This window comes from Salvia splendens, chromosome 2 (assembly GCF_004379255.2).
Source record: "Salvia splendens isolate huo1 chromosome 2, SspV2, whole genome shotgun sequence".
Lineage (NCBI taxonomy): Eukaryota > Viridiplantae > Streptophyta > Magnoliopsida > Lamiales > Lamiaceae > Salvia > Salvia splendens.
Window position 1 is genome coordinate 27,953,448 of NC_056033.1, and position 72,089 is coordinate 28,025,536.

Here is a 72,089-nt window from a genome sequence, read left to right on the forward strand (position 1 = left end):
CTCTTCTTGAGAGTGCGGATCATGAGGACTTGGAATCACCACCGGGACCTTCTTGTAGTGTTTAACAAAAATATCAGATTTCAAAGCTTTTGTAGTGTTAGTGGGTGGAGGGGGAGGAAGCATCTCCTCATTTCCGCCGGTGCTAGACGAAATACGAGAATGAGATCTATCATCATTGTTGCCCGAGTCCGACGATATAGACACGTCGTACTCGTCATTTTGTTGGGAACCACCGCCCCCGCCCCCACCTTAATGCATTTCAGCGAGTAGCATGACCATCCTATGATCTTCTTCTATCTATAAATATAATATAAGTTAAAGTTTAATTAGGAACACAAAAAAAATTAAAAAACTCAATCTTATGAAATTATGAATTGTAAAAATAATTTTATTTTTTAGAACGTACTTGCAGCCGTTCAGCCGCAACTCGGGAAACCTCTTCCATAACTTCTCGACGACTACTTTGATCTTGGGTAATTCCTTTGCCCCGATCACCACATCCCGGTCCACCACGAGAAGAAAACATAGTGATAAATGAAAGTAGTATGGATGGTATATGGAGTATGGAATAAATGGTAAATTACGAACACAACAACAAATATAGTAGTAAGTAGTAACTAGTGAGCAATTAGAGAGAATAGAGAAAGGGAGATTGAGAATGAAATCCTTGTTAACACAAGAATGGGGTAAGTAAAAATGAGGGGGGAAGTGGGGTATTTATAGGAGTAAAATTGGAAGAATATTTTTTTTTGAAATTTCAAATTCTGCCGGTTTACCTCCTGAACCGGTGGTTCGGACCAAAATCGGCAGTTCAGTCCACGGTTTTTGACGGAAACCACCGGTTTCTGACCGGTTTTCAGGCCTATACACTGCACCCTACGCTCTGCCACCTGAAAAAGCACCGGAAACCGGCGGTTTTCATCAGAAACCGCCGGTTTTTCTGCAACCCTCGCCTACAACCCTACGCCCCTAGCCGGAATCTGCCCGTTGGGACCGTTGAACCGCCGGTTCACGGTTCATGATTTTCGCGAACCTGAACCGGCCCGCTTGAACCGCGAAACCGCCGGTGTCGGTTCATGAACCGGCGGTTCGGAACCGCCGGGCCGGTTCGGTTTGTGCATGCTTAGGTTCAGCTGAGTACTCCCTTCGCCGCATTCTGAGTGGAGCATTTCTTACTTATCGTATAATTTTATGCAGTTTTTTTGTTAATTGCATAGAAAGCGAATTAAATATACTTCATTCGTCGGTCATTTATAATCTCATTTTGATATAGCACGTGTTTTAAAAAATTGTTTAACTTTGTAAAGAAAAGTGAGAAAATGAGTTAGTGGAATGTGGATCCCACTTTTATATGGTTTTAAGAAATTGTTTAACTTTGTTAAGAGAAGTGAGAAAATGAGTTAGTGGAACGTGGACCTCATTTTTATATATTTGTATTATAATAGAATGTGAGTGTGATGAGGTTAGTTGAACGATGAGTCCACCTACCTAAAATAGAAATAAAAATTAAATGAATCTTTAAATCGTAGACATTGTAAAATGGAAAAATGAGACTTTAAGTGTTGACAGAGGAAGTATTAAAGTGTAATATCCATAAAAGGAAAATATGCTACTTAAAGTGGGACGAAGAGAGTACATCAAGAGAGAAGCCTCGAAACTCAAAGTGTGCGATCAAGTGACATGTAATTGATCGATCGGAAATAAAATATAAGGAATTTGTATTATTTTTTGTACGAATAGCCTTAATTTCCATAAACTAGTATACAAATAATAGTCAATAGATCCTTAGTCAAAAAGACAGGCCACACCTCGTGTGTGAGTGAGGCGCAATAAACTTGTTACAACTGCAATTTGGCCAATTGGATTGTAAAAAAACTCGTGAGTACTTTTCAAGTTGCGAAAAATTTATGGCATGTCTTAGCGTACATATTACACCGAGTCATTCAAATAAAAATGTATGTCAAAACACAAGATTTGGTCCAAATTAATAAATTTTACCAAATATAAATTACACCTCTATTTCCTGTCACGGAAGTTACGACTTTACTGGATATATATTCAGAGGTTATATTTATTACCAACGTTGAAAACAACTTTTCATTAAAAAATAGTCTAGAAGGGCGTAGAAATATTGTTTTATTGTTATAAAATGTTGCAATCAACTTGACAAAATAGAGCAACTATCCGTCCACGTCAAAGGCAATAAGGTTGCAACAATTAATTTTATTATCTTTTTCTGAAGCCAAGTGGGGTTGATGAGGCTGTCGTTTCTTTAAAAGAAAGTAGTCCCATGGTATAATTTACTTATATTATTTACCACTAGGCCTATTTGGTGGATGATGCAAATTAATAAGAGGAAATATCACAACTGTCGCCCAATCAACTAGTTTAAATCATTAATGTGATGATCCACTTGTTGGATTAAATCTAGATGTCATAAAATTTATTTTCGCCCCTCCATGGCCTCGTTCACAAGTTGCATAATTTAAATTATAAATTTAAAAAATTCAAAATCCCCAGATATGTGATGGATAAATGGGAAAATATCAAAACATAACTATCTTTAGAGCATCCACATTGGGGCGAACTTTAGCACGCCCGATGAAATCCCCAGATATGTCATGAATATATGAGAAAATATCAAAAACATAACTCATCTTTAGAGCATCCACAGTGGGGAGGACGATAGTGCGCCCGATGATATAAAAAACATAACTCATCTTTAGAGCATCCACAGGGGGGAGGACGATAGCGCGCCCGATGCAACTCATCTTTAGAGCATCCACAGTAGGGAGGACGATAGCGCGCCCGATGCATCGGGCGCGCTATCGTCTGCCACTGTGGCTCCGCGGACGACGGACGATGCGTCGTCCACTCCCGACGCTTAGTCCGCGGACGAAGCGCGGACGATAAGGAATCGTCTGCGCCATCGTCTGCCCACTGTGGGCGATGCGGACGATGGCGCGGAAGATGCAACGCGATATACCCCAGCTTCACCATTCATTTGTAACTTTTCGATTAACTTTTAAACTCTCAAATTACGCTATAAAATGGATTCCGGTGGATACTCAAGTAATAGTAGCCTGATGTTTGGAGATGGCGCACGGTGGCCGGGTACACAACCTGGCGAATATCGGTCGTTCGACGCCAACACGCAGTACGATCCGGAGTTCAGTACGGATTCTCTCTCCGACATGGAGTCTTCTCCAACTTGCCCTGCCGCCGCTTCCCGTCGCGCTGTCGCCGCCAACGCCCCCTCCAGAAAGAAGCGGACCAATCACCGGGCGCACAAGTTGCCACTTCTGACAACTTGTGAAGAGTACGCCCCCGACCGTACGAACTACCAGCCGGATGAAACCCTCGTGTTTTAGTTGGGTTTAGGGTTTGTCCTATCAAATTTAACAGTTATCGTACCATCTGGCTTTTCTATAATTTACGATGGTTCTGTTCTTTAAACGTTCTTGGAAACTTGGGGTTCTTTTATTATAAATTGGCTTGGGATTGTCATTTGATCCCATCTAGGACGTTTAGGGGTATATGTTGTGGATTGTTCAACATCTACTTGTAGGAGGATAGTCTCTCCTCTAGAGAAAGGATTCTTACTAAATTTAGGATTTAAATTGGAAGACATAAGCCTAAGGTAGACTCTAAACATAACAGCAAAGTTTTTGCAATTATGAAACTCATCTCCTTGAATCTGGATCAAAATAGAGAAGATAAATCTTAGGATTAATCTAGACAAAGGAGCATTGGAATTCAGGTTTGGTAAGCTTGTAAGATGGTTGGTAAGCCTTGTGTTTAGGTGTTCCACGCATTGTGTTCCCCTGCGGCCAGTTTCTTTCATCTAAGTCAACTCCTAATCTTTTCTCTATCCCTCTTTTTGATTATGGCCAGTAAGCTTATAAACCTCTTAGGATCCAAAATCAAAAACAAGAATGACGAAGATATTGTTTCAAGTAATGAGATTTATGCACCTATTGATTATTCAAATTGGACTATTCCTAAAGAAAAGGTAGAAAATTTCTACGATATATGTCTTTTTTATTTTAGAATTGCTTTTTCTATTAGAACTCATGAAGAAACTATGAGTATTTTACATAAATCAGAAAGATTTCCCTTACTCAATTATGAATCCATCAAGAAATACATAAGAAAAGGACGCAGATATGCCCATATTGGTTTAGCTCAAATTGTTGTCAAACCATTAAGTCATATAGGGGTTGACACACCCATATACCTTGCTCTAAGAGATAAGAGAATTAAAAAGTATCAAACATCCATGTTAGCTATGGTCCAAACTAATATCTGTAATGGCCATTTATATTTTAATACCAGCCGGATGAAGTAATGCTCAAATGAATATTAAATGGAAGAATGATGAAGATATTGTTTCAAGTAATGAGATTTATGCACCTATTGATTATTCAAATTGGACTATTCCTAAAGAAAAGGTAGAAAATTTCTACGATATACGTCTTTTTTATTTTAGAACTGCTTTCTCTATTAGAACTCATGAAGAAACTAGGAGTATTTTACATAAATCAGAAAGATTACCCTTACTCAATTATGAATCCATCAAGAAATACATAGGAAAAAGACATAGATATGCCCATATTGGTTTTGCTCAAATTGCTGTCAAACCATTAGTTCACATAGGGGTTGACACACCCATATACCTAGCTCTAAGAGATAAGAGAATTAAAAAGTATCAAACATCCCTGTTAGCTATGGTCCAAACTAATATCTGTAATGGCCCAATATATTTTAATAGTTCACCAAACTTCTCTGTTGATTTAACTGACCCCATGATCATAGAATCTCTTGTTCTTGACATCCAGATTCAAGGAGATGAGTTTCATAATTGCAAAAACTTTGCTGTTATGTTTAGAGTCTACCTTAGGCTTATGTCTTCCAATTTAAATACTAAATTTAGTAAGAATCCTTTCTCTAGAGGAGAGACTATCCTCCTACAAGTAGATGCTGAACAATCCACAACATATACCCCTAAACGTCTTAGATGGGATCAAATGACAATCCCAAGCCATTTTATAATAAAAGAACCCCAAGTTTCCAGGAACGTTGAAAGAACAGAACCATCGCAAATTATAGAAAAGCCAGATGGTACGATAACTGTTAAATTTGATAGGACAAACTCTTTCTCAAATTTAAGAAACAATACGAGTTTTAGGTATGAAAATAGTAGAGCTTCATGTTCTGACATACCTAGTCCCTCAGAAAGGAAATGGACTTTTAAAACTCCCATACCTCAACAAACCTCTGGGATATAAGAAAGTGAGGAAGACTCCTATTCACCAACTAGAAGTAATATGATTAATGTAATTACTTTAGGAAAAGAATTCAACCCAGACATGGAATAATTAAAATAATGAAATGAGTTTAGATTACTATAAAGAAAAGAGAAAATGGTATGAAAAATTAAATAGTAATATTAGGAAAATAATTGAGGAAGAGTGGATGAATGAGATGAAAAGAATAAAATCAAATTTTTTGTTTTAATGTTTTTTTAATGCCAATTTCTTCTCTAATGAAGGATGGTACTATTGTTTCAGAAAATCAACTATTGAAGTAAACACTAGTTTAATCAAAAAATGGAATATACATAATACTAGTACTATAGTTACAACTACTCATCCACCTTTACAAGCCATAACTTTACACACTCTTAAAGGAGAAATTACAGCTGACCCTTTTAAGAAAAATAGAGATTCAAAAGACCCTATTGAAAATGGGGATATACAAAAGATCATACAACAGAATAACTTTTCAAATCAAATTCTAGGCACTAGAATAGCGAATCTACTCCTATAAAAGAGAATCTTTTAAGTAATACTTCTAAACCCTTTTTTAAGAATAATGAAATTTTTAAAGAAAAAGGGAAAGAAATAAAATTTCATAATAATACTGAGAAAATATTATCAAGAATATCTAATGAACTTTCGGATTTAAAGAATCCTCCCAAAATTAATGTTTTAAATAAGATTGAAGAAGAAGATTCTGATTCCAACCAATCCAATTCTTCAATTTCTTCAGAAAATACTGAATTAGATAATTTAGAAAGTAACTTTAGAGAGGAAGATGATCAAAATAAAATAAATAGGATCTTCAAAGGTAGAAAAAATTATAATAATAATAATAATAATAATAATAATAATTGAAACTATTACAGTAGACCTTCCCCTGTTGATCTTCAATACGAAGAAAGAGGTCAGTTCCACAAATCTAGTTATGATGGAACTTCTCTAACTGAATGGAATATAGATGGAAAATCTGAATATGAAATTTTAAATACCCTCCAAGAGATGGGAATGGCTAAGATAGCCTACAAATCTAATGGTCAAACCGAAGAAGCCACTTGTGCCATAATTGTCGCTGGGTTTACAGGACAGTTAAAAAATTGGTGGGACAATGCTTTAAGCCTAGATACTAAGTATGATATTCTAAATCATAAAATTTACCATGAAGATGATAATAATATAATTAGAGAAATTAGTGATGCTTGTGAATTCTTAATTATGACAATTGCCATGTATTTTATAGGAAACCCAAGAGAAGAGTATAATAGTTCAACTATAATTTTAACAAATCTAAGATGTCCTTCTCTATCAGATTATAGATGGTATAAAGATGTTTTTCTCACTCAAGTCCTTAGAAGGGAAGATTGTAACCAGGGATTTTGGAAAGAAAGATTCATAAAAGGATTACCAAAGTTGTTTGGAGAAAAAATAATTCAAAAACTCAAAAATGATATAGGATCTGAAAATAGACCCTTTAATGATATAACGTTTGGTCAACTATTTGCTTTTATCAAAAAGGAAGGACTAACCTTATGCTCTGAGTTAAAACTTCAGAAGAAATATAAGTCTGAAAAGTATAAAACTAAAGATGAACTAGGATGTTTTTGCGAAACATTTGGACTAGAAAGAATACAAGCTCCCTCTTCCAGGCTCAGGACAAAGAATAGAAAAGTTTTAAAAAGAAATTATGAGGAAAAGTCTTTTAGCCGACATCCTTATAAGAATATAAATAGAAAACAAAACCCTAAAAGAAATTTCGATTAATAGCCTCCTTAGAAATTCGGACAGTGAGTCTAATTATGAAGAAATAGAAACCCAAAGTTCTTCTAACGAGAGTTATAACGGTCAAACTCAGGATAAAGATATCTGTAAAAATTGTATTAATGTCATATCTAGAGATAAAAAAGAAGTTGTCTTAGATTTAATTCAACAAATACCTGATAAGGATCTTAAAGAAAAGTATTTAAATAAATTAAAAGAATTAATTTTAGAGGAACCATTTACTTCAAAAAAGATTCTTGTAAATGACCAATTTAGTTTAAATAAAATATGGGACAAGTACCCTACCCAGAGTATCTCTAGACAAATAACAACAAAAGACTTACAAAATGAAATAAATACACTCAAAAAACAAATTAACCAAGAAATACGTGAATTAAAAGAAAAAGATTTTGAGCTGAAAACAAGATTAATTCTTATATAATAAAGAATTAACTCATGATGAGGATAATATTAAAAACTATGCAGAAGAAAATCATTTTGTAGGAGTAATTCAAAAGATAGAATTTCAAAAATGGCATATAAACATTACCCTAGTTATTGATAATTTCAAAACTAGCATAATGGCCCTTGTTGATTCAGGAGCAGACCATAATATAATTCGAGAAGGAATTGTACCTACAAAATATTACGAAAAGACTAATGAAAAATTATATGCTGCTAATAATAGTTTAATGAATATAAAATATAAACTTTCTAGAGCCCATATTTGTAATAATGGCTACTGTTTTAAAAATGTGTTTACATTAGTTAGAGATATAACTTATAACATGATTTTAGGAACTCCCTTTCTAACTCATATCTATCCTTTCAAAATTAACGATATAGGAATTTCTACAATAATACAAGGAAGAGAAATAATGTTTAAATTTCTTTCTCCTATTAAGAAACAAGAAATCCTCAGTCTCCAAAACTCTTCCATTTTTAAACAAATAAATAATATAAATAGAAAGAAAATCCAAATAAATTATCTAAAAGAAGAATTGTCATACCAAAGGATTGAAGATCAACTTAAGACTCCTAAGTATATATCGAAGATCACAGAAATAGAAAGTAATTTTGTTAAAAAAAGTCTGTAATGAAGCCCCTAATGCTTTTTGGGATAGAAAACATCATGTTATTAAATTACCTTATGAAAAAGATTTCAATGAAGAAAATATCCCAACTAAATCAAGACCCATCCAAATGAACCAAGAACTCTTAGAGGTTTGCGAAAAAGAAATTAAAGAATTATTAGACAAAAAACTAATAAGACCCTCAAATTCCCCTTGGAGTTGTTCCGCTTTTTATGTTGTTAAACAAGCGGAACTAGAAAGAGGAATCCCTAGGTTGGTCATAAATTACAAACCCCTCAATAAAGTTTTTCAATGGATTCGACATCCTATTCCCAACAAAAGAGATTTAATATGAAGACTGGTTAATGCCAAGATTTTCTCTAAATTTGATTTAAAATCTGGATTCTGGCAAATCCAGATCTCTGAAGAAGATAGATATAAAACGGCCTTCACAGTACCTTTCGGGCATTATGAATGGAATGTTATGCCCTTTGGGTTAAAAATGCCCCTTCAGAATTCCAAAAAATCATGAACGATATCATGAATCCCCATAGTCAATTTAGTATTGTCTATATAGATGATATCATAATCTTCTCCCAAGACATTGATCAACATATCAAACATTTACGTATCTTCCTAAAGACAATTGAGAAAAATGGTTTGGTCATATCCACCCCAAAATTAAAACTCTTTCAAACTAATATTAGATTTTTTGGGTATGAAATTAGTAAAGGAACCTTCAAACCCATTAGTAGGTTTATTTCCTTCACGGACAATCTTCCTGATGAAATCAAAGATAAAAATCAATTACAAAGATTCTTAAGATGTCTGAATTACATCTCTGATTTCTTTCCTAATCTTAGGAAAACATGTAAGATACTTTATCAAAGACTTAAGAAAAATCCCCCTAATTGGACGGAAGAACATACAAATATTGTTAGAACTTTAAAACAACAGGTCAAAACTCTCCCATGTATAGGCATACCTAACCCAGAAGCCTCTATGATTATTGAAACAGATGCTTCAAATATAGGTTATGGAGGAATTTTAAAACAAAAACTTGATTCAAAAGAACAATTAGTTAGATACCACTCTGGCATATGGAACAATGCTCAAATGAATTATTCCGTTATCAAAAAAGGAATTTTATCCATTGTTTCATGCATCTCAAAATTCCAAGATGATCTTTATAATAAAAATTTTTTACTCAGAATAGATTGTAAATTAGCAAAAGAAGTCCTTACAAAAGATGTTCAAAATGTTGTTCCAAAACAAATATTTGCCAGATGGCAAGCTATTCTTTCTGTTTTTTATTTCGAAATTAAATTCATAAAAGGAGAAAATAATTCTCTACCTGATTTTCTAACTAGAGAATTTTTACAAGGATACAGTGATGGACCCTAGGACAACCAAGAAACAAAGTGCTAAAGACTATGAAGTCTTTTCTTCAAAACCAACTTCAAAGGCTCTGATACCATTTGGTCTCAGATCTTTTGGATTAATTACCATGGAATATGAAGTAATGCTCAAATGAATATTAAATGGAAAATCCACTAAGATCATCTTGCAGCTAGGCAAGTATATCAACATGGTTTCCACTTTGACTAGAATAAAGCAATATGAAGATATCATCAATTTTAAAGTAGTATGATAAATCAAGAGTTTGAGAACTAACTTTGGATTAAATCATCAAGGTTTACAGAGGGAGAAGGGAGAGAGCAGTGACCGATCTTGAATTATCAGATCACTGCTCTCTCCCTCCTCCCTCTGTAAACCTTGATGATTTAATCCAAAGTTAGTTCTCAAAACTCTTGATTTATCATACTGCTTTAAAATTAATGATATCTTCATATTGCTTTATTCTAGTCAAAGTGGAAACCATATTGATATACTTGCCTAGCTGCAAGATGATCTTAGTGAATTTTCCATTTAATATTCATTTGAGCATTACATCGGGCGCGCTATCGTCCACCACTGTGGCTCCGCGGACGATGGACGATGCGTCGTCCATGCCCGATGCTTAGTCCGCGGATGAAGCGCGCACCACTGTGGCTTCCGCTAAAGTTTGCCCAAATGTGCTCAATTAAATCCTCTTGGAGTTGGGTGTGGGCGCTAGAGTCGCGTGTCCTTGCACGAATAGATAACCGGTCTTGTATAGATGGATGCACTCCACTTCGAGGCGAACTACTTGCGGTTGAGCTTCTGAGGGATTCGGGGTCGAACCAATTTCCCACCTCGGGTCCTTCGTCTTGGACAATCATGTTGTGCAAGATTATGCACGTATACATGATGTCGACCATGCTCTCCATGAACCACGAACGAGCCGGAGCTTTGATGATGTTGAAGCGCGCTTAGAGAACCCCGAACGCCCTCTCCACATCCTTGCGAGCAGCCTCCTGCTTCGGCGCAAAAAGAGCCTGCTTTGGGTTCGCAGGCCTGCTGCACTGTAACATCCCGAATTATAGGGCTCAATGAAAGGTTTGGATATGTGGTGGGGAATAATCAATTAATTATCAGCTTGCATAGACATTTTCAAATAACTAAAACACCAAATAATTTGTGTCTTTTATTTCAAATAACCAAAACTCCTTCTAGAAGTTCTTGTCATGGACGTTTTGTTCTCTCTTCAATTTAGCTGAGAATGGATGTCAATAATATAATGGTAGGAATAGTGAAGAATAGTCTAGAATAGTTAGAATGATTTAAATGGTGCCATTTGGCACTTTGCTATGGAATAAAATAAAATAATGCCTAAAAGCCTACTATAAATTGCATTCCCAATCACTACTCACCTAATTTTCTTCATCAAAATGGATCGGCTATGACAGAGGAGGCTCCAAGCTTCATTTCTTCAAATTTCTTACATTTGATCATTCATTCTTCGAAGTAATCGCATAACCGGTACGTTATCAATGTATGCCTTCGATTATAGCTTATTTTTTATATAGCACGAATTCGGAATTTTAAGGTTAGAAATCTGATAATTTCGAGCTCCGTAAGTGTAGTTCGGATGTTATTTGATTTGTGATTTATATGTGACTTTTAGATAGATTATAGTATGAGTTTTAGATATATTATGGCTAGTTTTGATCTATTAGTTAGAAGCTTTTGAGCTCTAAAATGAAAATGGAAAAATATACCTTAGGTTTCTAGTTTCAGTAGTTAGATGTACAAGCTAGATGAAATTTTTGGTTTATGCCTTTATGGGATGATTTAAACGTGATTTGAAACAAAATTTGATTAAAGAGGTTTAAATCTCCCATCTCTCGGTGACCTGATCTGAATTGTTTGGCACGTGTACAAGAGTGAAATATGTGGTTTAATAATTTTAAAAATGACTTTGACAAGTCTAGAAATCTCTGAATTTTCTTTAGAATTTAGTAAGTTTATTTACTATATTTATAAATTGTTAAAACAATACCGCCAGAAACTATCAAAATTCTGGTAAAATGTCATATTTTGGTATGTGTTATCCGAAATATTCAGGGCAGTTAAGGTCTATGAAAACTTGGTTGTATAATTTCTAAATTAAATATAAGGTGTTTAGTTGTTCTCTAAATTTTATGACGAATTAAATTGTACAAATACCATTTATAAAAATTGTTTAGAAACTGCTGCCAGAAATGGTCTGATTTTTGGTAGTCTGTGGGAAAACGAGAATATCTCTTAAACCATTAGAATTTTCGAGTGAATCTTATTGCTTTGTAAACTAGACTTCCAAGGGTATTTGAAAATACTAGGTTGCACCTCTAAAGCCTTTTAAATGATTACATAACATTAACGAGAAAACAGTCCAATGGAGTTGATATATTAAAAGTAAATTGGTAGATCATGGAATTACTTTCATCTAGGATATTAGATGAGGATAAAGGGGAGAGTTTAGCTTATAGTAATACTATTTCTCGATAAATTAATTTGTGTTATAATTCTATGAGGTAGCTACACCCAAATGTTAGCAAATGAAAGGAAAAAGGATCGGCGAAAGAAGAAATGTCGAATGGAAAGGTTTGGAAATAACGTCATCCAGGTAGCATGCTCAGCACTTAAATGGCCTAATTCTCATGTGCTTTTATGTGATTATTATGTGACCTATTGTCTTAGTAAATTATGATTAATTATGTGATAAAAGACTTGTGGAGTAAAATATGAGAAAATGATGAATTGTTGAATGATTTGGAAATATATGTGTTGGTGTGAGAAATGATTATATGAATTTGATAAGGAAATGGATATGATTATGTTTGTAAAGTTGGAGGTAAATATGTAAATGTGCATTAAGGTAAATGTGGTATCTGATATAGGCTGATAAGATATATACGAATATGATTACATGTGATGATGTGTGCTCTATCTGTGATGATGTCTGATGTGTTGTGTTCTGTTGAGAATTGTCTGAAATAAAGTATATGTATGCGTGACTGTGCTTATGCCTTGATGAGATGTATACGAATATGTAATTGCAGTATGTGATCTGTATATGTTGCTTCTGACACGAAAAATGTAAATTTGGATATGTGATGGTATTGAAAGAGCTGGAAATTTATCTGTTTATCTAATCTGATATGGTATGAAAAGAAGATACTGATGTGTTATGTTAGTAATTATTGAGAATAAATATTGATATGAAAATGAGTATATTTGACTGTGTTTACGCCCCGTGCTTGAGTGTGTTCTGTGGGTACAATTGGCATGCCATAGGACAGCAGCGCTGCATCATCTGTGATCTCTCGTCTTCTGGATAACCGAAGCGAGGATCGTCTGTTATCTGATCTGTCTGATCTGCACCCTATGGGTGGTCTGTTCCCGGGATTATCTGTCTGCATCCGAAATGGATGGTCTGATTATCTGTCTGCACCCTAATTGGGTGGTCTGTGCGGAGTCATCTCGAGGACAAAATCCGCGTCTGTATCTAATTCTGATCTAGTCCGCGTACCCTAGTCTGTCACTAAGCACATTATGGGCCCATATGTGAAAATTATGTGATAGTGTCGATCAAAATATTCGTGATGATATATGTGACAATACGTGTATGATAATATATAAGTTATAATATGAGATTAGGTGAAACATCTGCTATATTATGAAAATGGATTATGTTACATGGTTCTGTTGAATTATGATATAAATATTGAGAATCAGAGACTTGCAGACATAGTTATGACATATGGGAATTCTTATATTATTATACCCTTCTGATGACATAGTTGGAAATGTGAAGTTGTAAATGAAGATTTGACTACTGGTACAGGTATGTTGATACGTGTAATGACGTCTGTGATTTGTCTATGTTAATGTGTGGATATCATGTGCAATATTTGATGTTATATATGAATATTAATGACTGTTGATATGTTCTGGGATTGACTTTGCCTACTGGTTGGATTCTGGACATGTGTTGGTTATAGAGGAGATGCTGCCCAATTTATGTTAGAAATTGGTAAGACAATAATAATATGATATGTGTGGCAATGATTGGTAAATAAAATAATACAAATTTAAAGAATTTTAAGTTGTATGATTATTGCTTGTAGAGAATTTTGGCTATAGTGTTGGGTGTGCTACAGGTTAGTAAGCATTGGAGGGTATCGATCAATGTTTGTTATGTTCGTCTCAGCGCTGCATCCTTGGCGGGTCACTGAGCTCAGCTAGAAACATATGTTTCGAATTGTTAGTTGTGGCATGTTAGCACTAAATATTATGTTAAATTACTTTAGCTGTAATTATAGAAATAATTATTGATTTAAAGATTTGGTTTTGAATGATTCAGAAAGTGAAAAATTTAAATTGTAATACTTTATGGTACCGGAATTGTGACATCGCCTACTCGGTCGGCGGACGATCGGGTGGGGGTTGTTACATGCACGTCTTCACGAAGGTCGGCCACTTCGGGTAGATGCCGTCGGCGAGATAGTACCCCATTTTATACAGCCGGTTGTTGGCGACGCTTTACTGTCCAAAACTTCGGTAAAGAGGTCGGACTGGTGGAGCACGTTTACGTCGTTGTTCGACCCGGGGACCCCGAAGTACGCATACCAGATCCAAAGCCGGTAGTCGACAACGGCCTCGAGTACAACGGTTGGGTGGGTGCCTTTGTGGCCGCTCGTGTAGGACCCCCTCCACGCCACCGGGCAATTCTTCCATTGCCAGTGCATGCAATCGACACTGCCAAGCATCCCGGGGAATCCGTGCACTTGTTCGTGCAGGTCGAGGAGGAACTGACAATCGGTCGTGCTTGGCCTCCGGAGAAATTCGTCGGTGAAGGCTGCCCGGACGCCTTTGCAGAATTTGAGCAAGTACGTGCGCCCAGTGGTGTCTCCGATGTGGCGGTATTTGTCGAACATGTCGGCCGTTTGTCCAGTCGCAAGCTGACGGATTGTTGCAGTACATATCTGCAACGTCGTGTGGCTGCCACGGCCGACCGTGTCAAACCCTTCTCGGAAGAACTCTTCCCGGGCCAAAATAGAGGTTTCCCCATGCGGAAACGGCGACGGAAGTAGGTATCTCGCCCAACCGGGTTATCGCAGAAGTAGTCGCGTACTAACCTTGCGGCGGCTTCCTCCCGGTTACAATGGATGTACGTCCGGGAGCGTCGTTGGGGCGGCGCGGCTTCCTCCGCCTCCCGGCGTCGATCTTCTTCAAGTGATTGTTCCATTATTTGACGCATTTGCTCAAAAGGATCCACTAGTTTGAGTTGATTTGAGATGGAAATTGGAGTGGATATAGAGAGGATTTGAGAGGAATAGATGTGTGTTTGTGTGTGAAATAAGTATGAAATAGGAGTATTTATAGAGTAAAGAAATTAAAAAAAATTAAAAACAAATTGAAAAACGGCTAAAAAACGGTAACATTACCGTTTAAAAAATTATATTTAAATTCAATTTTTTTAAAAAAAAATGAATTATTGCGTCAGCGTGATGAAACCACTCGCGGGCCAGTTAGTGGGCGTCACGCATGGCTTGGGAGCTTGCCAAGTCGCCTCGGCGCGTGGCGAGATGTCGCGTCCCGCATCGCGGTGTGACGGGTTACGGGACTGTACGGGGACAGGCTAGGGACGGAACGACATGCTGCAACGCGTCCCGCCGCGGTTCCATCCCTCCGTGACGGAACGTGGGACGGTGACGGGACGCGTAGTGGATGCTCTTAGATGTGTTGATTGGACATGTCTACGTTTTGCCACATATAGCCGTAATATTTAGTACTCCATCCATCCTATAACACTGATAAGATAAGACTGATAAGAGTATACACTTTTGATTGGATACATGTTTTAATGCAAATTGATAAAGTAAGAGTGATGTAGAAAGAAAAATTAATTAAAATATTATTAGTGGAGAATGAGTCTCATTTTATTAGATAAAAAATGAGTTTCTAAAATTAGAACGAACTGACTAAAAAGGAAGAACGCATACTTTTATAGAATGGATCAAATATTATATAATATTAATAAAATGTGAAAATAGTGTTTATTGTTAATAGGAATATCAATCACGTCAGACCAGCCCAACAGATTTGCCCAACAGATTTTGGATTAAACAGACATCACTAATTGTAACCTCGAGGAAATGAGTTTCATGAATATCCATAAAATTATACCATATCCATGAGTTGGTTGATTTTTTTTCATAAATGCAATCTTCCTCCTAAATCATGCCATGAATATATTTTCTCAAAAAAATATCAGATGTATTTCCATATCATCCAAAGTCTAGCGCGATCTCTCACGAATCATTGTACAATCTTAAATTCTCTAAACACAGTACCTGCCCAATCGTTAATTTCACGATTTGAATTAACCAGCATGAGTTGGTTGGTTTCACAACCATGAATTGGTTAATAGCTTCCGGATTTCACGATTGAGAATCTCATCTCTAGCCATCTCCATTGTAATTTTTTTGGAAATTTATATCACTCACAAAAGCCATTGGTTTTAGTATGAGTATAAAATATAAAATCAGGCTAAAGTGTTTTGGTTTCTAAATCATAATTTTCCTTCAAATCTAAATCGATGAGATAATTCCAAAAAAAAAATAATTATGATACAATTGACTACTTTTATAATTTTGCGTAATGTACCAAAATTTAATTAAACTTAATAATATTTGGAATATTAACCCTTTTTATAACATTGAAAATAATGATGCAATATATAAAATCAGAAAAGAAAAACAAAATATCTTCGCCGGAATAAGCCTGTCTACCAAATACAATGCAACATCTTAAGCTTTATTTAAGAGTAAATGTCAATTTTGGTCCTAAACATATGACCGAAATATTAATTTGGTTCAAACATTTCACTTTTTGAAAAACAGATCCATACCAAATGAAATCCTTGTCGGAGTGGTCATTTTCTGACGGTTCCGTAAAAAAACTAACGGTCATGCCCATATACAATGACCGCTATTTTTTTGACGGAACCGTAAAAAAAAGGACTACATTGCCATGAATTTCATTTGTTATGGACCTATTTTTCAAAAAGTGAATATTTTAGACAAAGTTCGTATTTTGGTCATATGTTTAGGACTAAAATTGATCTTTACTCAATTAATTAAATAAATATAATTAGTATAGGAGTCCCAATATATGCAAATCCTCTCCTTATTGCAGAACTACACCAAATTAGGGTTTTTAGATCTAGTTTTTTATGGATGAGATGCACAAATATATCAATTATTTTCGCATTCATCACGAGCCTATTTCACTTCAGCCATGGAAAATAAGTCATAACATATTAGGAGCATTTAACTTCATTCCAAAATATATACTACTTCATTCCAGTAGGTTTTTACTTCATTCTAATGGGATTATTACTTCATTCCTGTACGTACATGCGGTTTCGCCATCACGTACCGTTTTTTCTCTCTTCAATGTCTATCACCGCCGCCACGACGCTAACAACAAAATGGAATGATAACCTAATTGAATGGTGTAATAAGCATATGGATTGATGTAATAAACTATTTGAATGAAGTATGTGTAGAAGCATTTGAAGTCCTACTGGAATGAAGTTAAAACCTTTTCTAATGAAGTAATAATGTTTTTTAATGAATTAATAAACCTATTGAAATGAATTGTATTTTTTAAAGTGAATAAAGTAAACACCCAGTTCAATGAATTTGAATGAAGTTTGTGTTGCATCAATTCAAAACCTACTGGAAGTAAATAAAAACATACTATAGTTTCAAGGTACTACGTACCGAAACAAAGTAATAAACCTACTACAATGAAGTAAAATCGTCTTGTAATAAAGACCGAAATAATTTACACATCAGCGAATCTCGTAAAAAAAATTAGATCTAATAACCCTAAATTAGTCTCAAATTAGATCTTTCAAATTAGTTCGACATTAATCACAAATCATCAGCGAATCTCATAAAAAAATTAGATCTAATAACCCTAATTTAGTCTCAAATTCGACCTTTAAAATTAGTTCGACATTAATCACAAATCATCAGCATAGCATATACATGACCAAAATGATCTAAATTAATTTATTGGGAGCCCACCACCAATAGCTTTAACTTGTATTCGACAGCTTGACGGACGAGCCGACAGCGAAATAGAATCGGGGTAAATCACAATATGTAGTAATTGGGTAATAACATATCTAATTAGACCATAAAAAATACTCCTACTCCATCTGCTAAATCGACACACTCAACTAAATACTGCGTAATTTTCTTTTTCTTCCATTTAATACTTAAACTTATTCTTTCTCTCTCCAATTAACCATGCTAGCTAGTCAATAATTCTTAAAATCTCATGCCGATTAAGAAATGTGTCATCTTAGCAAGAAAGGAGAGAATATATGAAAGTAGAGCTCACGTTTCATTATTATTTTCAATTCACTTTCAATTATATTTTATAAAACTCGGTGGCAACTCAAGTTAAGCATATTATTGATGGACGGATGGAGTAATATTTAGAGTTGTTGTTCGTAAATGAACTTTATAAACTTATCCAACTTAATATAGTATTTTGTTTGGAATAAATTAAGTATATCCTTCTTAAAATCGGAATGGAATATACAATACAAATTCTCTAAATATACGTGTGGAGTATATCAATCAAAATGCAAATTCCTTAATTTTTGGAAATCTTAAAAATGATTAAGTTGCAGTAGTGTATACGTACACTTTATATAAATTTATAACTGCCCATGTTTTTTTACGGTTGCTTAGTAGGGATTGGCGTAAGAGAAAGATTGCATATTGACTAAATATAAGTGAACTATATTCTCTGGTTAAGTTCTGGTAAGAATATTTGATTAATAAAAGAATTTTAGCAGACATCTACTGAATATTAGTACTATGCTAACATAGACATTAGAAAAATCTCATGTACAAATATAAGTTGTTGCAAGTCCCTATAAATCGCCGCCCACTTAGTTTGACAGTGCATTGTCATTTGACTTATAACATTCCCTCGGTATATAAATGTTCACTTTTCTCATTTTCGTCGGTCTCCTTCTAAAAGAGTTCACTTTATTTTTAATCCTTCTAAAAGAGTTCACTTTATTTTTAATCATATATAATAAATATAATTTACATTCCATTAATTCACTTCACTCAAATTTTATATAATATATTAATAATAATTATAATATTAGTAATAAATTATTATATTAAAATTAAAATTTAATTATAACTTAATTCAGTTCCCGGTTGAGAAGAACCGAGAACGGATTAAAAAAAATTCAGAGTCAGTACCTGACGAAAATTAGTTATCGGTCCTCAATAACTAGTTGGTTCCTGGTCAAGTTCCTTGTTAACCAGCCCTATCATTTACTTCCGAAACTATTTTTTTTTTGAACGGATGCAATAGTTATAAAATTAATTAATATTTGAACAAAGTCAATAATTTAAATTGTTTTTATCTTTAAAATTAATATTCATATTTTAATATGGATCCATTTGTCCTATGGTCCCTTGAGAGTAGTATAGAAATAAATTTATGGACCATGGGTGCCATGGTCCCGTAAGAGTTGAGACTATTTTCACTCAACATAGAAATAAATTTAATATGGATCCCTGGCCCATGTTCCCTTGAGATGGAAAGTAGTGAGAAAGCTTAGGATGTGAAAGTTGAAATGGAATCAAAGTTCAAACCAATGGTTCTTCAAGATTATTATATTATTGTATATCAAGATTATTCGAAGCTTAGGATGTGCAAGTCGAAATGGATTCAAATTTCAAACCAACGGATCAAGATATTGTAGTACTATTATATACTCCCTCCGTCCGCGAATAGGAGTCGTGTTTTTTTCATTTTAGTTCGCCCGTAAATAAGAGTCTCGGTTCACTTTTACCATAAATAGCAATAGGGTATCACATTCCACTAACTCATTTCACTCACATTTCATTTAAAATTAATATATACAAGTGAAACTCATATTCCACTAACTCTTTTCCATCCACTTTTCTTAACATTTCTTAAAACTCGTGACGTCAAGGAATGAGACTCTTAATGACAGACGGAGGGAGTATCAGATTTCCAATGATGGGCCAAACGGGCTAAGTGGGGGCATTTATTCAATTTGGCTCATAATAGTAATCTCTTTGTTCCAATGAAGAAGTTCTACTTTCATTTTTATTGTCCAATAAAGATGAATCTTTGGCAAACTTTCTCATCAATTGAGGTGCCAACAAATCAATACGAAAAATAATCACAGAGTCATAACCATAAAAAACAAGATGGACATTTCTAAAAATAAAAATTCAATTATCTCGATTTTATTCTCTTCAATTTATTATCTCTTTACTTAAAAGTTAAAACCTAAACAATATTGTAAAAATCTCGTGTCACTCAAAAAGTAGATCTATCTCTTTTAGGATCGAAGGAGTACTAAAAGTTAAAAAAAAAGGCAGATAAGAAACTTTGAATATTAGCAATATATATTCAAAGACAAATTTTTCATTGGTTAGTCATTTTTTAAAAAAGTTTTTTAAATGGGGATAAATTCGTACTCAGCCTTAATTGGTAGTGTGTTTTTGGACTTGTCTATACACAAATGTTAAGAAAATAATACTCATTCTTTTTTTTTAAAGTGATTCATATTTAGTTTTAGGACATTTTTAAGATAAATGAGTTTTTTTTCAAAAAATATTAACACTTTTACTTTATCATCTCTATATTATTTTCTATATTTTATTTTATTTTTATTTAATTAACAAAACTTAATTTTCTTAAATATCATGCCAAAAAGAAACATCAAGGAAGAATGGAGTAATTATGACACACGAGATATATTAAATCTTTGTTTGTTTTCAAAATTATTTTCTGTCACTACAATTTTTTTCTAAGTAACTTGAAACAGCCAACAATTAATTTTTTAAAAAATGTTTTAAACAGTTTATTAATAATAAATCTCAAGTCATTTCGATTGTGTAGAGAGAGAAAAAAAGTAAAAGAAATCCATTTTATTTATATTAGAGCATCTCCAATGGCGGACGTCCGGTCGGACATCCGGTCGGACGTCGCGACGGGCGACCCGGACGTCCGCCACTGTGGCGTTTAGGGTCGGATACGGACGTCCCGTGAGGTCCCGCTCGGACGTCCGAATTTTTTTTATTTTTTTTAAACCCTATATATACGGCTCGTTGAACTTCATTTCATTTGCACCACTTGTTGTTAACAAGTTTCTCTCTTCTTTTACTACAAATTTCATTTCTACTTTTAATGGAGAACGATAGGAACTCCCCGGCCACGAGCGAGTCGCAGACTCCGGCGTTTCCCATCGACCTGGAGGGAAACGTAAGCGGAAATGCAACAACGGTACCGGGAATGGGACAGATGGGGGCCATGGGTGGGATGATGTCCCCTTATATGTACAATTGGATGGGACAGATGGGTGGTATGGGTGGTATGATGCCCAGGGCAGCCGGGATGGGGGGCATGACCCCAAATATGATGATGCCGGGGATGGGGATGGGGGGCATGACCCCAAATATGATGATGCCGGGGATGATGCCGGGGATAATGCATGTGGGAGGGGGTGGCAGGGGTCCTGAACCACTAGCAGACGATGTCTATCGACCGGTTGTGGATATGCAGTCTACTGATACCCCTTCCACTTATGTTCCGGATACTCAGTTCACCGGCATAGACACTTTCTCTTTTGAGGAGTTGGGGATATCTCCAGTCAGGCAGACGCCCGATGATATGAGCGGGGGCAGGGGAAGGGACGTGGCAAGGGCAAGGGAAAAGCCCCAGGGTCTTCCTCACGAACGGTGGCAGAGGAGGAGGATGAGGAGACGGGAAAGAGGACGATCTGGAGCCAGTGGGAAAACGTCGCGCTTGCGAAGGCTTGGATTGCAATTGTCGAGGATCCCTATGTCGGTGCCAACCAGCATATTGACAGACTGTGGCATCGGATCGCTGAAGCCTACCACACACACAAACCGGCTGGGGCGAAGCGTCGCCTTCCCGAACAATGCCGGAAACAGTGGGAGCGGTTGAGGCCTAAGCTTAGTCGATTTGCTGGCCTCTACCAAAACAACCTCCGCCAGGCAAGCAGCGGTATGTCCGAGGAGGATGTCCGGAACCGTGCCTTTGCTCAGTACCCTGACAAAGCCTTGAAATTCAAACAATTCGACCAGTGGGAGGCCTTTCTCGTGGTGAAGGATTCCCCAAAGTTTTGTGGGGGAGTCGAATCGGGCTGGGCGAAGCGGACGAAGATCAACGCTTCCGGTGAATACAGCAGCAGTGCTGGTTCGCACGAGCTCCCGGAAGCCGACGAAGTGTCCCCGCTACCACAATCAGACTCTCGTCGTCGTCGTCGCCCGGTTGGGCAAAAGGCTGCGCAGCGGAGGGCTAGGGGAACCAGCGGCGGTAGCGGGTCGTTCGAGGTCGAATCGGAGGCCCCTGCTCCCCAAGAAGATATCGACCGCCTCGCCCGCGCGTAGTTAACGACAAGCTTGGTCCGAACCATGCATAGGTGGCATAGCACGACCGATCCGCTGTACAAGAGGATGCTGAAGGATGTCATCGATGGATGTCGGCGCGATTTGGGGATGCCCCCCATTGGAGATCATGGCGCCGAGATTAGCGGAGGGGACGATGGGGGCGGCACGGGCGACAGTGACGGAACGGGCGACGGGGGCGGCACGGGCGACGAGGACAGCGCGGAGTGAGCCGGGGATGTTGGATTATGTATTTTTCTTTTTTTTGAATGACTATGTATTTTGCTTTTTTCTAACTATGTGTTTTTTATGTTTTATGAATATGTATTTTTGCCCGTATTTTGATTTCCCGTATTCCGTGTCAAAATTATATTTCCGTTTTTACGTAATTAAATTATTGTGATTTTTTTATTGCGGGATGTCCTAGTGGGAAGGGCGGACATAGGAGGGAATGTCCTAGTGACGTGGCAGTGGGATGGGAAGTCCTAGTAACGTGGCAGAAGGTGTTTTTGGGATGTACTAGTGGATGTCCTAGTGGGATGTCCGCTCACTGGAGATGCTCTTATTTGGATCTAAAATATCCATTTTATACATATTCTCTATAATTATAACAAAAACGACTTCACTGCCACAAAGAATAAATCAAAGTCTTCTCGTTCTCGAAATTGGGGGTTAACTCAGATTTTGGGAACAGAGAAGCGAAGATTTAGTCTTTAGATCTGAAATTTTCGGCAATTGGATACAAATCTTTTACAGAGTAATCGTTTTGTGTTTTGTAGATGGATCAAATTCTGAACAAGGTGGGTTCCTACTGGTTAGGTCAAAAAGCGAACAAGGAAATCAACTCCGTTGGCGATGATATCAACGTAATTCTCCTCATCCTCTGTCTATATGTTGCTTTAATTTGTTCAATTATTATTTTGATTTCTGATAAGCAGTTATTGTGATCGTCTCTGAAAATCTTATTATGTAGTGTTTGATCAAAGATTGAATTAGGGTTTCTGTTTCGTGGTGCTTTCTAGTTGCTTTTAAGGAAGGGGGTTATTTGGGGATTTTATGTGATATTTTATTGTTAAGTAGGTTTAATTTAATTTTTGGGTGTGTTTGGAAATTATTTTGGTGGTGTATGTATGATCAATTTTCCTAATCCTTAAACTTCTTAAATTAGATATTACGCCAGAATATGAATATGAGAAATTATTGCAAACTCATTTATATATAATTCTGATTGTAGAATGGTTATGTCGAAAATTAAGAACAGTATGGCTTCCTTAATCCTTATACAATTTTAGGAATTCTGAGAATCTTGATTGTTGTACAAAATTTCGATTGTAGACTGTGAATGGAAGTGAATTGGGTGTCTTCTCTAGATTTTGGTTGGAGGCTAAATTTGGGAGTTTTTGTGGAGAATTTTCCGTCTAGTTTGGTCTATTTTCGGTTCTTTTGTCTGTTTTATCTCTATTATTACACTGATAAACAAAAACATTATGCGCCAACTTGGTTAGGGTTCTTCACTGATTTTTATGTCAAGTTTTATTTTTCCTCTCGCTTCTTATCGCTGTTTCAGTGTAAGTGCCTGTAGAGCACATATGCAAGTTCGTGTGCATGGTAAGCGATGACTGATTATAACTTACCATTGCGCAAGTTGTATGCTCTCCTCTTTTCATTTTAGCCGTTTTTACTAATTATCTTATCTTTCTATTTTTGTTAGTCATTGGGTTCTAGTATCGAGGGAGGTGCCAAATGGCTGGTGAATAAGTTAAAAGGTTGCTTCTTTCTCCTCTTTTATACTCTGCATCTGTAGTTATATTTAATCAGCTTCCATGCGCCACGTAACTGTTTTTCTCATATAATTGATACTGTTTCTGAATGCGATTGTGATTAATGTCGTTTACTTGATGATAATAATGAATGAGCTAACCATTTGGTGTCTACTCACGGCAATATTCACGAGGATCTTGGGCATGTGAATATATAGATCATCACGATGTTGTTTGATCACTTTATGAATGTTTATTTCTTGAGATGAAAATTTCCAGGTTTATGCATTTTTCCATCGTCTTGTGAGGTTAAGGCGTGACAAAGCTCGTCCCTTTTCAGGTAAAATGCAGAAACCACTGCCGGAACTCTTAAAGGAGTATAACCTACCTGTAGGCATATTCCCCCGTGATGCAACCAACTACGAGTTCAACGAGGAGACCGGTAAGCTCACTGTTTACATTCCAGCAGTGTGTGAAGTGGGCTACAAGGATTCATCTGTACTGCGTTTCTCGACAATGGTGACTGGCTATCTAGAGAAAGGCAAGCTGGTGGACATTGAAGGGATCAAGACAAAGGTGATTGTATGGGTGAAAGTTACCTGTATCTCATCCGAAAAGTCGAAGGTCTGCTTCACTGCCGGGGTGAAAAAATCCAGAAGCAGAGATGCGTACGAGGTTCTCAGAGATGGAATCGGCATAGACAAGTTCTAACACTATTCTGCAGTTGATGATTGATTTAATTGTCCCATGTTGTAATTCGTTTTAGAGAATTTCGACTCTTATGAATTTAGTGCTTGATGCTCGACTCTAATTAATTGATGTGGTAAATAATTGTTTGTGAATGCTGAATGCCAAGATTGATAAATATGGATTTGAAAATTGAAATTCTTTTTTGAATCCTTAGAAAATACTCCTATAAGACTCGTTGTTGAATTGATTCCATTAGGTAATGACAAACAAATATTATGTATATATGCTTCAATAATATTCACCTTAATTTGAAGTCCAACATAAACCATATAGTTTTTATGAAAATATTATAATTAATAACATTCATCAATCATCCCCTTCTAAAAAGGGTAACAACAAAACCACTAATTTTCAAATATCTAAGGCTCAGCTACCAAGAGATGTGGTGATTTCTTTCAAGACATCTCCAACTCCAAGGACAAAGACATCTCCAACTTTCAAGACAAAACGATGAAGCTAAATTTGGACGACCCTCAATCCACGGGAAGAATGCATATTAGGGAAATAATATTGACAATATATCACGTCAATTATATCTTTTACAAACAATATTATCTTGCTAGCTGCATAAAGCATTATTGATCCAAAATTGTTAATATTAAAAGTTCCCATCACTACTTTTTATCTGTTTAATTTCATCTTTTTTCCTTCTGTATAACATTGAACTGAATCACAAAGACGAAAAATACTTCCATACTAATTAAACCAAGTATACTATATACAACTAATATAAATCTTATACTACTAGTTACGCATTATTTTAACTTATCACATGGTGTGAGTTTTTCGTAAACTTATATTCCCAATATATTGGATAGTGGTCATCTATATACGAGAAAAGTTCATATTGTTACTCTCCATAATCATAATCCTTTATCAAATTGGAAAAAAAACGAGGAAAATTAATTAGGAGGCAAGTAAAAATTAGTTACGCTAAACGATTTTAATGATTGTTCCAAGTGGATTTGGTGAATGTGTTACCCTGCCCAACCACATTAAACTCTAGGTAGTTGCGCATAGGGACGGAGCCAGGTTTATATACTGAGAGGGACAAAAATATACATAGGCAAAATTCAAGGGTCTTAGATGGGGTAATTAATGAGAAATTAAAATTATACTAGTATATAGATTATATATATACATATATATATATATATATGTGAGAGAGAAAAATGGAGGAGGAGGGGTAGTGCAACTCGGTGATGATTGGCACGACGTTGGTGTTAGCAATGGGAGTGACTGTGTGTGGCTCTGAGATCCTTTAGAACAAGGGTTGCACATTTGAGGAGCACGAGGGGCAAATGCCCCTTCTCAACATCTTTTCTTTATATCATTTTGTTCTTTAATTAATAAAATTTTTCAATTTCTTTCACAGTATATGCTCCATCTCAAACTCTTAAAATTCCATTATATAGAGTATATTTTTGCACCTTCTGAATTGAATTCCTAACTCTGCTCCTGCTCTGGAATGAGAAACTTAAAGTGGGATGGCGAAAAATAATAGGATTTCAAAGATAATAATTCTAAAGAAAGAAATTTCAGCAAATAGTCATGAGAAAAATGAAATTGCAATTTCTCAACCAATACAACATTTGAAACTTTACCACAGTTTTTATATAGAGAAAAATTTTGTTAATTTTAAAAAATTCGCTAAACTTTATTGAAATTCAGTTTGTTGTCACCTTCAATTTGTCACCATCCATATCCATTATTTGAAATTTAAAAACGCAATGACTCGAAACAAGAAAATTCCACATAGTGTGAATGTGCTAAAATAAGCCGTGATACCATTCGAATGTTGTAGATAAAGTTGGGATTAGGCCACGAGCTCGCCACACGCCTCTGTCTATATGGATCTCTTCTCCCTCCCCACGTGTCTCCCTCCCATTGGCCCCTCCCCCTCCGTATCGAAATTCGCCACTTCTATTTAATCCAAGCCACTCAACATTCAAGAAACCACACACCCAAATCCCAAAATCATTTCTTTTTCATCGTTTTACGATTCCAATCACTCCCTGATTCTCATTTCGATTGTTTGCAGAGATGTTTCTTGAAGCAATTTCTGCCGTGTCTCTGCCTTCTTCTTCTGCTGCTAGTCTCGGAGCCTTGTCGAATTTGTCAAATGCGACTCCGAATTTGAGCTGGTTGTCTGGTTCGTCTTGCTTCCGAGGAGGCCTGGTTTTTGCGAAGAAGAGTGAGAATGGGTTCGTGGCGAGCGCCTCTTCGAACGACGCGGTGACTGTGCCGCTTGCTGGGGTGGTGTTTCATCCATTCGAGGAGGTTAAGAAAGAGGAGCTTGTTGTCCCTATTGCCCCTGATCTTTCCATTGCCAGACAGAAATTTTCTCAACAGTGTGAATCTGCCATTAATGAGCAGATCAAGTAAGCTCTCTCTCACTCTGTGTGTGTGTTGGGGGGTGTTGGATTCTGTTGTGATCGTCGACTGTTCATTAGTTTGATTAGAATCTGTTGTGATCGTCGACTGTTCATTAGTTTGATTAGAATCTGTTGTGATCGTCGACTGTTCATTAGTTTGGTTAGATACTGTTCATTAGTTTGATTAGATTTTGTTTCTGACTGTTCATTAGTTTGATTAGATTCTGTTGTGATCGTCTACTGTTAGATTCTAGATTATGTGTGATCATCTACTGTTCATTAGTTTGATTAGATTCTGTTCTAGGTTGATTAGATTCTATTGTGATCGTCGACTGTTCATTAGTTTGATTAGATTCTAGAGTCTGTTGTGACCGTCGACTGTTCATTAGTTTGATTAGATTCTAGATTTTGTTGTGGCCGTCGACTATTCGTTAGTTTGATTAGATTCTAGATTTTGTTGTGATCGTCGATTGTTCATTAGCCAAGTCCGTACGGATTTGTCATGCTTTCAGCCTCATGATTTATCAGTTTTCACAACCAAAAATGAAGGAAAAGGTGATGTGTGATTAATTACTTGGCTAAGAAAAATAAATATCTGAACATTTGAGTCTTTTATAAGATTTTTATATCTATGAATGAACAACTATTAGTTGCGATGCTATAGTTATTGATTTAACTACGTTTTGTGCAGCGTTGAGTACTGTGTTTCGTACGTTTACCACGCCCTGTATGCTTACTTCGACAGAGATAATGTCGCGCTAAGGGGCCTTGCTAAGTAAGTTTAGCAACACTCCGATGTTTCAGTATCGTTACCCTGGACTCTTCTTGCCTATTATTGCCTATTACGCGTGTTTATGATGTCGTCTTTATACAGATTTTTCAAGGAGGCGAGCATAGAAGAGAGAGAACATGCTGAAAAGCTAATGGAATATCAGGTAATCGCTTAACATCATCTTGAAACAATACAAGAAGCCAAGGATTGTTGTACATTAGCCTTCAGCTAATTTGGTGTGCTTTGTTTACGATTTGGGGTGCGTTTGTAGAATAAACGAGGAGGGAGAGTGAAGCTGTTCTCCTTACAGATGCCACCCACGGAGTTTGATCATGTTGAGAAGGGCGATGCACTACATGGTTCGTCTCTTCTCCATTCCCGCGCCTTGTGATTTTTGTGCCATGATTTTTCTCTTACAAATCTACTGCGTTGGTCTTGTCTCAGCCATGGAACTAGCATTGTCGTTGGAGAAGTTAACCAATGAGAAGCTTTTGAAACTTCATAGTGTATTGCTCTCTATCTTGAAACGAGCTTTGCTACACAATTTGTTCGTTAGTTTATGCTGAGTTTGAATTTACGAGTGAATGAGTCTGCATTTTTGGTTTCCTTCAACAGGTTGCTGATGCCAACAATGATCCGCAGCTAGCAGATTTTGTTGAGAGTGAATTTTTGGGAGAGCAGGTAAACTTGAATGATTCTTGGTGAAGATGAAAATAGCAAAAATGTACTACTTAGAAACGAAGTTTTTAAGGTTTTACGTTGCTGTCAACTTTTCGCAGGTTGAGGCTATCAAGAAGATCTCCGAATACATCTCACAGCTGAGGAGGGTTGGAAAGGGACACGGTACGAAATTTTTGAGCATCTTTTTCTTGCAATTCGCGTTGCTAAGTGTTCTTCGTTTGAACTTGCAATTGTGTTTTGGTGGTGCAGGAGTTTGGCACTTCGATCAGATGCTCCTTCAAGGAGAAGGCGCAGTGTGAGAGTCTGGTGTCGTTTCGAGCTAGATTAAGCTGTAAGGGAATGTCATTATAGTATCAGATTAGAATGGGGGTCTATGGTTGATTACCTTATTTGCTTGAGCATTGAGCTCTATTGTAAGAGTATATCATGAAGCAACAGCAGTTAAAGTTAAAAGCCTGTGCTATGTTTTGTTTTCAATAAGAGTTAGTTTGGAAGAATCTTCAATCTTCACATCTTTTGTATATTCAATTATGTGGCTGAATTTGTTTCATGTTACTAGAGGTTTTAATGGGGCACTACATCAGGTTTTCGATTAGTTCTAATCGTAGACTGATTAAGTCAATTAGTTAAAAATAAAACGTTTCCTAAAATTAGCTAAAAAACACTAATAACAGACATTCATTTAACTAAATATACAAACTAAAATATCAAGAAACCAAAATTTGATACTTTTCATAAATAAAATGGATCCGAAATTTAGAAATCCAACTTAAATAATTTAAACTATGTTTTTCAAGCCAACTCGATACGAATGTCTAAACCCCAGAAAAAAGCGCCGACCAACAAAATACAAGAGTTTACTAAAAACTATTCCAATAATCAAGAAGTTAAGTATCTCTCTAAGCTGTGGCAGCTTGGGCACTAATCCTCTTCTTGGCCTCCTCAATGATAGATAGCTTAATACCCTTACCCTTTGGTAGAGATACCCACGGCTTGCTACCTTTCCCAATGGTGTAGACATTGCCCAATCGAGTGGCAAACTCATGCCCAGTAGCATCCTGGATGTGGACGGTCTCAAAGCTTCCCTTATGTTTCTCACGGTTCTTGAGAATACCAACACGCCCTCTATTCCTACCGCCAGTCACCATAACAACATTACCTACATCAAACTTGATGAAATCAGTGATCTTGTTGCTCTCAAGGTCGAGTTTAATTGTGTCGTTGGCCTTGATGAGAGGGTCAGGGTAACGAATGGTCCTGCCATCATAAGTGTTGATGTAAGGAATGCCTTTCTTGCCAAACTGGACATTGCGGACTTTGCAAAGCTTGAACTGCAATTGCATGAAAAAGTTGTTCAAACAAGAATGACATCCTATGGTTTTTGATTATTTTTAGAGATACATAACCATTGCTCTATATATCAACGAAAGCACAAGAAAATATGCCTCAAGCACCATAAATATCAAACGAGAACAGTAGATATCAACTGCAAAGTAACATATTCAATTGAAAACAGACCTTTGCTTCCTCATCCCTGATAGAGTGGAGCCTGAAGCGTCCCTTGGTGTCATAAAGCAGTCGGAAGTTTTCATTGGTCTTGGGAATAGAGACAACATCTAAAAGTAGAAAATTTCAATATCAGATAAGAACAACGGACACGCAAAGTATTAAGCGCGTTGCATACCCATGAATCCAGTAGGGTAGGTCTTGTCCGTCCTTACTTTCCCATCAACAAGGATATGGCGTTGCATCAGAATGGCAATAACCTCACGATAGGTCAAAGCATACTTCAACCTGTTTCGCAGGATGAGAATCAAAGGCAAGCACTCCCTCGATTTGTGGGGACCGGATGATGGTTTGGGGGCCTGTTTACACATTTTCACCCAATGTCAAAACTAAAACTATATGCAAAACACATTCATGAAATGTAAGGATATACTACTTACAAAGGCACCACCCAGTTTATCCAACATCCAGTGCTTTGGGGCATTGAGCCTCTTCAAGTGTTTCTTCAATCCTCTAGCCTGTTTAGGACCAAAATAAAGGTTACATATTTCCAAATACTTCTAGGGATCAATTACTTAAATACATATTTCAGTAAAACAGCTAGCTAAATTACAATCATACTTCTCTAGATCTAATCAAGAGATGTGTTCATCCAATGTTTTCCAGTACTGGATAAGCAGAGATTCATTGCAGAAAATACAGCTATACATGCATCAAGCTCACATTTATTCAAATTAAACTTCCCAATACTGATAATTTTTCAGGAAAACTAATCGGAAAAGAAATCAGCCTCGGCTGGACGAAATCTCCTAAATTAAATATCTATGCGTACAACTAAAAGTTCGAAACTAAAAAGGTGAACAATTGATTGAAAAAACTGCAATACTAATTAAATGAAAACCTAGATTTGCGACACCAAACAAAGCTGCATAAGAGATCATTTAGGAAACGAGATTCAGAACTAAATCAGACGAAAATCCTTAATAATTAGCAATCATAAACATGAACAAACAGCGATAATGTATGATATCGGAAGCGCAGAATGGATCGAAATCAACAAACCATTTTGGAGGTGGTAGATGGAGAACGGGCGGCGCCTCTTCTGCTTCTGTCGCAACTGGAGAAACGTAAACCCTAACGGAGGAGTTATATGATTTACGGAAAGGGCAATGTTGGGATTTCATGTACTTTTGTTAGGTTAAGTTAAAAGGGATTCTCAATTGATCTAATATAGGCCCAACTAAATTTTGAACCCATTTATTAACGGGCCGAATATCATTTGCTCATCCACATTTTTGTGTTAGTTGATAGTAATTCTTTATGTATTAATAATAACAAGACGAAAATGAATATTGGAAATTTGATAAATAATGGATTTTCTCAATTTTTTCAGAAGTTGGTTGAAGTATAAATTAATACTCCATTCGTCCCTCTATAATAGAGGTGTTTCTTTTCTGCACAATATTTAAGAAATTGTGTTAAAAGAAAAAGGCAGAGAGATGAAGAGAGAATAAAGTAGGAGATAAGAAATAGGTTGCTTTTTACTAAAGAAAAAATGAAAAGAGATGACTTAATTACAATGGAACAATCCAAAAAAAAAATACGACTCAGTTGCATAGAGACGAAGGGAGTATAACGTAACAATCAAGCCAATCAGACAACATTTGTTTCGGTTATATTGATTGATTTTAGTTTCTTCTTTTCAAATTAAAAATTTCCAGGTAATAACATGATTCTAATGACAAAGTATGCCATAAAATTTAGTTACATCAACGTAAGCATATATTTATATACTTTTATTACATAATAAAAGTGCTGAGTGAAAAATGGATACGCCTTCAAATGTCACTTATTGATTTTTTTTTCGGTGATAAAATTCTTTAAAATTTGTGAATAGTAGTTGTTATCCCATATTAAACTGATGATATTTGTCTTATTTATACTTTTAGATAGTCCGTGTCTTTATGAGGTCTTTTAAGGAAGTGAGTGACTCATTTCTATATGGAATCAAAATAGGTCCACACGTGCAGGAGTTTGATGAAAACCCGATCATGTGTGAGTGACCTATTTTTACAATAGTTACCTTAATAATCCAATCTCAGTATTGCAACATCCACGAAACAGGTAGATTTAAATATGATGTCTTGTTACACCAATTGCATCAAAATAAATGTAAATAAATACGTCTTCGGTTAGTTCATTATTTCATTTATGTGTGTGGTGTGTGTATTTGTTGCATAATGCACGTTCCATCCATTACAGCTGGAGTGATTACTATAATCTATAGTAGTAGTTGGCAACAATTCAATTAGTGGAAGATTATTGATTTGTTCTCACCTAAGTTTGACTTTCTCAGCATGATCATGTTCCAAAAGTAGGACAATAGAAACAATTTTTTAATCTACAATATTCTTTAGTTAGTAGTATATCACCAATTATTGAATTTACGTAGCATACTTCAATTTCATGTCTGTAGCATTGTAGAAAGAAAGAAAGAAAGAGGAGTTAGTGAGAAATGGTGAACAAAATGGATGTAGGGATATCGAAAATCCGAAACAAATCACACTACTCTGTCGTCGCTCTCTTCCTCATATCTTTAGCCGTCACCGCCGCTCTTCTTCTGATCACCGGCGAAAACGGGAGCATTCCCCGTGAGGGGGAATCCCCGAAAGCCGGTCCTCCACCGCCATCACTGGCGGGGGAGATTAAGTACGAGGAGGGTGGTGATTATAATGAAACAGCGTCGAGCTGCGATTTGTTTTCAGGGAAATGGATTTACGACGAGACGGGGAATGCATCGTATAGCGACGGACGATGCTCTTTCATGATGGGGGACTATGCTTGTGAGAAGTTTGGTAGGAAGGATTTGAGATACCGGAATTGGAGATGGCAGCCTCATCGTTGCAATCTTCCGAGGTCAGCAATATATTTACTAGCGTCCCAATATATATCAAACATTTGTTTTGTAAGTTAATGAATAGACAGTAAAAGAAGAGAGAGGAAAAAGTAGATATGATGTTGTTTTCATTTTCGAAAACGTGTCATTTTTAATAGTACACTTGGAGTATTAATCTTTTTGGGGTGATAATCATAGGTTCAATGGTATGGCATTGTTGGAGAAAATACGCGGGAAAAGGCTTGTCTTTGTAGGAGATTCTTTAAATAGGAATCAATGGACATCGATGCTTTGCTTAATCGAGTCTTCACTCAATCAATCTTCGCTACAATCTGTTGTTAGAAGAGATAATTTGTTTATCGTTGAGGCTATAGTAAGTTCTCTTTAATCTCACTTTATAAATATTTGTGGACAAAAGTTACTTTATCAAAATTTAAGAAAAAGTTACGTATATTCTTGTATACAAAAATTACTTTATTAAAATTTAGTATTCCTATAATTAATGTTATTTTGTTATAAATGATTATTGCTAAAACTAAAATTTATGATTAAAAGTTATTTTGTTTAAAATGTGCGGTCTTAAAAGAAATGACAATTTATTGTGATTGAAAATGATTACTTAATTTTTGTGTTGTGCTTTCCCTCAAAGTAAGCATTTGTTTACCTAATCCACTGCTAAAAGTTTGCAAAAACAAAATTAATGACATATGGTTCATCCTTGTCGGATTGGGCCATGTTTGATAGAATAGAAAATATGATGTTAGATCATCTCTACTTGGAATTCATGTTTTAGACTTTGTTGGATTTATGGGTATCATATGAAGCTTATTGGTTATATTAGATGTCAATTTACAACATTAATAGAGCGTGTGCATGAGCTATCTTTCTTTATTCGACTGAAGTAGTAATTACTTTGTTGATTACTTGACCAAGGAATACAACACAACAATCGAGTTTTATTGGTCTCCACTACTGGTGGAGTCTAATTGTGACCATCCATTTGCACACAAAGTAAGTGATCGTGTGATTAGGATTGAGTCAATTGAAAAGCACGCCAGACACTGGAATCACGCCGACATACTTGTATTTGATTCGTACATGTGGTGGATTATGCCAAGCATGACTATCTTGTAAGTTATCTTTTTTTAGCTTAAATACACAAATAGTATATGAATTTATATCCAACTATTGCTCAAACCTCATTCATTATACTACCCTCGTTATATGTCCCACTTTTTCTTTTTTACTAACTCATTCGCATTTACATTTATTGTAATACTAATACTAATACTAATATATAAAGGTAGTATTTATATTTCACTACCATTTTCAACTCACTTTATTTCTTAAACTCAGTGTCGTCCGAGTCAAAAATAGGACACATATTGAGAGACAGGACAAAGGGAGAGGGAGTAATATTATTTTATTAGCAGCCCATTAAATTTGCGCTGCTTTCTTTTTTTTAACACTTATATTTTCATGAAACATTTTTCACCAACTAACTACTTATCTACCTAACATTTTATCAAAATTAAGCAATCCTCATTGTTGCAAACTATTTGTTGTTTGTCGAAATATGCGAGTAAATGACAAAAATTGTCAATAAACCATATTTGTGTTATACTATTATATAGTATAGGAGTATTATATTTTACCTAATTTAAATATAAACTCAGGTGGGGATCGTTTGAGAGCTCCGATGCAATCTACAAGAAAGTCCACATGCACCTGCGGTTGTATGAAATGGCTCTAAACACATGGTCAGATTGGTTAGAGCTCAACACTAATCGAAATAAAACAAAGTTATTCTTCATGAGTCTTTCTCCTACTCATACATTGTAAGTCATCTTAATTACATTCTATCCTACTTATGAACTTACTAAAAACATACTTCGTCTGTCCAAGAAAAATAGTCTTATTTTATCATTTTGGGATGTCAACAAAAATTACTCTTATTTCTTAAATTGGAATGTTTCTCTCCCTTACTTATCTTACTTTTTCTGACCTCTATCATTCTTTACCTAGTATTTTTTCTCTCTATCTCTCTTATTTTACCAATTTCTCATTAAAACTCGTGCCGTCCACAAATGAGACTATTTTTTTGTGGAGGAAGTAAAAAAAATGTTATCCCCTCCGTCTCACAATAAAAGTCACATTTTGCCAATTCGGTATATCCCACAATAAGAGTCACATTTCACTTTTATCATAAATGATAAGTAGGACACACATTCCATCAACTTATTCCACTCATATTTTATTATAAAAGTGGTATATATAAGTGGGGACCCATGGTCCACTAACTTATTCAATTCATTTTTATTTACATTTTCTAAAACTCGTGCCTACCAAATATAGCTCCTATTATGGGACGGAGGGAGTATGGTTGATCATGATGTGTCAAGATGATTTGAAATCATACATTCAGCATGTCCCAACCTCAAACATTTGATAAATCTATGAAAGAATCACCTATGGCATTTCCTACTCCATCTTCTACTACATATAAACAAATATGAGTCATGGACCCCACCATCACTTTATCATCTTTGTGTGTATGTAATAGGAGATGGAAAAAGACCTTTGTTACTAATTTAGTACACTAAAATTGCAGTGGTGAAAGATGGGATGTACAACAACATTGCTACAACGAAACTGAGCCAATTATGAAGGAAGGATATTGGGGAGTTATGGCAGACCGCAGGATGATGCATATAGTTGAATCAACCATAGAAAAGTTGGAGAAGAGAGGAGTGAGAGTGCAATACCTCAATATTACACATTTATCAGATTTCAGAAAAGATGCTCACCCCTCTATTTATAAGCAATTTTATGGATCTCTAAGTGAAACACAATTAGCTGACCCTAAAACCTATTCAGATTGTCTGCATTGGTGTTTACCTGGAGTACCAGATGTTTGGAATCAAATTCTTTATTCTTACATTATAAATTCATAATCAAATGTACTTAGAGCATTATTGCAAGAAAAAAATATTGAAGTACTATATTAATTTATATTCAAATCAAGTTTCTTTGCCTTAGCCGTCATCAAATGTACAACAACATGAGAGTTTTGGGGAATTTGTCAATTGTTTTCAATTTTGTAGTTGAGTTTCGCCATCTACAGTTTTGGAAAGGAAATGGTTGGTAGTTGAGTTTCACCATGTGCAGTTTTGGAAAGGAAATATGTTAGAATTCGATTAATATGAATTAGATTTTTTACATGACCATAGAAGAATACTAAATGCAAACCAGTAACTATCATACAAATATCATCAGAAGGACTAATACATCTAGGAATGGAATTCTATGAACAATTTTATTCATAGAATTCCATCCCTAGATGAGTTATCTAGCCTACCAATCATGCGCTAACATGTATATACCAATAGTGTCGTTCACATCCACGTGGAAACTCGAACTAGTGTTGTCTCCTTCCATCGCAACACCATCTCGTGATCTCTCACACCTTCGATCTTCACACTATATGGATTTTCCCCTCGGACCATCTCCTTAGCTTCGGTTAAGCTCTCCAACCTAAGCTTCCTTCCTTCCAATCGAGTTTCCTTCCGAAAATTGCAACTTCTCCTCATATCCTCCCAATCCCGGAGCCACGCGACCAGACACATCAAAGGCCCCAAAAACAGACTCTCCATGGCGGCCCTAGCCTCCGAAATATAAACCAGGTGACTCCTCTCAAGAGACTCAAACACGGCTTGGTAATGCCTATGCAGAAAATCAAAATATGAGGTATAACCACCACAACTCTCCATAGCTTCTCCATCTCCTAGCACCCCATAGCCTTCCACCATAGCCTTGGCTTCGTTGAGAAATCCTTCAACGCTCGCTCTAGGCAGTCTCCTCCCCATGTGTGGAAGCCCTACCATGCAGTTGAACACCACCCATTCCCTTGCATTCTCAATACCAATTTCTTCAACATACTTTTCTTCAACTTGGAGGTCAACACCACATTGTGTAGCTTGTGATAGAAGCATTTTCTTAGTGTTCTCAAATTTCCAAAAAGAACAAGTGCATTCCTCTTTAGTCCTTAGTGATGTGAGCCTCAGGGCCGTGCCTTTCCGGCCCAACGCCTCCATCAACGGGGGCCACTGAATCCCCTCTCCAATGTCAAAGTCCACAATCCTAACCACCCCTGCATCATCAGGGATGGAGTCAAGAATAGCTGCGTTGGCAGTGAAATGTGCCACCCTTCCATCCGGGAGGCTCTGATACATCACTCTGAACGCAGCTATTAGGTTCGTGGCTGCCTCATCCCTCATGTATTCCCCGTGCCCGAACAAGTTGTATGCAACGCGTTCCATTGTGCTCCCAACAGGGCTGCTCTTGTCGTTGATCGCTCCCACAACCACCTCGCCAAGCTCCTCCTCCCCTTTCTCCACGGCCTCCCCATACGCCCTCAAAAGATGGATCAAACTCATCCTCATTCATCCATTCACATATCCTTGAAATGCTCTCCAATCCTTCCATGTTTGGAATTCGTTGCACCTTTCTTTCGGTACATAATAGTACTCGTTTTCAACCACAGCTTCGCGGATGCATGAGTCTGAAGACATCACTGAGGAGTCTCCCGGTGAGGTGATGAATGAACACGAAAATTCCCAATTATCGACCACACAAAGATCCACTTCTTGATCACCATTTGCATCAAATGGTGAGCATGTGAAGTTGTAGTGATGCATTATTTTCTTGAATCACAGAGAGAAGGAGATATTTGAGGTATGGTAGTAGGCATTTATTTATACATAGATATATATAGAAATATATGTGTAGATATCAAGTAGGAGAAAGATGGCGACACAAAAAATAAAATAAATTTTGAGGAGAGACTAAGGTAAAGTTCCCGGTGAAGTCTTGAATTATTCTTGGATGTTTACTTTTAATATTAATTTTTCTTTTTTATTACTTTCAAGTTTATTCCCTTCCATTAAACTATCAACTTTTTATAAATGGCTAGATTAGCAGTTCATAATACAGTTAAATCACATGCAGACATGAAAATGATCAGAAATGCCTACCATTATTATATCTTTTGTAATTAGTAGTCAATCAGATAAGACAGGATTAGAGCAATTTATTCTGGTTTTATGTTGCTTACAAATAGTTTCGGAAATTTTATACTAATAGGGAATTATGTAACGAAAAATGTGAAGGTTAATTTCCAATAAATTACACGATTTTAATCCATTTTTGTAATTTCAGAACCACAGTTGGATTGTTTCTGTAACGATTTCACTTTTTAATTAACCACTACTGAAACATACTATTTTTTAGGCAATTAATTAATATAGGAGTATTGAATAATTGAAAGATGTGATGTGGTGCTTTTAGTGATTATTACTTGGAAATTTAATCTGAGTAAAATATATAGATGGACTACAATTTTATTCGTTCTTATCAATAGCCCTCCAATTAATATGCTAATCTCTCGGAATTTAAAAATTAAAACGATGATTTTTGTGATGAGCTGTCGCCTCTTTTACAAGGTTGTGATTTACGTGTATTTATTAATTTAGGATATTGATTTATGCATATATATTAAAAAGAATTTAGATCATACGTGAACCATATAGTGAAACTAATCAGTACATCTATATCAGACTTTCGCAATGTATTCTCGTTGACAAGAAACGACAGATATTAATTCCTTTTCTTCATTATATTAACTGCTAAATTGGAACTAATCGGAACTTGAATATTTAAGAATCCTGATTTATTGGTCACTCGTTATACTCCTCTTCAATATTCCGGCACATAATAGTTATAATTTTTATTAATTTTACATTGATGTATCAAACAAATTCTGACATTGATTGCAACTGGATATAAAGGGTGTTTATTAATTTTCACATAATTCAGCTATCGATTTGTTGTCCCATTCTTAAGCTACTATGCAAAATGTCACTCTATAAGATAAGATATGAAATACAGCCTTTAATTTGTCGTTGGTTTTAGTTTACTTTGTTGGATAAATGAATTTGCATATTGTTCTGTTTCTTGATTCATTAATTCAACCTCCATTATCTACAATTTTTCGATCTTCATTTATATTTGCAAGTGATGCTGATCGATCGTCTTAGTGTGTTTAATCCCAACGTAAAAATATTACCCCCTTTCTCCTAACCAAAATATCTCATTTATTTTGGAACAAGTATTAAGTAGGAATTGATTAAGGAATATAATGTGAATTTCATTATATTTCATATCAATTGATAAATAGTACTTATACACATTGGCGGACACAGGTAGAGCTGGGGAGGGGCTTCAGCACATGCCAACAAATTTTTTTCCTTTATTTTCTACTGTTAAATTTTTTGAAAATTTCAATATACAATCTTCAGCCCTTCCTAAATCAATGCGATTAAAGACTAAATTATTGGAGATTAAATGATGGAAGGGGCTGAAATGAATTTCTGCTTGAAAAATATGCAGAGGCAAATGAAGAAATAAAATTAGCTGTCATGGTTTTTTTGGAGAAGAAAATGACCCAACTCCCAAGAAATAAATAGTACAATACGTAATAAAAAATTTAAAAGTTCAATTTTCAAAGAGTGTATGTCTAATTGACTTTTCAACTTTTAACTCAATTTTTCTTTTTTTTTGTTCTTTCCAGTTCAATTATGCAAATATTTATGTTTTAACAAATTTTATGTATTATATATTAAGCATGAAAATATAAAAGAAATTATGGTGGATTGAATGTTAGAATTTTGTTTTTTAAGTTTAATATGTTTGGGTTAGAGTTAATTTGATGTGTTCAGGTTGGATAATTTGAAGTTTGCCGCAAGTGGAGTAATATTTACTATTCCTTCCGTCCCACAAAAGTTGTCACACTTATAGGACGACACGAGATTTTAGGAGTTTTGTTTTGTGTGTTAAGTAGAGAGAGAAATTATATAATATTTATATTAATGTGAGAGAAATTTTTTTCCAAAAATTGAAATGTGACATCTTTAGTGGGACAAACTAAAAGGGAAAGTGAGACATCTTTTATGAGACGGAGGTAGTATCTTTTACAACGTTATTGTAAGACAATTTTGATTTAATTAATTGAAATTTTAATATTTTGTCTACTATATTTTTTCAAATGTATGTTACTAAAAAATCATTCCCCCCATTCGTGATTTGTTATTTTATGTATCTTACTTTAACTCTTGGGATTGAAAAAAATTGTTAAAAAAAGTTAGTGAAAAAATTTAATAAAATTTAAGTCATATTTTTATATATTAATTTTAATAAAATGTAATAAGGGTCGTTAGTGGAATCGGAGTCCAATTATTAAATAAAATAAAAGAGGGTAAATGATATAGTTTTCCTTACATGAACGAATACGTAACATGAAACAATTATTTGAAGATGGAAGAAGTATATAATGCAGCCCCTGCCATAATATTTTTCTGCGTCCGCCACTGCTTATACATACATATGTATGGAGTCTATGGACATGTATATACTGTTGGTTTCTTTCAATGAAAATAAAAAAATAAAACAAACCCAACATTCCAAAAAACTGGCTTTTCAATGGAATTGCATTAATTTTCAACGACAATTAAAAACCTTCATTAATAAGACAACACACTCACAAGTCACAACACACATACGTGTTGGGCTCCATATTTCTCTACTATTACGCGTGTCAGTCGAAGAATAAGATGAAGTCGTAGTTTTCATGAAATAGAATAAATATTAAACATTAAGGCTTATGATTGAAGACATGTTTAAATTAATGTCCATGAAATTGAGACTGAAAGTGATCATTAAAATAAATCTCTTTTTGTGACAACTACAAAATGCAGCCTCAAAAATAGCAACACATGATAAATATATAAATACTCCGTCCCTCCGTCTATGAAATGTTGTCCAGTTTTATCATTTTGGTCTGTGAAAAGTTGTCCATTTTATTTTTATTCTATTTTTGGTAAATGGTCTCCACTTTCAACTAACTTTTTACACTCACAATCTATTATAAAACAACATATAAATGTTGGACTCTTATTCCACTAACTTTTTCAACTCATTTTTCTTCACATTTCTTAAAATCTGTGTCGAATCAAACTTAGACAATATTTCATGAACGGAGGGAGTAAGACCTAGGCAGCTAAAATACAATTCTAGTAATGTCGTAATGCATTTTAAATAGGGTTTAATTAGTTATACATAATTTAATTTTGAAAAAAGTAATATTAATTCAAAGAAATTTTGGATGAAGAAATAAAATTGAAGAGCTTATTTTTTGGGGGATTGGAGGGAAATGGGATTTACCATTTTTACAATTATAGGAAGCAGGGTCGTAATTTTGGAGAAATAAAAAACAATGATATCGATAATCGATCGATATCTATTGTAACAATAAATAGTAAGGCATACATAGTGCCGTGGACAATAATCAACCCGACGTAAATAAATAGTAAGGGCATCCATAGTGCGGTGGACGATAGTCCGCCTGATGCATCGGGCAGACTATTGTCCGCCACTATAGCCATGCGGACGATGGCACATCCATAGTCAGCACCATAGACTTCGTCCGCGGACGATAGGGCTTCGATCACGCTATTGTCCGCCACTATAGCCATGCGGACGATGGCACATCCATAGTCAGCGCCATAGACTTCGTCCGCGGACGATAGGGCTTCGATCACGCATCGTCCGCGGTATCGTCTGCCCCACTGCGGGTCACGCGGATGATACCGCGGACGATGCAAAGTGTTTTCCTTTTTTTAATTTTTCAAAATTTATTATATATATACACTCCAACTTCACTCTTCCATTCACTCCACTTTTCCATTCTCACTCTTCCATATATACCGGAGGACGTTGTTGGACACGCACCACGCCCTCATGCAGGGCGAGGACCCAGGCAAAGCCGAATACCTCAAGTGGATGATCGATGATCTGCGCCGCAAGCTGGGAATGGAGGATTAGTAATGTTGGATTTAGTGAACTTGTTTTTTATTTTTAACTCCTGTAAAAAAAATTAATTAGTAATATAGGATTTGCCTTTAATCATAGTGTTTTTTTATAATTTTGCCTGACATATTTGAAAACATAAAAAATTAATTAACAAAATAGTAGTGAAAGCTATAGGACGAACTTTAGGGCGTTCCACTGTAGGTGGAAGGGTAGGAGAATAGAATGTTGATGTAGCGGAGCATAGGGCGCTCTAGAGGACGTCCCATTGTAGATGCTCTAAAATATTTTATAATGTTTGTTTTACACGGAAAAAAAGAAAGAAAGAGAAATATCGAAGCAAAGAAGGTCAATCATCTAATCTTCAATATTTCCTAATATAATATGTCGGAATAAACCCCACCATATCCGTTGAAATCTTTCCTGGAATATATTTGCCGACTCTATAATACAGAATATAAATGAAAATGAAGGTAATAATTTATTATCTCTAAATTAATCATACTTATGTACGGTTACAAATTGCGAAGAAATTAGATGCCTAAATTGGGATTTGCTGGCAATTCTCGAGTCCCCCCTCTCACCCCAATTTTAACCCTTATTCTTGATCCTCAAACATAATTCCTTCAAGTCCTACTGAGGTTCAAACTTAATGAAAAAACAATGAAAATACTTATCTAACAGATCCAAGTTTAACTATTCACCAAACTATGATCAAACACAAATTACTTAACTCCTCTCTCTATTAACAGTTACAACTTTTATCTTTTAGAGTCTAGGATGCTTCATCAAACAAATATTTATATTTCCAGAAAAAAAAAAAGACTTTTAAGGCTCAGATATATGACTAGTTTAGGGAAGTATGCGTCATTGTTCATAGGAATTTTATGTTAAAAGATTTTCTCATTTGCTGAATTGCAATTGGCTGTTTTTGATTGAAAATCAAATTGCAGTTTCTCATATGCGCAGAATTATTAATCTGCTACACAAGAAGTTCAATCAATTCAGCAGTATAAAATAAATCATCAAAATAAGCAACAACAATATGGCAAAAACCATAAATTTTATTATCATCAAGAAGAATGACAGGCCACAGAAACATGATAAGCAACGTTGTTCATAATTAGATGAAAAGAATTTCATCATCCACATTTTTAACGACTAGGACTTGTTCCAAACAAAGCTATGAAGCAGACCTGCTGCTGAGAAACAAAGCTTAGCCGCAGACGGAAAAGGCTCGCCCGATCATCCCCTGAGTCCACATTGCCGTTTCTTTTAACTGATCATCACCAGACACAAGGCACTCTCCTAGCAATTCAGTGCAGAAAGCACTATCTTTGATCATCACCTTCAAGTTTGAACCCAGTGCATCAGCCAGGTCACCAAGAACAGCCACTGCTGCCTTAGTAACACTCTCATCTCTGAATTACACAGAACAAACACATCAGATTCTACGAAACAATATTCTGAAACGAATACAAAACCATTTGTTGAGTATTATTATACCTCTGCTGGTCTTTTGCAACCAGTTCTATGAACTGCAGAAGATGAGGAGCATGAGGCAGCATCAGCTCAGCTTTGCCATTCTTGAATCCCTGAAGAATGCCTGAATAAGCCTCGAAAATACTGCGCCTGAGCTGGTTGCCATAGTCGACCATATCCTCATCATTGGTGTCAATCCGAGCACAGAGTTCTGAGGCTCCTTGCATCATTGGCACCGCATAGGTAACGTATTTTTCAAAGTGTTCGCCAATTGCAAGAGCAATGTCTCCGAAGCAGGAGAATATGGGAGGTTTAACCGACCGGTCAAGTTCACTGCTGGAAAGATCCTTGAGAAGATGCGCCATGATCCCATCACAATATGGCAAGATTTTGCCATCCAATGCACGGCATATGTCACCAACAACCCCGACCGAAATGGCACAAACTTGATATTCCTCAAAGTTCTGCAAACCCATCTCTAAAACCTTGTTGAATTCTTGCATGTACTTTTCAAAATCTGGCCCAGTTGCATATGCCAGTGCCCCAATGGCAAGCATAGCTTCTTCATGTACAGTAGAGCTACGGCAAGCAAACACGTTGAGGAAAAGCACCATGATTTGGTCAGCTGCTTGAAGTATTACGGGTTTAGTGTCATCAGCACTGCTTAGTTTTTGAATGATGACCTGAAGTACACCACAAAGAGAGGCTTGCAAGTCCCCTTGCTTTTCCCTGTCATCAGATGACACAATTTGTAGATTGATAGTCTGTTCCAACTTTGACATGATAGCAGGGAGAAGTCTGTAGATTATCTGGGATGTTTCGGGAAGATTTGAGCACCTAACAACCTGGTTCAGGGCTTCATATGCCGAAGACCTAAGCTTAGAGTCACTGCTATCTGTACGTTCAGCTGTGGCAATCAAGGTGCTAAAGATATCAGTAAGAAAAGGAGTCATCAGCGAAGAGGTCGGCCCAGCATCCTCGTATCCTAGAGCAAGAAAATAAATAGCTCCACAAACCTTCTCTGCGACATGTGGAGCATCTTTCAAACCCTCCAACAAAACAACCAAGATTTTTTGGAAGTTAGCAGGAGTAACAACAGACAAACCAGATGCTGGCAGGTGCATCAGCTCAAATATACGACTAAGAGTCCATGCAGTTGTGTCTTTAACGTGACTGTTTTGATCTTTCATTGCATTGAGCATGAAATCAAGACCAGCATTCACCAAAGGTGACAACTTCTCGATGCTAGGGCCATCAAGAATAGATCCAAACGCAAATGTGGCTGCTTCCCTAGACCGCCAGTCACTCATTGAAATGTTAGCCTCTACAAAAGGCATTACAAGTGGGACAACTAAATCCCCAACAACCTTAGCAACAAGACCAAGACAGGTGCCACCAGCCATGGCCAGATTCCATATCCCATCTTCTTGGTCTTGGTCTTCATCCTGTTTGAGCAGAGTTTCTAGCAGCATAGGAACTAATGTCGATAGTGCCTTCTGAATAAACTGAGAGTGTGGAGGATTAGAATTTCCACTCTCAGGCAGCTCATTATCTTGAATATCCAATTCTTCATCACAAATAGAGCTCCAGAACTCTAATGCTTGAAGGGCAACAGCTTCCTCATCTGCTTTGACCGCATTTGATGTTAGCTCAAAGATCTTCTGCATATAAGGTTCAAGGATCTCATAATATGTTGATGCAATCGAAACAAGACATTCAAAAGCAGCCTTTCTGATCTCTATCTCATTTGCCAATGCAGCATCACATATCACTTTCATTATATAGTTTCTCTCCATCTCATTACCAAAGTTCGTCCGTGCAAAATCGAGGGCATTATACAATGCTCTAGTTGCTGCCAGCCGAACATCAGAGTTTTGTTCAGAGACATTCATTCCTTGAATAACAGCTGTTAGAACAGCATTTACTTCCTCTTGCACAAGATCTTCATCAGAAATCTCCTCACATATGTAACCAAGTGCCTCCAAGGTTGCTTGCTTCAGCAATACAGGTGTATCTGGTTGAGTCATATTGGAAAGCAACAATCCAACAACCTCTGGCCATTCCTTTTTTGGCACTTCGATTGAAGCTATCTTAGCAACCACTTGGGCAGCAGTATGACTAGCCTCCCTAACAGATGATCCCAAAGTCTTCAAAAGAGAGTTTTTGATCTGGGACTTGAAGGAAATGTCAATTGCCACCCACTGTTGAACGAGGTTGCCTTTGGTTGCTGCTTCTTTAGCATCCAAGGAGTTCTTGAGTACAATACCAGCTAGTCTTCGGGATTCAGTTGGCTTTCCATCGCTAGAGAGTTCAACCGATAAAGACAGCAGAAAACCAGGTAAATTCTGTTCACGGAACTGACCAAGAGTGGTCTCCGCCTCATTTCGTATTTTTGCATCCGGAGATTGAGCAGCCAATAGATATTGGGTAATCTCTAACGCCATTTTTCTGCACAAATAAGCACTGAAGGTTAAGGAAAATAAATCACAATGTTCACATAAATAAGAGCGAAACCATGAAAGCTCTGAAATAAATAAAAACTGGACACGAACTGCAATTGACTGCACACTCGTTCACATAGAGAAGGTAATGCAACAAAACTGAAAAATATGTATCACATATGAAGGTTATACAATCAAACTCGACAGAGTAAATAGATCGACTCAAAGAGAGATCAATGCAAAGAGTCAAACTGCAAACAACTTCAAAAGGTTTCATATAAAAGCAAAGGTGAAATCCGAGTCATACTGAATCCTGACCTAATTTTAAATTCTAGCACACCGATAAGCAAATCCATCAAATATCTTATAGACTAACCTAAAGCTCGATTGATTTCATTCTCAATAAACATAACATATGGAGTAAAATAATTTGTACATTAACTGAAAAAATGACCGAGGTCTATTCAACAATCACACGAAAACAGAAATAGACAAAAACCGAAGCCAGATACTAAATGCGTAGATACGCAGAAAATTAAACCAAATCAACTCCACATATCAACAGATCTGAATTGAATAAACACGAAATGAGCGGACAATACCTCAATCAAACAGCAAATTGAATATCACTTCGATTGTAGATCAAACAGCTAGACTGATTCTTTTCACGATTCTTCGATAGAAATGTCAGATCAGATTATCTCCTCTAGGTATTGATTACAGTAATTCTATAACTACTGCAAATCAGATTTTGCAAGCAAAGCTTTGGGGTTTGAAAAATGAAATGCGTGTAGAGAGAGAGGGAGAGAAATTCGAATAGAGAGAAGAAGCGGGACGGGAAGTTTGAGGAATAAAATGAAAAAATAAATAGACGGTTAACGGCACAAAATCTGCCCGAGCTGCCCGAGACACCGACACGTCAAAACCCTAAATTTTGATCACAGCTTTTTCCTTTAAAAACATTTGGGCCGAGTCCAAAATGTAATGCATTGTGGGCCATATTCTTTACCATAAGCTTTCATTTGATAATAATGGTGTTTCCTAATTAATTATGTGGTCATATAAACTGTACTTTATCATCAACTAGATTCACACCCGTGCGATGCACAGTCTAATTTATTTTATTAATTTTAATTTTAAATTATTTAATAAAAAAAATTAAATAAGTTTTGAAATAAAGTAATATGAACACGCATGTTAATTACAACACTGTTAGATCTCTATTATAAATAAAGTTATCATATATAAACAAATATATATTTTATTTTAATAATTATAATTAAATTATGTTAACAAAGTTAACACACACTCTGAACATATTTAGTTCAATAGTAAAACTCAACACCAAGATATAAAAAATATAATTGTTGAGCTCCTAAATTTTATCGTAGGAGCTCCTAAGTTTTATTTTACACATATTGAAATATTTAAAGATATATTATTATTATAATATTCCTGTATCACAAAACAGATTAAATGGGTCATGAGAGTTTCAAAAATATCATAAAATATGTAAAAATTGATAATAATGAAACAAATGAACACAATTAAACATTGAACAGGAAAATTGGTTATTTACTTTAAAATTACTTTATTTCATAAGCTCCTTATTAGTATATAAAAAAAGTTAATTAGTAGACATTCCAAGCGAACTTCAAGTTAAGAATACAAAATCAATGAAATTAAAGTTGAAATTAACATGCCAAACTTAAATTAGTGATAAATGTTAAAATAGTCAAAATAAATCACAAATTAATGTTGTAAAAAATCAATAAGAATATAACAATATTTTATATCAAAGCATATTGTTAAAGCTAAAAATATATAATCTTAGGTCACTACACTTAAATAAAGAAATATAAACTAATAATAAACTTAATGTTTTGTGGTATATTTTTGTTTTTCCTATATCCACGCTTGTTTTTCTTCCTCGCACAGCAAATTAGATTTTTTTTTCGCTTCTTCAACTCTTTAGTATACCATTTCTTGGAGGTGTGGTTTTTGTTCCTGAAATAGAAGAGAGTAAAGATTACAGAACATCCAATGATATTTTACACCATAATCCACCATTAAAACTTACATATATAAAAAACTTTCGATTTCTTGTAAAATAAAACATAGTAATAGTTCTGCAATTGTCAAGGAAAGTAGAAAGAAGAAACGCATAGACTATATTAAATATAATCTACTAAAATTAGTAGGTTTAAAAGATATTTAAAAAAATCAAAATCCTCAAATTAGTAGATTTAAAGATATAAGATCAAAATTCTCAGCAACATCAAATACATTATTAAAATAAAATAAAGAGTGCGTAAAGTCATGGGAAATTAAAGGCGACATTTGAATTTAGAATAGCAAAAATCATATTAATAAAACAAAAGAAAAAAATAATTCTCCAATCATAAAAAATTGAAAAAATGGGTGAACTGGGGTTGCAAAACAAACATTATTAATACACAAATGAAAAAAATAATCATCATATAGAAAACTGATTTCATGTTAAAGTAATATTGACGAAGAGTAAGAAAAATACCTAAAATCAATTCAAATTTATGCAAAACGTTCAACTGATTTCATGTTAAACAAATGAAAAAAATTCATCATATCGGAAATTGATTTCATGTTAAAGCAATATTGACGAAGAGTAAAGAAAAATACCTAAAATCAATTCAAATTTATGCAAAACGTTCAAAAAAGAATATTAAAAAAAAGATAGGAATATGAGGATTAAAATCAAGCTAACAACATATTTATAGTAAAAAATAGATGCCTCTCCATAACTTTTCACTTCCTCCATTTATAGTGAATAATGCTTTTTACCTTCCAAATTCAAAACTTATAAAGGTCCCCTTTAAATATGATAAATAAGTTAGAAAACTGTAAATTAAATTTAAAAATTGATTAGTGGTCAAAGCTATAATGACACGTTTTTTATTATAATGTGGGTAGGGTAATACTAATTGTGGAATTTAACTGTTGAATCACAAAAGACCTTTTTTTTCTTTCTTATAATGATACATTGATTATGCACTCTTATAAATATTCAAAGTGATGCCCACAATTTATAAATATTTTTAAAATGGTTCAAAACTCGCCTTTTATATATGTATAGATTTCTTATAATATTTCCAGTTTTTTATTTAAATACTCACCACTCAATAATTTCAGGAATAAGATAAAGTAACATATATTGGGGTCCTTGAAAAATATGTGCGTGTATAAAAGTATTTTTTTTTATATTTGAATAACACTATCTTTTTGGTACATTAAATCGGAGAATTAATTTATCTTGAATATAATAGTAAATAAATAGAATATATTGTGAAGAGCTTGGATTGACTCTACGAAATAGTTGGGATTCAGGATACATGATTGCTCTCTAAATTATCATCAATTTACAATATTTAAGAGATGCTTTAGTAAACCACATCGGCTGGTTTTTGTTTCATTTCTGCAAACGTGTAGTGTTATATTAATTGGGCCAAATATTTCGTCGGTGGGCCTTTTTAGGCTAATCTATTTTTGGTTTTGGTAGTGTGTTCATAGGTCTGGCAATTTTTGACACGACACGAACCCGGACAAAATTAATGGGTATGTGTCAAAGCTTATTGGGTTCGTGTCCTTATCGTGTCGACAAGATAATGACACGAAAATTTCGTGTCGTGTTCGTGTTACATGTTAAGAAATAATATTAATATATTATAATATTTTTTTATAAATTTAAATTAGGTTTAGTCTAATGGAGCACTTAGTATTAGGTCGTATTATTATAGTGTCGTTATTGTGTCATATCATATATGTATTGTTATTGTGTCGTGTTGACCCGAAGTGGTTCGTGTCGTTAATGGGTTCGTGTCGTGTTCGTGTCTAAGGGTAGCAGGTCGTGTTCGTGTCGTTATCGTGTCGACACGATAACGACACAACACACACGATTTGCCACCCCTATATTCGCAGGATCCGAGGTCTAATATTTTGGGTGGTTTTCCTTTTTTAAAATTTTATTTCGGAGAAATTATTTAAATCATACTCTAATTAATTTTTGGTCATTTATTATAGATTTCAAACCTTGCGAACTAAATTATAAATTCACATTGATCACTACTCAATGAGACTATTCTTTTCAATTAAATGAGTGAAGGCATGGAATCTAGATTTTTGGATGGGGACAAAAAGTTAGTTCGCAACTTTGGTATGTGAGGAGTCGAAGTGGAGTTTGCAACTCTCAAAATTAGTGTTGCCCACGGTTCACGAACCGGCGGTTTCGATCGGTCGAAGGCGGAACCGGAACCGAACCGTGAGGCTATTTCACGGTTCCGGTTCCGGTTCCGGTTCGGAACCGCCGGTTTTTCCGGCGGTTTAGGCGGTTTCGGTTCGGAACCGGCGGTTTCGCGGTTCGGTTGTATTTTTTTTTTAATTTGAAATTTGGATTTATACAACAAATTGGAACAAGACAATGTATACTTCAAATAGAAATACGGCGAATAAGGAAGAAATTATATCTATTTTATTGAGTTTGAGTTGTAACGGACAACGATACATTACAATTTACAATATGTATACAAGTATACAACATACAATAATGTAATATAAATTTGAAATTTGGACTTATACAATAAATTGGAACAAGATAATGGATAATTTAAATTGAAATAAAACGAATATGATGAAAATGATATCAATTTTATTAAATTTGAGTTGTAACGGACAACGATACATTACAATTTACAATACATATACAAGTATACAACATACAACAATGTAATATAATTTACAAATAAAAAAACATGAAATGGAGGGAAAAATGGAAGAACTACGGGAACAAGTATAAGTGTATAACAATGCGTAATAAGAGTAGCACTTGAGTAATTAAATGGAAGCACAATAGCACAAATGAGAAATTGGAGACAAAGAGAGAGAATTGGGAGATTGAAGAGAGAAACTCTTATTAACATAAGAGTGTGGTGAATGTAAATGAGAATAGAGGGGGGTATTTATAGATTAAAAAATGGGGGGAAATGGAAGAATTTAATTTCAAATTTATATTACATTATTGTATGTTGTATACTTGTATATGTATTGTAAATTGTAATGTATCGTTGTCCGTTACAACTCAAATTCAATAAAATTGATATCATTTTCACCTTCTTCGTCTTATTTCAATTTAAATTATCCATTGTCTTGTACTCTTGTTCCAATTTATTGTATAAGTCCAAATTTCAAATTTATATTACATTATTGTATGTTGTATACTTGTATATGTATTGTAAATTGTAATGTATCGTTGTCCGTTACAACTCAAATTCAATAAAATTGATATCATTTTCATCATATTCGTCTTATTTCAATTTAAATTATCCATTTCTTGTTCCAATTTATTGTATAAGTCCAAATTTCAAATTTATATTACATTATTGTATGTTGTATACTTGTATACATATTGTAAATTGTAATGTATCGTTGTCCGTTACAACTTACAACTCAAACTCAATAAAATAGATATCATTTCTTCCTTATTCGCCGTATTTCTATTTGAATTATACATTGTCTTGTTCCAATTTGTTGTATAAATCCAAATTTCAAATTAAAAAAAAAAAATACAACCGAACCGCGAAACCGCCGGTTCCGAACCGGAACCGCCGGTTTTCACGGTTAACCGCCGGTTTCCGGTCCAAAAACCGCCGGAACCGGCCGGTTTTGCCGCTGAAAAGCTGCCGCCGTCAGCCCCATCCCTGACGCCTTGATTTACGCGCCCGAACCGGCGGTTCCGAACCGTCCCGAACCGCCGGTTCGGTGACGGTTCCGGTTTGAAAAATCATGAACCTGAACCGGACCGCGACTCGAATTGCGACGGTTCCGGTTCGGAAAAATTGCCACGGTTCCGGTTCGGAACCGGAACCGCCGGTTCCGGTTCGCCGGTTAACCGCCGGAACCGGAACCGGTGGGCATCTCTTCGTGTCGTTAATGGGTTCGTGTCGTGTTCGTGTCTAAGGGTAGCAGGTCGTGTTCGTGTCGTTATCGTGTCGACACGATAACGACACAACACACACGATTTGCCACCCCTATATTCGCAGGATCCGAGGTCTAATATTTTGGGTGGTTTTCCTTTTTTAAAATTTTATTTCGGAGAAATTATTTAAATCATACTCTAATTAATTTTTGGTCATTTATTATAGATTTCAAACCTTGCGAACTAAATTATAAATTCACATTGATCACTACTCAATGAGACTATTCTTTTCAATTAAATGAGTGAAGGCATGGAATCTAGATTTTTGGATGGGGACAAAACGTTAGTTCGCAACTTTGGTATGTGAGGAGTCGAAGTGGAGTTTGCAACTCTCAAATCACGATTCGAGCATTTGCAAATTAAGCATTTACAATTTGGACTTTCTCTTTGGATAGTTACTGTTTGTAAGTTTAATTCGCAATGTTTGAAAGTTATGAAAGTTATGCGATTTAAAAAATTATCCATCTGTCTCCAAAGAATGTGCACTTTGGATTCAACACGAATTTTAATGTAAAATTGGTAAAGTAAAAGCGAGGTAGAGAGAAAAAGTAAATAAAGTGTTGTTAATGGAAAATGAGTCTCACCCAATTAGAAATAAAATAGTTCCAAAACAAAAAAAGTACATATTTTTGTGGGACGGACTAAAAATGATAGATGACATATTCTTATAGGACGGAGGGAGTAATCAAAATTTATAATTTTTAAATAATATTTTTTTCCCTATATTTATGATAAGGAGTCAAGACTCAATAGAGAAAAAAAATTAAACAAACAATTATTTTTATTTTCTTTGAAATAACTATACGTTTATACACTTGTTATTCTCAGTTTAAAATATAAGCAGTCAAGACTCAATAGAGAAAAAAAATTAAACAAAAAATTGTTCTTATTTTCTTTGAAATAACTATACGTTTATACACTTGTTATTCTCAGTTTAATCCCAAAATCATAGTATTTATATTTATATTTATTGGTAGATTGGAAGATAGAAAAGAATGTTTTTTCTTTGACCTTGAATAATGCATATGCCAATAATATTATGGTGAAAATTTTGAAGACGAGATTTCATTTGCAAAATCTATTATTGTGCAATGGCAAATATTTTCATGTTAATATCTTGAATCTTATGGTCCAAGAAGGGTTGAAAGTTGCTAGTGATGCTTTAAAAATGATTAAAGGAAGTGTCAAATATGTAAAAGCATAGTGAATTTTGATGAATGTGCTAAGAAAATTGGCATTGAATTCACTTCTTCATTTTGCTTAGATGTGCCTACTCGTTGAAATTTCACATATTTGATGTTTTGTAGTGGAATTAAATACCGACATGTTTTTGATACGTTAGTATTTTAAGATTTTACTTATCCGACATAGGAAAAGTGGGAAATATGAGAAATGTTGTGTAAATTCTTAAGTAATTTTATAATATCACTACTTTGATTTATGGTTCATTATGCCCTACTTCCACTCTCTATTTTATGGGAATTTAGAAGATTGCATGCTTATTGAAAAAAAAAATCCAAAAGTCAAGATGAAGTGGTCAAGTCTATATGTCTTATGATGACATTGAAATTCGAGAAGAATTGGGAATACTATAGTGAAATTCTCTCTATGGGAGTAGTGTTTGATCCGAGAATGATATTGAAGGTTTTGGAGTATTTTAATTCAAGAATTGATCCTTTTTAAAGTAAGGATAACATTCTTAAGCTAAAGATGAAATTGTATACTCTATATGATGAGTATAAGAAAAAGGGTGTTGGGCTATCTTTATTTAAAGTTCCTCAAGCTAGTGGTGGAAGTTCTAGTTCTCAAGTTAGAGGATATGAATTCAGGCGAAGAAGTAAGGAGACAATAAATTAGGCATTGAATTGGGAAGTAGACGAACTTGCTGTGAGTTTTTTTTATTCATGTAGTATTTCATGTATTTATAGATATTTTTATTTTATTTATGATTTTCACGGTATACTAAAAATAATGTTGAAGATATATAAGACTTACAAAGATGAAACGTCTAAAGCAAAGTCATTGTTGGATATTTATTTGGAGGAAGCCTCAATGGATGAACTAGTTGATGCTTAAGCAAATCAAGTTCCTCATTTTCATGATTCAGATGAGGAAGCCTTATATATCTCATTGAGGCTTCCTCCAAATAAATATCCAACAATGAGGAAGCCTCAATGAGGAACTTGATTTGCTTAAGCATTACTTAAGCATTCCTATGAGCTCGAGAACAATGATCTAGTTGATGCTTCAAATGTTATTAGTGTGGGAGAAAGTCATTCAAATTCATACATTTTAGAGTGAACTACAAAAATGGTCCATGGACTATAGGTTTATCTCACCCATAGCCCATGGACTTTAAAAATATCTCCAGTAGTCCCTAGACTAACGCTTTATTTCGAAATTGATCCTTTTGCACTATTTTCTCCCGAAAATGCCCTTTTTGGGGGCTGAATAATTTGGTCTTTTCACATTTTTAACTTTTTCAATCTGATATTATTGCAATGATGTATTAAATCAGATATTATTTCAATTATGTATTAAATCCGATATTATTTCAAAATTTATTTTCTTATTCCTTTGACATCCTACACTATGTTTATTCATTTCTATATTAGATTTAATTTTATAAAATTAAATTTAAAATTTAGATTTTTAAATATCAATAAATTATTTTAATTAAACATGTACTACTTTGTTTCTCTTAAACATGTAATATGAATCTTGGTGGTATTTGACATTTTGTGATTATCTAATATCTTTCGTTTTAAGTTTGAACATTGTTTGGATTGGAAGTAATGCATATTTTTACTATGCAGGTTTTTTGAAAGCTCTTTGGCCGAATAATCCAGCGGGCAAGCCTGAAAGCCGAAGTATTAGGGTTGCATTTTTATAATCCAAAATATTCATAACCCGAATAACCGCACTGAATAGACCAACAACCCAAGCGGGTTAGCTCAAACCCGAATGGGTTAGCCCGATTGACATCCCTATGGTCAACAATGCTCAGTGCATAATACATCATATCATAGTCAGACTCACTGAATCATCATGGGAACTTTCTTTGCCTCTTTGGACTGGTCCTTACTAGATTCTCATCAGCTGCATTTGTTGGAGGCTCATTTTATGTCATCCTCTGAGTTTAAGTACCTTCTAGTGGTAGATTATCAGAGTCACAAAATTCCATCCGTTAGTTCCATCTCAACTTGTGTATTATCTAATTTCTTGTTCAAGAATGACATCTTATTCTCCTTGAGTATCACATCTCTACCGATAACCACCTTATTGTTCCCAGGCTCAATGCACCAAAGCTTGTAACTTTGACACTCTTTTGATAACACAACATTAAACACTTAATTGCTTCGGGCTCAAACTTTCCCTGCCCGCGATGAGCAAAAGCTCTACATTCAAAAATTCTCAGACTTCCATAATCTCTAGTTGATCCATACCATCTATTATCTAGCGTGCAAAAATCAATTGATGATGATGGGCGCTTATTTATTAGTACAACTGAAGTGATTGTAGCTTTAACCCAGAAGCTATTAGGCATTCTAGAATCAAACAACATACACCCCATTCTTTCAAAAGTAGAGTTTTGTTTGCCCTTTCTGCTACATCATTCTGTTGTGGATTATTTGGCGTAGTTATATACCTCTTAATCCCATTCTTCTTGAGGAACTCATCAAATTGAGATGAAAGAAACTCCAAACTATTATCGATGCTCAAACATTTCAAAGAACGACCTTTTCCCTCCTCCACCTCTTGACACCATTCTTTAAAATTGACAAAAGCTTCTAATTTTTTGTTCATAATTTATAGCCAATTTTTTTTTGAATAATCATCAATAATGGATAGAACTAGTATAGCTAAAGGTCAGTACCGGAATATCGAACACAGGGAATAAGATTGCAACTGGCTATCATATACTAAGCGTCATATACTATCTAGAGACATGGAGTTTTTGGGTTTTAGTAAGATTAAACTAGAGAAAAAATATATAAAAAACGTATAAAAACAAAATAATACAAAGCAGGCTAAAGAAAGTAGAGTTTTAGGATCCAACTACTACGACCTAGTGATGATTAATCTCACAGAACCTTTACCTTTATGTGTCTCCAGGATTATTAGGAAAGTCACGATTTTCAGATAAGCCCTCTCTCGAGTGCACTTATCTAGTAGATTAGACTCTAACTATCAAAGTCTCCTTCCAATAGATTAGATTCTAACTCCTTAAGTTCCTAAGACTCAAGCCCTCACAAAGGGTCCCCTCTCTCGAGTGCAGATAAACCTATGTGTTGTACTCGTTCCTTTTACCACTTAAAACTAGCTATCTCTCGATTAATCTAGTTAGACGGACATAGTTCTAAAGTTGGCCAGACAAAAGAACAATAAAAGCACGAGAACAAGCAAAACAATCACAAGAGCTAGAAAACTGTTCAATTCAATAAATCAAAACAAATTCATAATAGTTTTCACCAAAAAAAAATCTAAAAATGATGTTTAACTACTCATAGACAAGTAGTAAAAATAAAAATAAAAGTACTAGACATGAAAGAAATTGATAAAACCCAAGGTTGAATCTTCAATCTTCAGTCTTTTCTTCTTGCCTGGATCTGCAGAGCTCCGCTCCAATGGAAGATGGATGAATTATTTGTGGAAGATGGAATGGAAGAATGTGTAGAGGGGGAAGGATTGGAGGCTCTGAGATAAAGATTATGAATTAGGTTCAGAGGTATTTATAGGCTGGAAAAAGGTTTATTTTTGATAAATTTCGTGCCCTACAAGAAATAGGAGAGATTTGGTTTCACAATATAATAATTTCTTTTCTTCCGTGAATTTCCGCCTAATTTCCGCCAGTTTTTGACTGCACTGCGCGATGTTTGTAAAATGACCATAACTTTCTCCACAGAACTCTGATTTAGATGTTTAAGGTATCCACGCGAAGGTCTTTCGAAGACGAAGAGACTGGTATCTAGTAGGCACTGATTGGACTTCAAAATCGCTTCCAAAATAAGCTCAAACAGAGGCTGCTGCACTTTGGCCTTTTTTTCACCTTTTTCTATCTTTTTCTATCATTTATCAACAAACACGTCAAAAATACCAAATGTATAACATATGTAATTTAAGAACATAATTTGCATGATTGACATTTAAAACAAGTCAAATCTAGTCCTTAAAAACATGCAAAATCCGTGTTTGTCAACTCCCCCAAACTTAATTATTTGTTTGTCCTCAAACAAAACAAGAGAAAAACTAATAAAGAAACACGGATGCTAAGAACTAGACTTCATAGTTGCCTCAAAAATTGTAACAAGAAATGAAGAGTTTGACAAGAATACAAATCAAATCAAGCAAAGCTTATTAGTGCATTTTCATTACTAGCTCGTTGATCACCTTGAAGTACATGCGCTCACAAGTGTTTAGAATGTGTTTATCACTCACTCTCAAAGTGTATAAGGTAAAGAATATATACTCTCAGATCATGCAACATGCAAAGTTTACCATAGGCTTGCTCGATGTCTAATCCCTCCTCTACTTTATGTGATTAAAATCAAAAATCCGAAAGGTCTTTATTTTCGGTTATAATATAGGCTCTTTGGTAAGGTGAGGAAATATGGCTAAAAAGTGACTAATCCCAAACATAGCAAAAGTGATCAATTTCTACTACATCAAACTTAGCACTCCACCAACAATTCAAATCTCAGTAAATTCTAGACTTTGTCTAAATTTCTTCTCACTTCCCAAATTCCTTTGATTTTTTTTTCTTTTCATTTCTTTCTTTGGTACATCCTTTCCTTTTTTTTTCATCTTTTGTACATTTTTTTTCTTTCTATGCACAACCAATTATCTCATTCAAACCACAAATGTCTATGCACTTTTCACAAGTAAGCACACTACTTTTCTTTCTACCTTATCTCTCCAACTCTTTTCATAAGATATGAACTAACTTTCACCAAAGAGCGTATGGATATTCCCCTTTATTTAGCTTCCAAAGAAAAATGCTTTAAAGGCTCAAAATGGCTAGCTAGGGAAAAATATTTTGAATAAGGTCATAAATTTGGATATATAAAGTAGCTAAGAAGGATGGCCTAACGTCCTCTTTTATCATTTAAACACTATGTAAACTTAGGCAGACTAGGAGCAAGTTCTAGAAACAAATACATGAATACAGATAAATCACACAAGAAAGAAATTTATGGCTCAAGTCTCACAAGGTATACGCATGATTCAAGGCAAACAAGCAATTCATTATTTATGCACATTTTCACTAAACCTTCAAATCAATGCATCAAGTCAACTCAACCAACACATAAACGAAATTTTTATCATAGGCAACTCGGTCTGATGTTCCTAAACATAAGTATTTCTAAATTTTCTATGTTATGCTCGTGACAAGATTCACCTTGGGATTATTTTTAAAAACTAACAAAAATAAGCAAAAACAACTAAACTCACGGTCCACCACTTCATCTCCCCAAACTTATTCAAAACTAAGTTAAGAATAAGTTTGTAAAGTCGGTAGGGACGTGAGTAAACTAAGAAAACAAATCAAACTAAATAAAAAAATACCAATGTTGGGTTGCCTCCCAACAAGCGCTTGGTTAACGTGTTTAGCTTGACGTTCTTTGAGGCTCATAAAATATCCCCCATTCTCGGAATTTTTCTTTGGGATGCATTATGTACCTACAATTTCGCAATGTGAGCATAGAATGAAGAAAATTATAGTAGAGTACAATGCATAACATGTGGCAATCCCCTAAACTTTAATCATATCAAGGCATAAAATATGCAAATCAAATTATCTACCTTAACATGATCATTTTTCATCCTCAGTAATCTTCTCTATCCCCCAATTAATTGCAAAAATTTTCAACAATAGACCAAGATCACGCAAAACAATTTAAGCTCCTAAAAACACAATTCATGCAAGATAAAATAGCCTCGCAATGCTATGAACATGAACTATGTGTATCAACAATCAAACCAAAGTGATATTCAATTTTCATCCACCAAAGATCAAACATACTCAAGCACACCCAACAACTATTTCTCACAAATATCCAAAAACTCACAAATTCACCAAGAATAAATCCCAATTAAATCGTCACTCATCAAACTCCTATCCAAACTCCCAATATATATATATATATATATCAACAACAAAGTCATTCAATGAAAGAATTCAAGATCAAAGCTCAGAAATTAAAAGAGAACGTACCTTGTGTCGATTGAGAGCTAAGCACATGAATAATTGGTAGAGTACAAAGAATTTGCTTAAGTGATGTGAATTTGAAGTGTGTGTGAGTGATTTATGTGGAGAAAATAAAATAAAATAAAAATAAGAGGAAGTAGGTTCTGGTTTTTCTAATTTTTTAAAGATTTTCTTGAAAAAAATGAAGAATAAGAAGTTTTAAAAAAGGAAAAAGAAAAAAAAAAGAAAAGGAAAAATTCAAACGGAAAAGAAAAAAAAAAGTTTAAAGAAAAGAAATTTTTTTTATTTTTTTTATTTAACTTAAGCTCTATGGAGAAAAACTTCAGCTCTACGGAGAAGAAAACTAAAGGTAAAAAATAATAAAAACGAGAGAGCAAGCATATTTTATATCTCACCCACGCTCTACGGAGTATATCAAATGTTGTAGCAGATAATTGCATCTTCCATAGGAGCGCAGAGTAATCCATTGTTGTGCTTCGTGCTCCTTGCAAAACAAATACAATAAAAACAATTAAAAAAAACTATACAAAATATTACACTCCAAATTAGTATTATCAACCGTTTTACAATATCAGCTTAAAGCAATAATATTCCCCGGCAACGGCGCCAAAAACTTGATGCACTATTTATTAGCACTAAAAATACCTGCAAGCATACAGGGTAGAACTAGTATAGCTAAAGGTCAGTACCGGAATATCGAACACAGGGAATAAGATTGCAACTGGCTATCATATACTAAGCGTCATATACTATCTAGAGACATGGAGTTTCGGGTTTTAGTAAGATTAAACTAGAGAAAAAATATATAAAGAACGTATAAAAACAAAAAAATACAAAGCAGGCTAAATAAAGTAGAGTTTTAGGATCCAACTACTACGACCTAGTGATGATGAATCTAACAGAACCTTTACCTTTATGTGTCTCCAGGATTATTAGGAAAGTCACGATTTTCAGATAAGCCCTCTCTCGAGTGCACTTATCTAGTAGATTAGACTCTAACTATCAAAGTCTCCTTCCAATAGATTAGATTCTAACTCCTTAAGTTCCTAAGACTCAAGCCCTCACAAAGGGTCCCCTCTCTCGAGTGCAGATAAACCTATGTGTTGTACTCGTTCCTTTTACCACGTAAAACTAGCTATCTCTCGATTAATCTAGTTAGACGGACATAGTTCTAAAGTTGGCCAGACAAAAGAACAATAAAAGCACGAGAACAAGCAAAACAATCACAAGAGCTAGAAAAATGTTCAATTCAATAAATCAAAACAAATTCATAATAGTTTTCACCAAAAAAAATCTAAAAAAAATGTTTAACTACTCATAGACAAGTAGTAAAAATAAAAATAAAAGTACTAGACATGAAAGAAATTGATAAAACCCAAGGTTGAATCTTCAATCTTTAGTCTTTTCTTCTTGCCTGGATCTGCAGAGCTCCGCTCCAATGGAATATGGATGAATTATTTGTGGAAGATGGAATGGAAGAATGTGTAGAGGGGGAAGGATTGGAGGCTCTGAGATAAAGATTATGAATTAGGTTCAGAGGTATTTATAGGCTGGAAAAAGGTTTATTTTTGATAAATTTCGTGCCCACAAGAAATAGGAGAGATTTGGCTTCACAATATAATAATTTTTTTCTTCCGTGAATTTCCGCCTAATTTCCGCCAGTTTTTGACTGCAATGCGCGATGTTTGTAAAATGGCCATAACTTTCTCCACAGAACTCTGATTTAGATGTTTAAGGTATCCACGCGAAGGTCTTTCGAAGACGAAGAGACTGGTATCTAGTAGGCACTGATTGGATTTCAAAATCGCTTCCAAAATGGGCTCAAACAGAGGCTGCTGCACTTTGGCCTTTTTTCACCTTTTTCTATCTTTTTCTATCATTTATCAACAAACACGTCAAAAATACCAAATGTATAACATATGTAATTTAAGAACATAATTTGCATGATTGAAATTTAAAACAAGTCAAATCTAGTCCTTAAAAACATGCAAAATCCGTGTTTGTCAACTCCCCCAAACTTAATTATTTGTTTGTCCTCAAACAAAACAAGAGAAAAACTAATAGAGAAACACGGATGCTAAGAACTAGACTTCATAGTTGCCTCAAAAATTGTAACAAGAAATGAAGAGTTTGACAAGAATACAAATCAAATCAAGCAAAGCTTATTAGTGCATTTTCATTACTAGCTCGTTGATCACCTTGAAGTACATGCGCTCACAAGTGTTTAGAATGTGTTTATCACTCACTCTCAAAGTGTATAAGGTAAAGAATATATACTCTCAGATCATGCAACATGCAAAGTTTACCATAGGCTTGCTCGATGTCTAATCCCTCCTCTACTTTATGTGATTAAAATCAAAAATCCGAAAGGTCTTTATTTTCGGTTATAATGTAGGCTCTTTGGTAAGGTGAGGAAATATGGCTAAAAAGTGACTAATCCCAAACATAGCAAAAGTGATCAATTTCTACTACATCAAACTTAGCACTCCACCAACAATTCAAATCTCAGTAAATTCTAGACTTTGTCTAAATTTCTTCTCACTTCCCAAATTCCTTTGATTTTTTTTTCTTTTCATTTCTTTCTTTGGTACATCCTTTCCTTTTTTTTTCATCTTTTGTACATTTTTTTTCTTTCTATGCACAACCAATTATCTCATTCAAACCACAAATGTCTATGCACTTTTCACAAGTAAGCACACTACTTTTCTTTCTACCTTATCTCTCCAACTCTTTTCATAAGATATGAACTAACTTTCACCAAAGAGCGTATGGATATTCCCCTTTATTTAGCTTCCAAAGAAAAATGCTTTAAAGGCTCAAAATGGCTAGCTAGGGAAAAATATTTTGAATAAGGTCATAAATTTGGATATATAAAGTAGCTAAGAAGGATGGCCTAACGTCCTCTTTTATCATTTAAACACTATGTAAACTTAGGCAGACTAGGAGCAAGTTCTAGAAACAAATACATGAATACAGATAAATCACACAAGAAAGAAATTTATGGCTCAAGTCTCACAAGGTATACGCATGATTCAAGGCAAACAAGCAATTCATTATTTATGCACATTTTCACTAAACCTTCAAATCAATGCATCAAGTCAACTCAACCAACACATAAACGAAATTTTTATCATAGGCAACTCGGTCTGATGTTCCTAAACATAAGTATTTCTAAATTTTCTATGTTATGCTCGTGACAAGATTCACCTTGGGATTATTTTAAAAAACTAACAAAAATAAGCAAAAACAACTAAACTCACGGTCCACCACTTCATCTCCCCAAACTTATTCAAAACTAAGTTAAGAATAAGTTTGTAAAGTCGGTAGGGACGTGAGTAAACTAAGAAAACAAATCAAACTAAATAAAAAAATACCAATGTTGGGTTGCCTCCCAACAAGCGCTTGGTTAACGTGTTTAGCTTGACGTTCTTTGAGGCTCATAAAATATCCCCCATTCTCGGAATTTTTCTTTGGGATGCATTATGTACCTACAATTTCGCAATGTGAGCATAGAATGAAGAAAATTATAGTAGAGTACAATGCATAACATGTGGCAATCCCCTAAACTTTAATCATATCAAGGCATAAAATATGCAAATCAAATTATCTACCTTAACATGATCATTTTTCATCCTCCGTAATCTTCTCTATCCCCCAATTAATTGCAAAAATTTTCAACAATAGACCAAGATCACGCAAAACAATTTAAGCTCCTAAAAACACAATTCATGCAAGATAAAATAGCCTCGCAATGCTATGAACATGAACTATGTGTATCAACAATCAAACCAAAGTGATATTCAATTTTCATCCACCAAAGATCAAACATACTCAAGCACACCCAACAACTATTTCTCACAAATATCCAAAAACTCACAAATTCACCAAGAATAAATCCCAATTAAATCGTCACTCATCAAACTCCTATCCAAACTCCCAATATATATATATATATATATATATATCAACAACAAAGTCATTCAATGAAAGAATTCAAGATCAAAGCTCAGAAATTAAAAGAGAACGTACCTTGTGTCGATTGAGAGCTAAGCACATGAATAATTGGTAGAGTACAAAGAATTTGCTTAAGTGATGTGAATTTGAAGTGTGTGTGAGTGATTTATGTGGAGAAAATAAAATAAAATAAAAATAAGAGGAAGTAGGTTCTGGTTTTTCTAATTTTTTAAAGATTTTCTTGAAAAAAAATGAAGAATAAGAAGTTTTAAAAAAGGAAAAAGAAAAAAAAAAGAAAAGGAAAAATTCAAACGGAAAAGAAAAAAAAAAGTTTAAAGAAAAGAAATTTTTTTTATTTTTTTTATTTAACTTAAGCTCTATGGAGAAAAACTTCAGCTCTACGGAGAAGAAAACTAAAGGTAAAAAATAATAAAAACGAGAGAGCAAGCATATTTTATATCTCACCCACGCTCTACGGAGTATATCAAATGTTGTAGCAGATAATTGCATCTTCCATAGGAGCGCAGAGTAATCCATTGTTGTGCTTCGTGCTCCTTGCAAAACAAATACAATAAAAACAATTAAAAAAAACTATACAAAATATTACACTCCAAATTAGTATTATCAACCGTTTTACAATATCAGCTTAAAGCAATAATATTCCCCGGCAACGGCGCCAAAAACTTGATGCACTATTTATTAGCACTAAAAATACCTGCAAGCATACAGGGTAGAACTAGTATAGCTAAAGGTCAGTACCGGAATATCGAACACAGGGAATAAGATTGCAACTGGCTATCATATACTAAGCGTCATATACTATCTAGAGACATGGAGTTTCGGGTTTTAGTAAGATTAAACTAGAGAAAAAATATATAAAGAACGTATAAAAACAAAAAAATACAAAGCAGGCTAAATAAAGTAGAGTTTTAGGATCCAACTACTACGACCTAGTGATGATTAATCTCACAGAACCTTTACCTTTATGTGTCTCCAGGATTATTAGGAAAGTCACGATTTTCAGATAAGCCCTCTCTCGAGTGCACTTATCTAGTAGATTAGACTCTAACTATCAAAGTCTCCTTCCAATAGATTAGATTCTAACTCCTTAAGTTCCTAAGACTCAAGCCCTCACAAAGGGTCCCCTCTCTCGAGTGCAGATAAACCTATGTGTTGTACTCGTTCCTTTTACCACGTAAAACTAGCTATCTCTCGATTAATCTAGTTAGACGGACATAGTTCTAAAGTTGGCCAGACAAAAGAACAATAAAAGCACGAGAACAAGCAAAACAATCACAAGAGCTAGAAAAATGTTCAATTCAATAAATCAAAACAAATTCATAATAGTTTTCACCAAAAAAAATCTAAAAAAAATGTTTAACTACTCATAGACAAGTAGTAAAAATAAAAATAAAAGTACTAGACATGAAAGAAATTGATAAAACCCAAGGTTGAATCTTCAATCTTTAGTCTTTTCTTCTTGCCTGGATCTGCAGAGCTCCGCTCCAATGGAATATGGATGAATTATTTGTGGAAGATGGAATGGAAGAATGTGTAGAGGGGGAAGGATTGGAGGCTCTGAGATAAAGATTATGAATTAGGTTCAGAGGTATTTATAGGCTGGAAAAAGGTTTATTTTTGATAAATTTCGTGCCCACAAGAAATAGGAGAGATTTGGCTTCACAATATAATAATTTTTTTCTTCCGTGAATTTCCGCCTAATTTCCGCCAGTTTTTGACTGCAATGCGCGATGTTTGTAAAATGGCCATAACTTTCTCCACAGAACTCTGATTTAGATGTTTAAGGTATCCACGCGAAGGTCTTTCGAAGACGAAGAGACTGGTATCTAGTAGGCACTGATTGGATTTCAAAATCGCTTCCAAAATGGGCTCAAACAGAGGCTGCTGCACTTTGGCCTTTTTTCACCTTTTTCTATCTTTTTCTATCATTTATCAACAAACACGTCAAAAATACCAAATGTATAACATATGTAATTTAAGAACATAATTTGCATGATTGAAATTTAAAACAAGTCAAATCTAGTCCTTAAAAACATGCAAAATCCGTGTTTGTCAACTCCCCCAAACTTAATTATTTGTTTGTCCTCAAACAAAACAAGAGAAAAACTAATAAAGAAACACGGATGCTAAGAACTAGACTTCATAGTTGCCTCAAAAATTGTAACAAGAAATGAAGAGTTTGACAAGAATACAAATCAAATCAAGCAAAGCTTATTAGTGCATTTTCATTACTAGCTCGTTGATCACCTTGAAGTACATGCGCTCACAAGTGTTTAGAATGTGTTTATCACTCACTCTCAAAGTGTATAAGGTAAAGAATATATACTCTCAGATCATGCAACATGCAAAGTTTACCATAGGCTTGCTCGATGTCTAATCCCTCCTCTACTTTATGTGATTAAAATCAAAAATCCGAAAGGTCTTTATTTTCGGTTATAATGTAGGCTCTTTGGTAAGGTGAGGAAATATGGCTAAAAAGTGACTAATCCCAAACATAGCAAAAGTGATCAATTTCTACTACATCAAACTTAGCACTCCACCAACAATTCAAATCTCAGTAAATTCTAGACTTTGTCTAAATTTCTTCTCACTTCCCAAATTCCTTTGATTTTTTTTTCTTTTCATTTCTTTCTTTGGTACATCCTTTCCTTTTTTTTTCATCTTTTGTACATTTTTTTTCTTTCTATGCACAACCAATTATCTCATTCAAACCACAAATGTCTATGCACTTTTCACAAGTAAGCACACTACTTTTCTTTCTACCTTATCTCTCCAACTCTTTTCATAAGATATGAACTAACTTTCACCAAAGAGCGTATGGATATTCCCCTTTATTTAGCTTCCAAAGAAAAATGCTTTAAAGGCTCAAAATGGCTAGCTAGGGAAAAATATTTTGAATAAGGTCATAAATTTGGATATATAAAGTAGCTAAGAAGGATGGCCTAACGTCCTCTTTTATCATTTAAACACTATGTAAACTTAGGCAGACTAGGAGCAAGTTCTAGAAACAAATACATGAATACAGATAAATCACACAAGAAAGAAATTTATGGCTCAAGTCTCACAAGGTATACGCATGATTCAAGGCAAACAAGCAATTCATTATTTATGCACATTTTCACTAAACCTTCAAATCAATGCATCAAGTCAACTCAACCAACACATAAACGAAATTTTTATCATAGGCAACTCGGTCTGATGTTCCTAAACATAAGTATTTCTAAATTTTCTATGTTATGCTCGTGACAAGATTCACCTTGGGATTATTTTTAAAAACTAACAAAAATAAGCAAAAACAACTAAACTCACGGTCCACCACTTCATCTCCCCAAACTTATTCAAAACTAAGTTAAGAATAAGTTTGTAAAGTCGGTAGGGACGTGAGTAAACTAAGAAAACAAATCAAACTAAATAAAAAAATACCAATGTTGGGTTGCCTCCCAACAAGCGCTTGGTTAACGTGTTTAGCTTGACGTTCTTTGAGGCTCATAAAATATCCCCCATTCTCGGAATTTTTCTTTGGGATGCATTATGTACCTACAATTTCGCAATGTGAGCATAGAATGAAGAAAATTATAGTAGAGTACAATGCATAACATGTGGCAATCCCCTAAACTTTAATCATATCAAGGCATAAAATATGCAAATCAAATTATCTACCTTAACATGATCATTTTTCATCCTCCGTAATCTTCTCTATCCCCCAATTAATTGCAAAAATTTTCAACAATAGACCAAGATCACGCAAAACAATTTAAGCTCCTAAAAACACAATTCATGCAAGATAAAATAGCCTCGCAATGCTATGAACATGAACTATGTGTATCAACAATCAAGCCAAAGTGATATTCAATTTTCATCCACCAAAGATCAAACATACTCAAGCACACCCAACAACTATTTCTCACAAATATCCAAAAACTCACAAATTCACCAAGAATAAATCCCAATTAAATCGTCACTCATCAAACTCCTATCCAAACTCCCAATATATATATATATATATCAACAACAAAGTCATTCAATGAAAGAATTCAAGATCAAAGCTCAGAAATTAAAAGAGAACGTACCTTGTGTCGATTGAGAGCTAAGCACATGAATAATTGGTAGAGTACAAAGAATTTGCTTAAGTGATGTGAATTTGAAGTGTGTGTGAGTGATTTATGTGGAGAAAATAAAATAAAATAAAAATAAGAGGAAGTAGGTTCTAGTTTTTCTAATTTTTTAAAGATTTTCTTGAAAAAAAATGAAGAATAAGAAGTTTTAAAAAAGGAAAAAGAAAAAAAAAGAAAAGGAAAAATTCAAACGGAAAAGAAAAAAAAAAGTTTAAAGAAAAGAATTTTTTTTAATTTTTTTTATTTAACTTAAGCTCTATGAAGAAAAACTTCAGCTCTACGGAGAAGAAAACTAAAGGTAAAAAATAATAAAAACGAGAGAGCAAGCATATTTTATATCTCACCCACGCTCTACGGAGTATATCAAATGTTGTAGCAGATAATTGCATCTTCCATAGGAGCGCAGAGTAATCCATTGTTGTGCTTCGTGCTCCTTGCAAAACAAATACAATAAAAACAATTAAAAAAAACTATACAAAATATTACACTCCAAATTAGTATTATCAACCGTTTTACAATATCAGCTTAAAGCAATAATATTCCCCGGCAACGGCGCCAAAAACTTGATGCACTATTTATTAGCACTAAAAATACCTGCAAGCATACAGGGTAGAACTAGTATAGCTAAAGGTCAGTACCGGAATATCGAACACAGGGAATAAGATTGCAACTGGCTATCATATACTAAGCGTCATATACTATCTAGAGACATGGAGTTTCGGGTTTTAGTAAGATTAAACTAGAGAAAAAATATATAAAGAACGTATAAAAACAAAATAATACAAAGCAGGCTAAATAAAGTAGAGTTTTAGGATCCAACTACTACGACCTAGTGATGATTAATCTCACAGAACCTTTACCTTTATGTGTCTACAGGATTATTAGGAAAGTCACTATTTTCAGATAAGCCCTCTCTCGAGTGCACTTATCTAGTAGATTAGACTCTAACTATCAAAGTCTCTTTCCAATAGATTAGATTCTAACTCCTTAAGTTCCTAAGACTCAAGCCCTCACAAAGGGTCCCCTCTCTCGAGTGCAGATAAACCTATGTGTTGTACTCGTTCCTTTTACCACTTAAAACTAGCTATCTCTCGATTAATCTAGTTAGACGGACATAGTTCTAAAGTTGGCCAGACAAAAGAACAATAAAAGCACGAGAACAAGCAAAACAATCACAAGAGCTAGAAAACTGTTCAATTCAATAAATCAAAACAAATTCATAATAGTTTTCACCAAAAAAAATCTAAAAATGATGTTTAACTACTCATAGACAAGTAGTAAAAATAAAAATAAAAGTACTAGACATGAAAGAAATTGATAAAACCCAAGGTTGAATCTTCAATCTTCAGTCTTTTCTTCTTGCCTGGATCTGCAGAGCTCCGCTCCAATGGAAGATGGATGAATTATTTGTGGAAGATGGAATGGAAGAATGTGTAGAGGGGGAAGGATTGGAGGCTCTGAGATAAAGATTATGAATTAGGTTCAGAGGTATTTATAGGCTGGAAAAAGGTTTATTTTTGATAAATTTCGTGCCCTACAAGAAATAGGAGAGATTTGGTTTCACAATATAATAATTTCTTTTCTTCCGTGAATTTCCGCCTAATTTCCGCCAGTTTTTGACTGCACTGCGCGATGTTTGTAAAATGACCATAACTTTCTCCACAGAACTCTGATTTAGATGTTTAAGGTATCCACGCGAAGGTCTTTCGAAGACGAAGAGACTGGTATCTAGTAGGCACTGATTGGACTTCAAAATCGCTTCCAAAATGGGCTCAAACAGAGGCTGCTGCACTTTGGCCTTTTTTCACCTTTTTCTATCTTTTTCTATCATTTATCAACAAACACGTCAAAATACCAAATGTATAACATATGTAATTTAAGAACATAATTTGCATGATTGACATTTAAAACAAGTCAAATCTAGTCCTTAAAAACATGCAAAATCCGTGTTTGTCAACTCCCCCAAACTTAATTATTTGTTTGTCCTCAAACAAAACAAGAGAAAAACTAATAAAGAAACACGGATGCTAAGAACTAGACTTCATAGTTGCCTCAAAAATTGTAACAAGAAATGAAGAGTTTGACAAGAATACAAATCAAATCAAGCAAAGCTTATTAGTGCATTTTCATTACTAGCTCGTTGATCACCTTGAAGTACATGCGCTCACAAGTGTTTAGAATGTGTTTATCACTCACTCTCAAAGTGTATAAGGTAAAGAATATATACTCTCAGATCATGCAACATGCAAAGTTTACCATAGGCTTGCTCGATGTCTAATCCCTCCTCTACTTTATGTGATTAAAATCAAAAATCCGAAAGGTCTTTATTTTCGGTTATAATATAGGCTCTTTGGTAAGGTGAGGAAATATGGCTAAAAAGTGACTAATCCCAAACATAGCAAAAGTGATCAATTTCTACTACATCAAACTTAGCACTCCACCAACAATTCAAATCTCAGTAAATTCTAGACTTTGTCTAAATTTCTTCTCACTTCCCAAATTCCTTTGATTTTTTTTTCTTTTCATTTCTTTCTTTGGTACATCCTTTCCTTTTTTTTTCATCTTTTGTACATTTTTTTTCTTTCTATGCACAACCAATTATCTCATTCAAACCACAAATGTCTATGCACTTTTCACAAGTAAGCACACTACTTTTCTTTCTACCTTATCTCTCCAACTCTTTTCATAAGATATGAACTAACTTTCACCAAAGAGCGTATGGATATTCCCCTTTATTTAGCTTCCAAAGAAAAATGCTTTAAAGGCTCAAAATGGCTAGCTAGGGAAAAATATTTTGAATAAGGTCATAAATTTAGATATATAAAGTAGCTAAGAAGGATGGCCTAACGTCCTCTTTTATCATTTAAACACTATGTAAACTTAGGCAGACTAGGAGCAAGTTCTAGAAACAAATACATGAATACAGATAAATCACACAAGAAAGAAATTTATGGCTCAAGTCTCACAAGGTATACGCATGATTCAAGGCAAACAAGCAATTCATTATTTATGCACATTTTCACTAAACCTTCAAATCAATGCATCAAGTCAACTCAACCAACACATAAACGAAATTTTTATCATAGGCAACTCGGTCTGATGTTCCTAAACATAAGTATTTCTAAATTTTCTATGTTATGCTCGTGACAAGATTCACCTTGGGATTATTTTAAAAAACTAACAAAAATAAGCAAAAACAACTAAACTCACGGTCCACCACTTCATCTCCCCAAACTTATTCAAAACTAAGTTAAGAATAAGTTTGTAAAGTCGGTAGGGACGTGAGTAAACTAAGAAAACAAATCAAACTAAATAAAAAAATACCAATGTTGGGTTGCCTCCCAACAAGCGCTTGGTTAACGTGTTTAGCTTGACGTTCTTTGAGGCTCATAAAATATCCCCCATTCTCGGAATTTTTCTTTGGGATGCATTATGTACCTACAATTTCGCAATGTGAGCATAGAATGAAGAAAATTATAGTAGAGTACAATGCATAACATGTGGCAATCCCCTAAACTTTAATCATATCAAGGCATAAAATATGCAAATCAAATTATCTACCTTAACATGATCATTTTTCATCCTCCGTAATCTTCTCTATCCCCCAATTAATTGCAAAAATTTTCAACAATAGACCAAGATCACGCAAAACAATTTAAGCTCCTAAAAACACAATTCATGCAAGATAAAATAGCCTCGCAATGCTATGAACATGAACTATGTGTATCAACAATCAAGCCAAAGTGATATTCAATTTTCATCCACCAAAGATCAAACATACTCAAGCACACCCAACAACTATTTCTCACAAATATCCAAAAACTCACAAATTCACCAAGAATAAATCCCAATTAAATCGTCACTCATCAAACTCCTATCCAAACTCCCAATATATATATATATATATATATATATCAACAACAAAGTCATTCAATGAAAGAATTCAAGATCAAAGCTCAGAAATTAAAAGAGAACGTACCTTGTGTCGATTGAGAGCTAAGCACATGAATAATTGGTAGAGTACAAAGAATTTGCTTAAGTGATGTGAATTTGAAGTGTGTGTGAGTGATTTATGTGGAGAAAATAAAATAAAATAAAAATAAGAGGAAGTAGGTTCTAGTTTTTCTAATTTTTTAAAGATTTTCTTGAAAAAAAATGAAGAATAAGAAGTTTTAAAAAAGGAAAAAGAAAAAAAAAGAAAAGGAAAAATTCAAACGGAAAAGAAAAAAAAAAGTTTAAAGAAAAGAATTTTTTTTTATTTTTTTTATTTAACTTAAGCTCTATGAAGAAAAACTTCAGCTCTACGGAGAAGAAAACTAAAGGTAAAAAATAATAAAAACGAGAGAGCAAGCATATTTTATATCTCACCCACGCTCTACGGAGTATATCAAATGTTGTAGCAGATAATTGCATCTTCCATAGGAGCGCAGAGTAATCCATTGTTGTGCTTCGTGCTCCTTGCAAAACAAATACAATAAAAACAATTAAAAAAAACTATACAAAATATTACACTCCAAATTAGTATTATCAACCGTTTTACAATATCAGCTTAAAGCAATAATATTCCCCGGCAACGGCGCCAAAAACTTGATGCACTATTTATTAGCACTAAAAATACCTGCAAGCATACAGGGTAGAACTAGTATAGCTAAAGGTCAGTACCGGAATATCGAACACAGGGAATAAGATTGCAACTGGCTATCATATACTAAGCGTCATATACTATCTAGAGACATGGAGTTTCGGGTTTTAGTAAGATTAAACTAGAGAAAAAATATATAAAGAACGTATAAAAACAAAATAATACAAAGCAGGCTAAATAAAGTAGAGTTTTAGGATCCAACTAGAGAAATAAAGTAGAGTTTTAGGATCCAACTAGTAAGATTAAACTAGAGAAAAAATATATAAAGAACGTATAAAAACAAAATAATACAAAGCAGGCTAAATAAAGTAGAGTTTTAGGATCCAACTACTACGACCTAGTGATGATTAATCTCACAGAACCTTTACCTTTATGTGTCTCCAGGATTATTAGGAAAGTCACGATTTTCAGATAAGCCCTCTCTCGAGTGCACTTATCTAGTAGATTAGACTCTAACTATCAAAGTCTCTTTCCAATAGATTAGATTCTAACTCCTTAAGTTCCTAAG

At 34.8% G+C, this 72,089-nt stretch overlaps 6 protein-coding genes and 1 long non-coding RNA gene across 8 annotated transcripts; 4 read left to right on the top strand and 3 right to left on the bottom strand.

The window, feature by feature from the left end:
• The first annotated feature begins 10,941 nt into the window (after positions 1-10,941).
• On the top strand, positions 10,942-13,911 carry LOC121763669. Its single transcript, XR_006042460.1, has 2 exons — positions 10,942-11,050; positions 12,089-13,911. It is a non-coding gene; the product is annotated as an uncharacterized LOC121763669 (long non-coding RNA).
• Positions 13,912-22,663: 8,752 nt separating this feature from the next.
• LOC121763686 (uncharacterized protein At5g01610-like) lies at positions 22,664-24,649 on the top strand. 2 transcript variants are annotated; one of them, XM_042159754.1, is made up of 4 exons: positions 22,664-22,913; positions 23,759-23,813; positions 24,148-24,249; positions 24,343-24,649. In XM_042159754.1, exons 1-4 carry the CDS (start codon positions 22,827-22,829, stop codon positions 24,516-24,518), a joined length of 420 nt encoding a protein of 139 aa, XP_042015688.1. In that variant the 5' UTR covers positions 22,664-22,826; the 3' UTR covers positions 24,519-24,649. The 2 variants fall into 2 exon arrangements, with proteins under 2 accessions (XP_042015688.1, XP_042015680.1); XM_042159746.1 differs by having other exon boundaries at positions 24,148-24,649.
• Positions 24,650-26,501: 1,852 nt separating this feature from the next.
• Positions 26,502-28,882, top strand: LOC121763703 (ferritin-3, chloroplastic-like). The gene is made up of 8 exons (XM_042159765.1): positions 26,502-26,938; positions 27,624-27,707; positions 27,807-27,867; positions 27,976-28,063; positions 28,149-28,210; positions 28,320-28,385; positions 28,484-28,547; positions 28,635-28,882. The coding sequence occupies exons 1-8, from the start codon at positions 26,601-26,603 to the stop codon at positions 28,682-28,684; spliced, it is 813 nt and encodes a 270-aa protein (XP_042015699.1). The 5' UTR covers positions 26,502-26,600; the 3' UTR covers positions 28,685-28,882.
• Positions 28,883-29,090: 208 nt separating this feature from the next.
• Positions 29,091-31,074, bottom strand: LOC121763713 (40S ribosomal protein S4-1-like). Its single transcript, XM_042159776.1, has 5 exons — positions 30,954-31,074; positions 30,332-30,409; positions 30,070-30,250; positions 29,904-30,001; positions 29,091-29,716 (listed from the first exon to the last, which is right to left on the bottom strand). Exons 1-5 carry the CDS (start codon positions 30,954-30,956, stop codon positions 29,285-29,287), a joined length of 792 nt encoding a protein of 263 aa, XP_042015710.1. The 5' UTR covers positions 30,957-31,074; the 3' UTR covers positions 29,091-29,284.
• Positions 31,075-32,331: 1,257 nt separating this feature from the next.
• On the top strand, positions 32,332-35,799 carry LOC121768654 (protein trichome birefringence-like 34). Its single transcript, XM_042165185.1, has 5 exons — positions 32,332-32,807; positions 32,986-33,160; positions 33,721-33,917; positions 34,464-34,625; positions 35,399-35,799. Exons 1-5 carry the CDS (start codon positions 32,407-32,409, stop codon positions 35,739-35,741), a joined length of 1,278 nt encoding a protein of 425 aa, XP_042021119.1. The 5' UTR covers positions 32,332-32,406; the 3' UTR covers positions 35,742-35,799.
• A 165-nt stretch (positions 35,800-35,964) lies between these two features.
• On the bottom strand, positions 35,965-37,506 carry LOC121771365 (protein NODULATION SIGNALING PATHWAY 2-like). Its single transcript, XM_042168155.1, has 2 exons — positions 36,141-37,506; positions 35,965-36,081 (listed from the first exon to the last, which is right to left on the bottom strand). The coding sequence occupies exon 1, from the start codon at positions 37,227-37,229 to the stop codon at positions 36,183-36,185; it is 1,047 nt and encodes a 348-aa protein (XP_042024089.1). The 5' UTR covers positions 37,230-37,506; the 3' UTR covers positions 35,965-36,081; positions 36,141-36,182.
• Positions 37,507-42,740: 5,234 nt separating this feature from the next.
• On the bottom strand, positions 42,741-46,477 carry LOC121792091 (importin subunit beta-1-like). The gene is made up of 3 exons (XM_042189891.1): positions 46,235-46,477; positions 43,216-45,639; positions 42,741-43,130 (listed from the first exon to the last, which is right to left on the bottom strand). The coding sequence occupies exons 2-3, from the start codon at positions 45,633-45,635 to the stop codon at positions 42,926-42,928; spliced, it is 2,625 nt and encodes an 874-aa protein (XP_042045825.1). The 5' UTR covers positions 45,636-45,639; positions 46,235-46,477; the 3' UTR covers positions 42,741-42,925.
• Between the last annotated feature and the right edge of the window lie 25,612 nt (positions 46,478-72,089).

Bases quoted from the DNA above. Each gene is read 5' to 3' on its own strand.
- LOC121763686 (XM_042159746.1), top strand. From the start codon at position 22,827: ATGGATCAAATTCTGAACAAGGTGGGTTCCTACTGGTTAGGTCAAAAA. The intron at 22,914-23,758 runs GTAATTCTCCTC...TATTTTTGTTAG, and splicing joins CCGTTGGCGATGATATCAAC to TCATTGGGTTCTAGTATCGA. The intron at 23,814-24,147 runs GTTGCTTCTTTC...GTCCCTTTTCAG, and splicing joins GCTGGTGAATAAGTTAAAAG to GTAAAATGCAGAAACCACTG.
- LOC121763703 (XM_042159765.1), top strand. From the start codon at position 26,601: ATGTTTCTTGAAGCAATTTCTGCCGTGTCTCTGCCTTCTTCTTCTGCT. The intron at 27,868-27,975 runs GTAATCGCTTAA...GTGCGTTTGTAG, and splicing joins AAAAGCTAATGGAATATCAG to AATAAACGAGGAGGGAGAGT. The intron at 28,211-28,319 runs GTATTGCTCTCT...TTCCTTCAACAG, and splicing joins AGCTTTTGAAACTTCATAGT to GTTGCTGATGCCAACAATGA.
- LOC121763713 (XM_042159776.1), bottom strand. The intron at 30,251-30,331 runs GTAAGTAGTATA...ATGTGTAAACAG, and splicing joins ATAAACTGGGTGGTGCCTTT to GCCCCCAAACCATCATCCGG. The intron at 29,717-29,903 runs GTCTGTTTTCAA...ATGCAATTGCAG, and splicing joins TCAGGGATGAGGAAGCAAAG to TTCAAGCTTTGCAAAGTCCG.
- LOC121768654 (XM_042165185.1), top strand. From the start codon at position 32,407: ATGGTGAACAAAATGGATGTAGGGATATCGAAAATCCGAAACAAATCA. The intron at 33,161-33,720 runs GTAAGTTCTCTT...TACTTGACCAAG, and splicing joins TGTTTATCGTTGAGGCTATA to GAATACAACACAACAATCGA. The intron at 33,918-34,463 runs GTAAGTTATCTT...ATATAAACTCAG, and splicing joins ATGCCAAGCATGACTATCTT to GTGGGGATCGTTTGAGAGCT.
- LOC121771365 (XM_042168155.1), bottom strand. From the start codon at position 37,229: ATGAGGATGAGTTTGATCCATCTTTTGAGGGCGTATGGGGAGGCCGTG.
- LOC121792091 (XM_042189891.1), bottom strand. From the start codon at position 45,635: ATGGCGTTAGAGATTACCCAATATCTATTGGCTGCTCAATCTCCGGAT. The intron at 43,131-43,215 runs GTATAATAATAC...TGTGTAATTCAG, and splicing joins GTTGCAAAAGACCAGCAGAG to AGATGAGAGTGTTACTAAGG.